General features: G+C 43.3%; 5 protein-coding genes across 7 annotated transcripts in view; 3 read left to right on the forward strand and 2 right to left on the reverse strand.

The window, feature by feature from the left end:
• Positions 1-6,389, reverse strand: part of LOC120734890 (zinc transporter 6-like) — a 13,791-nt gene extending 7,402 nt beyond the window's left edge. The window contains exons 1-3 of the mRNA XM_040033994.1: positions 6,172-6,389; positions 5,109-5,155; positions 3,860-3,946 (exon numbers count right to left, since the gene is read on the reverse strand). Coding sequence (XP_039889928.1) covers positions 3,860-3,946; positions 5,109-5,155; positions 6,172-6,355 — 318 coding nt within the window. The 5' untranslated portion in view covers positions 6,356-6,389. The remainder of the gene's footprint in view (positions 1-3,859; positions 3,947-5,108; positions 5,156-6,171) is intronic.
• An 8,543-nt stretch (positions 6,390-14,932) lies between these two features.
• sult6b1 (sulfotransferase family, cytosolic, 6b, member 1) lies at positions 14,933-21,845 on the forward strand. The gene is made up of 7 exons (XM_040033997.1): positions 14,933-15,226; positions 16,394-16,506; positions 18,593-18,682; positions 18,997-19,123; positions 20,702-20,796; positions 20,880-21,036; positions 21,161-21,845. Exons 1-7 carry the CDS (start codon positions 15,031-15,033, stop codon positions 21,286-21,288), a joined length of 906 nt encoding a protein of 301 aa, XP_039889931.1. The 5' UTR covers positions 14,933-15,030; the 3' UTR covers positions 21,289-21,845.
• Positions 21,846-22,839: 994 nt separating this feature from the next.
• Positions 22,840-33,978, forward strand: znf365 (zinc finger protein 365). Of its 2 annotated transcripts, none has more exons than XM_040033995.1 (6): positions 22,840-24,706; positions 25,517-26,184; positions 26,267-26,576; positions 27,046-27,217; positions 27,439-27,488; positions 28,698-33,978. In XM_040033995.1, exons 2-6 carry the CDS (start codon positions 25,527-25,529, stop codon positions 28,921-28,923), a joined length of 1,416 nt encoding a protein of 471 aa, XP_039889929.1. In that variant the 5' UTR covers positions 22,840-24,706; positions 25,517-25,526; the 3' UTR covers positions 28,924-33,978. The 2 variants fall into 2 exon arrangements, with proteins under 2 accessions (XP_039889929.1, XP_039889930.1); XM_040033996.1 differs by having other exon boundaries at positions 27,442-27,488.
• An 11,258-nt stretch (positions 33,979-45,236) lies between these two features.
• adob (2-aminoethanethiol (cysteamine) dioxygenase b) lies at positions 45,237-52,517 on the forward strand. 2 transcript variants are annotated; one of them, XM_040034008.1, is made up of 2 exons: positions 45,237-45,248; positions 49,132-52,517. In XM_040034008.1, the coding sequence occupies exon 2, from the start codon at positions 49,230-49,232 to the stop codon at positions 49,986-49,988; it is 759 nt and encodes a 252-aa protein (XP_039889942.1). In that variant the 5' UTR covers positions 45,237-45,248; positions 49,132-49,229; the 3' UTR covers positions 49,989-52,517. The 2 variants fall into 2 exon arrangements, with proteins under 2 accessions (XP_039889942.1, XP_039889941.1); XM_040034007.1 differs by lacking the exon at positions 45,237-45,248 and adding an exon at positions 47,195-47,565 and having other exon boundaries at positions 49,081-52,517.
• A 2,345-nt stretch (positions 52,518-54,862) lies between these two features.
• LOC120734896 (E3 SUMO-protein ligase EGR2-like) lies at positions 54,863-58,457 on the reverse strand. The gene is made up of 2 exons (XM_040034004.1): positions 57,999-58,457; positions 54,863-57,888 (listed from the first exon to the last, which is right to left on the reverse strand). The coding sequence occupies exons 1-2, from the start codon at positions 58,153-58,155 to the stop codon at positions 56,861-56,863; spliced, it is 1,185 nt and encodes a 394-aa protein (XP_039889938.1). The 5' UTR covers positions 58,156-58,457; the 3' UTR covers positions 54,863-56,860.
• Positions 58,458-66,048: the final 7,591 nt, after the last annotated feature.

The raw sequence follows: 66,048 nt of genomic DNA on the forward strand, positions 1-66,048 counted from the left end.
AGTGCTGCTGATTTTCCTCCATCGTTTTAGAAATCCTTCAGGCAGCACTCCTTTAAGTTCTGCTCCTTGTAAATCCTTGTTTTAACGTAGTAGCTGGGAGGAGAGCCGCACTGATCGCTGAATGGGGCCGTTTTTAACGCTCAGTTTGTCTGATGTCAGGAACTAAAAGAAATGGCTGCGAGCAGAACATACAGCTGGAAGTCTGACAGTAACATAATCACACAGTCACATCCGTTTCTGTAGGCCTGCAGTATTCTCCTGAGCAACAGGTGTCGCCACTGAGACGATCCACCACACATATGAAAGGAAGATTCGAAACTAGAAGCAAAGCCATTAAAAAGTGTTTTTATTTTTAACAGAATGTTTCATCTTTTTGAACATCTGCAGCATGTCGGTCTATAAAAATCTGAATCTGTGAGCTTCTGAATGGATGTGTCATTAACACGCTGGTCAAAGGTGACACGATCGTACACTCGCGTCTTCAACCAAGAGGCGCACCACCAACCGAAAAGACATCAAAGTAGCCTCTCGCAGTTGTGTCCTTGATCCAACACAGCTGATTTAAATGGCTAAATGACCTCCTCAACATGTCTTGAAGTTCTCCAGAGGCCTGGTAATGAACTAATCACTTGATATAGGTGTGTTGACCCAGGGTGAGATCTAAACCCTGCAGGACACCGGCCCTTCAGGCCTGGAGAGGTCCACCCCTGGTCTACATACTACTCTTTTTCCATCATCACACACAGCTCGCCGTTTGTGCCTCTTTCACACGAACTCGTAGTCAGACTGGGAGAGCCCGCGCTGACTTTTCCAGTTGGTAACCACCTTTATGTGACCGCTTGGCTGACATTAGGAAACAAAGGCCATCCCCCAGCCGGCGCAGGATGCGCGTTCACTTTCAGGCACATTTAGGCAGCGAGAGTCTGACGCCGACTTCGTTTCACAGACCTAATGTCAGCATTTATGGCGTGAAACCTGCAGATTTCAGCGATCAGTAAAAATATCTGCATCGTGCTGATAAAACCTCAAATCAGATGTTGACGAGCTTTATTGCACAAACAGGAGATGTAAGCGGAGACTGGAGGCGAGGCGCTGAGGAAGCACGTCTCAACTTTTGCTGCTTTGAATCGCGTTTGGTCGCTAAGCCGTGTACGACACCGCGTAATCCAATCCCGGGCTCTACGGGGAGGCCGGACCCCCTGCTAGTGCATCACCAAAGTGGATTATAGCACAATAACACACACACATGCACACACACACATTTAATCCTTTCACATTCATTACCATGCCTTCAGTGTTTTTGCTTTTTTTGTCCTGTTCTGAGACATTTTTAGCTCCACATCTGTGCCTGTTTTGTTTTGGCTCTACCTTAGTTTTTAATGCACTGTAATTGCATTTTTATTTATAAGCAGGAATCAGTACAAACTCTGCTTCTGCTCCTTGTTTTTATGTTGTTGTTGAATATTTAATTTATGTGTACGGGGGGGAAATCGCAGAACAAGAACCCTCCCTGGGATTTAAAGTCGTGTTGCAGGAAGGGCGAGAGATGCTGACGAGACGCCTACAGCAGGCGGCGTGAACCGGAGGCTGCAGCAGGAGCCAGAAGCAGGAAAACCAGGCATGAACACAAGCCTCGTGTGCGATGTCTGAAGCACTAACATTTGCACTACACAGCTCCTACCAGCATTTAATTCAAGCTGCTCAGATTTAGGAACTTTCAGACGATCTGAGCTCTGAGCGAGGACAGCTGGGTTTCAGTGAGAGTTAAGTGAGGAAGGAGAGTTAACCAAAGGACCACTCAGTATATTTATTCCATGTCACCGTTTTGTTTTGTTTTTTTTATACACTGGGATTATTCTGCTTGTTACAGCTGGAGAGGTTTTCATATTTTGTGATGGACTGATCCAACTTTTTCCCGTTGTCCTCCGATACTGCAGCTTTGGGAATCGGTTGACCCCGAGCACTGATCTGATGTGTGTGTTAAAATAATACCGGGGCCAAGTCCTCACCTTTTCCGTGGATCCAAGTTTTCAGGCCGTGATGATGATTCAGGCCCGGACGCTAAACGCTCACCTACGAGCCCGGCCTGGCCTTAGAGATAAGCGGAGGAGTTAAAAATAGATCCGCTGCTCCTTCGTGTTGAAAGCGAGCCAGCTGAGGCTGCTCAGGCGTCTGCTTTGGATGCATCCAGAGCGCCTCCCTTTGGAGGTTTTCTGAGGACATCCAGCTGGGAGGAAACCTCGGGGTAGACCCAGAGAAAGAAACCCAAACCTGAGCGTGATAAAAGCGTGTTCCCATTTCTGCTCAGTCTTTCTTTCCCTTTTTATTCTCTGGCTTTTAAACCGCACGAGTTCTAATGACTGTTTATTCACTTCATCTTTTATTCTTTTAGCTGCACAGCACCTCCCGTTTCAAGTAGAACTGAAAGGAAACTTCAGAGTTAAATGTGCCCAGATTTGGTCACCGAGCAGCGATCTCTGCTGGAAACGCCGCTAATAAGTCAGAGGTGGTGGAAACTTCACGGGGTTGATGGAGGGTTGTTTTAAAGGCCTGGAGTTTGATGTTAAAGGATTATCTGGATCCAGACCGAGCGTGGACATCGACCAAATGAAGTGACAGGCTGACGACGATCACCCACAGAGACTAGCCGCCTCCTGGTGTGGGTGATCCTGGTGAGTGCGTGCCATTTGCTTTTACAGCCTGTGATTTGGTCATTCGAGGGCGAGTAGGAGTGACACAGGAGACTTTAAATTAAAAACACATAATATATCCACACATCCTTTAATCTGATGACCTCTTCACTCAATTCAGCACATACATGCAGACTTTGGGAAGTCCACATGGATCTCCCTCTTTTTCACACAGACTGTTCACCTACATCAGCCACAGCTGAAGTAAATATCACTCAGACGGAGCACAAACACAAACTCAAAGGTTTCACTGCCAAAAATCTCGCTCCTGTGTGTTCATATGTTCATAGAAATGAAACCTTACACTCAAAGTAAGCCTGATCTGCGATAAGGTGTGTGTGTTATTCCCAGTGAGTTTTTACCATTGCAGTTAAAACACCCAGCGCTGCATGTTCATATAAAACAACTTTCAGTCTTTTTTTTTTAATCTACGGGTCTTTATGATGTCAGAGAGAGAGACTCATGTGCAGAAGCCCCACCCACCTGCTTTTCAAACCTTATTTTTCCAAAAGCAGCCAATCAGAAGAAAGTCTTTGGAGGAAGGAGGAGCTAAAGCAGCTTGTTTCACACTGGATGAACTGAGAGTGCCGTATAAGAAAAATTATTCTGAGCTGTTAATCATGCAGAGCTCACCACAGGGCTGTTTGTACCTGCCACGGCTCATCTAGTGTGGAACAAATAATAAAAGCTGGTTTCTGAACAGATTTTGGTGATTTTGAAACTGCACAGAGTCACAGGTTGACTCATCAAAGTTTGAGGGAAAGGTTTGCTACTAAAATCCTAAATTCTGCTCGGTTTAATCTTCCAATCAGAGGGAATATTCTAAACTTTAACCAAAAAGCAGCAGCAAAACAGATGACAGCAGGAAGCAGATGAACGGAGGCTCTGCCGGCGCTCCGAGGACCTTTAACGAGCTAAAGAACGTGAAATCAGCTCACGAATGACGGTGTTTTCCTCTGAGGGTTTCATCCCTGCTGGAACACGGTGACCTTTCAGGAAAACAGGATTACAGGAGGTGTTTGGGCTGGGCTCGGCGTATGACACACAGCGTCTAACCAGCTTATCGGGATTATAACGTGAGGATCCTTCAGATGATCGCCGCTCAGTGAAAACGAGAGGAGGCCAAACAACCAAAGCCCGGAGAGGACACGACATGTTTCATCACTTACTCGTCTGTCTGAGGACACCAGCCTGAACTCCTGCAGAAGCTTCCCAAAGATGGATCTGTGCGTCTTCCTGAACGGGTGAATAGTCCCCTGAAAATTCAAAGCACACGAGGAAGAGCCATCAGAAGCAAAATAAAAGCCCTTGGTCCGGCTGTCAGTGAAATTAAACTACGATCAGGTCCAGAAGAGCGGCAGGCAAACATTGACCTACACCGCCACCATGTGGTCGCGTGTTGTAGCACATTTATTTCAGCTTCCTGATAACCTCAAGAACAACTTTATTCTGAGTTTGTAACACTGAAGGAAAATAAATCACAGTGAAGTCGGCTCAGTTTTCCATCCTGGGTCAGATCCACGAAGCCCACTCTGATCTTCATGGGCTGGACGAGTGAAACTTTGCCTTCTGTCAGTGTAAACAAGTTTAATTACACATTTAAAATCCCTGCTACATGTTAAGAAAACAAAAAACACACATCTCAGCTTTTCTTCATGAGACACAGATTTGCTGTAGAAAATGGAAAAATGTCTTTCTGTAAAATGTTAATTCTAACATTTAATTGTTTATCGGTCACTTTGGTGCAGCATGAATCAGCCATGAGCTCTTTATCAGCAGGAAAGCAGTAAAACGCCTGAAAATACAGTTCAAAGTTCAGACGCCCTCCTTTACATTTTCCAAAGCTTGGAGACATTTTCCAGGGAAATGTGCAGAGACGGGCTGACAGATTCATGCAGGGAAAGTGTCACAGCAGCACACGATGACTGCCTGGCCAAAGCAGCACTCACATTAGAGGCACTGAGAACGATCAGACCAGGGTTTCAGCTAAAATTCTGCGGATTTTAAAGAAGACAGAAATGTTTTGAGGTGACACCAAATTGAGCCTAACAGTTTTCAGCTTTTCGATGTCGTCAGATGACGACTAATAACTCTGTAAAACCCAAGCGTGTGCTTAAAAACAGCTGAAACCCAGAAAAACAACACTGCAGAAACTTTACCCCAAAGAGTATGTTCATTTAAATATTTAATATCTGCATTTTTCTGACAAATGACTGTTTTGCATCACACATGAAAGCCTTAATTAAAGCTTTGCCTGCCTTCTTTCTACAAGTCCTTTGTTCCAGTTTCACACTGGAGAGAATTTCTCTCTCTCTGTGGCCAACCCTCCACTCCTCGGAGTTTGACTGTGTTTGAGCCCATGTGGACCATTGGAGACATAAGAGAGAAACTATGACTGTGAAAACTGAGGAAACTCACCAGGACGTAGGTGTCGTGCTCGTGCTTCTTCCTGTGCATCGGGACGTCTGTGGACGACAAAAATCAGTCAGTGTGTTACAGCACAACTACAGAAGGACTCAAAAGTGTGATTACAGCCTTATAGGACAGAAACGTTTGTCCCGTCTCAGGTTTTCCAGGTTTCCAGCTTTTGATTGACTGGGTCACAGCTGATGTGGTCCTCGATGCCATGCACCATCACTAGTTCTCAGAAGAACTACATTTTAAGCTGCAGCACATTTTTCTGCTTTGCAGCCTCCGTTAACTCATCAGAGCTGCACATAAACCAGTTCTCCACCTGCTGCAGGTGCTGATCCTTCATCTTGTTCGGCAAAAGGGTGTTTTTGATCCAAGTGGTTGACAATTTTAAAGATTTATCTGATTATTCATAAGAGGTCCAAACCGATATTAATACACTGAGCATGTTTCAGCTGATCTCACATCAACCACGAGACAGCAGGACATGAAAAGATTCTTCCATCCACTGTCTCCTCCAGCTTCTCCATCTAAAAGGAACTAGTTTCCTATAAAATACCTGCACACATACTTCACAGGTGTAGCGAGCAGATATTAGTGAGTCTTTCTTTAACAATAAGATGAAATGGAGCAGTTACCATCAGGTTCTGCTGACTCCAGTAGAAAGGTGGCCCTAACCCTGGAGTGTGAGCCTGTCGCTTTTACAGCTGTGCTGGTTGTTGCTGGATCCACCAAGAAGGACCAAAAGAGTCACGTTAGGCTGATTATTTAGCAGCAACACGGGAGCCGGTGGAGGACTCCTGCTTCACCCTTTTCCATTAAAGGAGATGAAGCAGGAATGGTGGAGGAGTGCAAATACGCCGTTTAAACGTTAAACTGCTTTCTACGAACTGATTATCCGGATACAGCCCTCACCAAAAAAAGACGACAGGTCTAACTGACTCAAACCGGCCGTTAGCCACGGTGCTAGTGTCGTTTCAGCCGGTAAACAGCCGGTAACTAGTCGGTAAACTCCGGAGCAGCTGATTGAATACGTGTTGTTAGCCGTTAGCCTGCTAGCATAACAAACCTGAATCCTTGATGTTGAGGACATCCACCGACACCATGTCCGGTTTATCCAGCGGCCCCACCTTCCTCTCCGTCACCCCGGACGGCACCACGTCCGGCTTCGGGCCGAACTTTCTCGGGTAAAAGTCCCCGGCATTGTGATAAGATAGACCCGAAGACGTGGACATCATTCCGTCCATCGCCATTTTGGACTTCCTGTTCCCATCAGTCTGTTCTTTCTTTTGGTTGCGCCGCGCATGCGCCACTCCACCAATCAGCGGAAGCGCTGAACGTTTACAGATCAACCTATGGAAGACCATTTGGGCTAAGGCTTTTTTTACATATAATTTAAAAATTGAAAAATTAGAATTTAAAAACTGTTACTGTTTGCTCCAAGTCCCGAGAAACTGAAAGACAGGGCATCCTGCGCCAAATCAAACATGTTACAATGGAGCATGACGAAGGAAAAGCTCGAGTGTAGAGGTGAGGGTAGGGACAGCAACTTAAGAAAACACAGGCAAATAGAAACACGCTGCAAAAGTGCACAAAATACAACAATTTTTGGTAAAAAACAAAAAACAAAAAAACAAAACAATATCTGGCGACATAGTAACTTAACGGACCGGATGCGGAAGTGACAAGCTAACAGTAAACAGCAAACTCAGTGTGGTCCTTCATACATTTCGGTGCCGGTCGGGTTCTTTGAAGAGTGGGAAGGCAGTCTTCAAAGAGTTTGAAGACTGCCTTCCCAGAGAGGTTGTGAAATGGGACAGTTTAGCCCACGATGCGCTGCCCAGTTTACCTAGCAACCAAGACATTAGCCGCTGGAAACATTTTATCATCTTATTTTGACTGATTTCACATTGGTATGTGATATATCTGAGGCGGAGAGACAGTCATTTTAAGATTAGCTAGTTAAAAACAACAAGCTAATATACTTCATGAGACCATTGTCTATCACACTTTGGTAATTTAATGTACATATAATATGTCAGACATTACATTTATTGTATTAAATTAGATGAATTCAATTAGAAAATTTAAACCTGTTTCAAATACCATTTGAGGTGCAGTTATTTCTATTTCCTATCACTTTGTATCTTGTTCATCTCAAAGACAAATATCCTTTACACTGTATATAAGGATGCATTATCTATGAAAGAGATAAATATTGTTCTTTCAATATATGGTACCCCTACATTTGTCTGAAAGCTTACCTGTATAAAAAAAAAGAGAAGAAAGAGAAAGAGAGAAGGGAAACGTGCAGGACAGACAGAGAGGTGACGGGCTCAGGTGGTGTACAGAACTACAAAAACAGCACAAGGAGTACTTCCTGTTTGTGTTAGTATTAGGGCTACTAAATAAGATGAGAGCTACATGTTCCCCCACTGGCCAAGCGTCTGGCTCCTGTGAATAAACTCGTTTCTCCTTAAAACAAACGTCGGTTTAGCTCGACACCACTAGCAGAACCAGCTTAGTGTAATCGACCCTGATGTTTGTGCATCACTGTAAAAGTGAAATTCAGCTGAGTGTTGCCAGCATGTGTGTCGGCGTCACATGTTCCGTTTTGGGATATTCTGCCATTATTTATCTATAACATCGTAACCGCTCTGTAAGGTTCATGTCAGTCTGTGAACGCCATGCGTCATAAAGGCTTTAAAAACAAGTGGAACCTGAACTGCACTGAGATCACTAATGTCACGTGACTTTGCCAACATTTGTATCTCTACATAAATCAGTGAGATTAAACGCAGTACACACTTTTAGAAGTTTACTCTTTGGCTGTCGGCCATTAAAAAACTTATCCACCGCCACACTTCCATCAAATCACTTTCCCAGAAACACTTCTGATTTCTTTCCAGATTTTTTTCTTTTTCCTTTTGCAGTGTTTTCCCATTTCTGTTGTGTTTTATGTGCTTTTGCAGAGTTTTCTATTTGCAGTTCGTTTGGCCTCTGAGGGCCACCGTGCATTCAGGTCTCACAGGCAGTTCAGCAGAATACTGATATATTTGATATATTTTGCACTTAAAAACCAGATTCATTGATAGAGCCCGATCACTGCGCTGTGTGCGGCTTATTTAGTGAGTGAAGCTCCTGAACAAACGTGCCGAGGCACGTTTGTGATTCAGCTTTCTCTGTTTGCCTGATTGCCCTCTGCAAAACCTAACTAAAACTTTCACCACCAGGGGGCGGCGATGTGACAGTAGGTGTTTTATCTTCTCCTTATCCAGCTCAGGGTCACCGTGAGGTCACAGCCGGATGTTGAAATAATTTCATCTTTAAAATCTTGATATTTAACTTTAGCTAACCTCAGTTTTCACAAGACACAAATTCTACTGATTTCTCTTTCTCATAAAATTTATGCCAAAAATATTAATAGTATAAAGTGGCTAATATTTTTAAAAAGTTTTGCTAGATGTAAATATTTTTGTCCATGTTGCCACTGAGCAGCGTCCTCTTCTCTAACATCAGTCTGTGATAGTCTGATGGAGGATTCCAGCTGCTCAGCTTCGTCCTGTTTTTCCTCGTGATGCTCCAGATGTTCCAGATGGCGGGCCGGTTCAGCGGCTTTTCTCCTACGAAGCCGTGCTGCTGGAATAGATGCAGTCACCTGTAAAATCTGCCTCCAGCTAACAACGTCTTGTTGCCATGAAATAATAAAACATGTCAGTTTGAACATTTCATTTGTTTTGTCTTCTATTGTGAATAAAATCAATGCATTCTGTTTTTACTCACATGTCATGCGAACTTACAACTTTTTGAGAATTTTGATATAAAGAAATAGTAAACTGAGATATGTTCATACTTGATAAACGTCAGCCAACACCTTTTCTGTCACTAATCTGTGTTCTTCCATTTTACTCAAACCTCTGCTGCCTTTTATTTACTTTCTAATCGTGATTATGGCGATCAGTAAAACTCGGGAACAGGCCTGGCATCATTCTGATGAAGTGAAATCATTCCCAGCAGAAACAGACGCGTCTTTGTAGGTGTTTGAAACGCCAGCAGGAAAAGTCAGCAGGGTGTAAAATCATTCATTAATTAAACACTTTAAGAGAAAGACGAGGAAGTGTGACGGATTCAGGCGTGGAAATGTGTGTGTGTGTGTGTGTGTGTGTGTGTGTGTGGAATCTGTGGTTGCTCCTTTGCATGGAGCTGAATGGAGTTTTTTGTTTGGGACAGTTTGCAAATGACACCGTGAGGCCCCGATCACCACTGTGGCCGAGAGGGGCCCCGGGCAGAGAGCCAGGATGTAAGACAGCGGGTGAAGAGGGGAGGGGGAGGGGAGTTATCTGAGGACAGCAAAGAGGAAGGGTGAGGGACCAGAAGAACAAGCGAGCGATTCAGACTTGCAGATTCTTTTGTTTTTAGACCAAAGGTATTTTTCTCCGTCCGGCTTCATCTCAGAGCCCTGAAGAAGGATCTGCTTCTGCCACATCTGCTAACCTTCAGAACAAAAGTGCCCCGGTGCAGCAGGGATGCTGCTGATTGTTTGAGCTTGTAGATTTTGGTTGGCTCTTTGATGCAAATCAAACTAAGACGTAGCATCACCGAGTTCCATCTTCAGTCTCTCTCCTGATTTTTCTGCTCTACGTGACCCGAAGAGAAAAAGGTTGCGAGTAAAACCAGCCGGCTCAGAACTTGTGAGATGAAATGTCTACAGAGAAAAAGACACAAACACGCAGATGATGGGAAAACACCCGAGATCAATAAAAATGGAAATGTTTGATTTTTATTTTAAAGGTTTACAAATTTAAAAGACAAAAACATCAAAATCATCTGTAATTTTTTTAGAAAACTGACATTTATGAATGAAAGCAGTATCTGCATACAGATGACATTAACATTGAATGTTAGGATATAAAATAAGGTCAGGTTTATTTATTAAGCGCTTTTCGTAGACAGGCAACAAAGGTTAAAATAAAGAAAACATTAAGTAATAAAACAGACAATATAAACAATGCAAATTCAAAACAATTCAAAAGTGTTGATTAACTGAAGGCCTGTTTAAACAAACACGTTTTAACTGCTTGTTAAAGGATTCCACAGAGTCAACAAACGTAGTTGTGGTGGGAAACTGTTCCACAGCCTTGGTGCCACAGACTGAAAGGCTCCGCCCCCTTTTCACCAACCAACTAACTGTGAGCCTGTGAGCAAAGACCACGAGCAGCAGTGTAACAATAATATTTTTAACATACGTCAGAGTCAAAGGAGCTTGCAAAGAAAAGTGTCTGGACTTCTTTAAGTTGCTTGAAGACGTTTCACCTCTCATCCGAGAAGCTTCTTCAGTTCTAAGGTCAAATGGTGGAGAGTCCCAGATATAAACCTAGTGGGAGTTTCCCCCCACAGAGGGACAAAAGGACCCCCTGATGATCCTCTAATCGCCTGAGCCAAGGTGTGAAACTGGGTGTGGGTCCCAATCAGCCAGAGTTTCGGGTGAGTTCATTGTGAAACCTGGCCCCACCTTATCATGCGAATTCCTGAGGTCAGATGGCCCAGGATGTGAGTGGGCGTTAAGGCGTCTGGGGAGGGATCTCAAAGGGATACTCCCACTAGGTTTAAATCTGGGACTCTCCACCATTTGACCTTAGAACTGAAGAAGCTTCTCGGATGAGAGATGAAACGTCTTCAAGCAACTTAAAGAAGTCCAGACGCTTTTCTTTGTAAGCTCCTTTGACTACGATGACCTGGATGACTGAGAACCTTCACAGACAACATACGTCAGAGTTGGCTCAGAGCGATCCTGCCACAGAGACTCGGTCCTCATGTGCAGCTGCTAAGTGACGAGGGGCTTATGTGTGTCGATAATGCAAATAACGCACACATGCAAACACAAGCAAGGAGACCAAGCAGAAAAGCGACGAATGAAACACGACCTAGAACATGTTATGAGTAAACGGTGACCTCGTGAGTCTCAGGATAACTCCACCTGAAGACCTGAGAGCATTTTGATAATGACCTGTTTACAGTGTTCAATACTCTTAAATAAAGGGTGTATTTGATGGTAATTATTATACAGTTTGTCGATTGCTGTTCTTCATTCTTTTCAGACGTCAGACGTCTATTTTGTCGTCACACTGTGACTCAGGTGTGAGCCCACTGGACAGCTTTAGTGGACAGATGTTAAAGTTCTGTAGTGTCTCCTGTTGATAAAGACTCCCACCACTCATTGCCACCCATACGACAGTGCTGTCAGGGTCCTGGGTCTCCCCACCCAGCATGTTTAGTTCTTTGTGATTTTTGTATTATTGTACTTGTGTGAGTTGTTCTGTGGTTTCTAGTTTCGATCCCTTGCCCTTCATGTTTCTCTGTGTCCCCTCTGTTCTGTGTAGTCTGTGTCTGCATGTTTGAGCTCCCCTCTGTGTCTCTCGGTTCTTAGAGTCCTCTGCCTTATGGTTTATGTCTCTGTGTTTCTTAGTTGCTGTCTCCACTGTGTCAAGTTTGCGTCTCTGTGTCATACTTCCTGTTTTACTTTGAAGGTCCGTGTCTTATGTGAATGCGTCCTGCTTTGCTTGTCTCGTCAGTCCTGATTTCTCCCAGCTGTGCCCTCCGTCTGTGTCTCATTCCCCTCGTTACTTCCCAGTGTATTTAAACCCTGTGTTTCTCTGAGTCAGTGCTGTGTCGTCCCTTGTGCTGTGTGGATCTCCCTGTGAGTTTGCTTTGCTTTTGTACACTTTTCCTGGCCAGCAAATAAAGCTGTGGTTTTGAGTTCACCCCTCGTGTCTAAGCGCCTGCATTTTGGGTCCAATTCCTGCCTGCCACACAGCGATTCATGACGAGTACAAGGACATTTTCTGTGAATAAATGAATTTTCTACATGTTTATCTTTTATGTCCCGTCCGGCTCTGCAGCAATCACAGTTATTGTCTGAAGGACAAGAAAAATACCCAACAGATTTATTTTCCCAAGTAGGCCATTACAGCTTTTGCTAAACTGGTTTACTTGATTGTCATATTTTATTTGACCTGTATTATATTTATTTATTTATTTATTTTTATTTTGAGTTATTACAATCCGAATGCACAGGACGGGGGAACAGGAAAGAGGAAGAATGAGAGGTGAAGGGTTTTAATGAAGGAGGAATAAACTGCTTGTGGCCTTTTACGTGATAACTTGTGGTAACTGGAGCTACTGGACAAACGTAGCGCCATAAAAAGCCCAAAGTGTTGCATAAAGCAGCTCCTCCTCATCCTGTTTCTTCACGTGTTTGCGGGACTGACGACTCAGCATGACACACTATTTTCGTGTAAAAAGATTATGTCACCATCCTGACCCATGCACTACTAGATCATTTCCTAATTCCTCGTCTTCCCCGTTTCAATCCTGCTCTTCCTGTTTGCTTGAATGTGGGCGTGTCGCTGCCCTCTGTACCTACTGAGGGTTGAACCACAGATCAGGACACCTGTCCTTTGTGTCCTTTGCTGTGTTTGTGTAACCTCGTACCTGCTGCGTGTCAGCTGTTATGGCACCTAAAGTAATCCATTGAACCTCTGACTCCATCTTAATCTCACAAATCCTTCAGTCACGTCTCCAGGTGGGCCACACCTGGACGGGTCACACGGCTGTCTCAGTGGGGACACACAGCCATTCAGCTCCATGCAGGTCCTCCCACAGCACTTTGTGTATGTTGGCTTCAAACCCAAGACCTTCCTGCTGCGAGCCAACAGTGCTAACCACAGCACCACTACTTTATGCTTTGTCACCCAATGTCAGCACGCCTCCGCGTTCTCTGCCGACTTCATTAAACTCACTGAAGCTGCTGTTCAGAAATCAGTCAGCTGATTCTGAGCTCGTCACCACAGGTTCATTGTTTTATTTCATGATGATTTATCTGTTTATAATACTGGAGAGAACAATAACAATGTAAATCCTAATGAAAAACAGTTTCTGTCACAGTGACGCGAGCAGTAGGAGGAGGCTCTTGTATCGTTGAGCTGCAGAAGAATATAAAGACATAGACGCCCGATGGGAGCCCGAGTTAATGACACGATGCAGCTTAAATCTACTATTTGAATGTTTCACTGATCAGTGTCAAAATCCACCCACGTCTACACGAACTATTGTACTCAATGTGACAGCAAAACAATTTCTTTCACTCTTTTTTGGGACAAACTTGGATATTGTTGCTGGAGCCCTTCAGCTCCATCGATGCACAGCTTGTATCCACATTATAGGCAGGGGTGAAACCGATGGGGGGTTAAAGACTATCCAATTCAATTTTATGTATATAGCGGCACAGCGCTTTGGTGACAGTGGGAAGGAAAAACTTTTAACAGGAAGAAACCTCTGGCACAATCAGGCTGAGGGAGGGGCGGGGCCATCTGCTGCGACCAGTTAGAGGGGTCCTAAGACGTGGGCACACAGTTTAATGCTCCACAGACATAGTTGCTGTGGGTGGGGCGGCTGCACCCAGGTACCCTTTATCTTCTAACCCACCCCTTCCATGCTGACCTCACATTTTAACATTAAGCACCATAAACCTGGTGAAAAGAGAAAGCTTTAGGCCACGCCTACAACGCAAATATGAAACAAAGAGTTAGTCCCTGCAGACCTCAGCTGCTCTTTGATATTTGATATGCAGACATTTTTACATTAATAATAATTATAAATGAGAGAGTGAATAACAGTCGTGTCCCGATCGCTGCGTCTGTTCCCAGAGCTTCACTCGTTTCAGTTTGTGAAATATTTTAGACTGACTTTGTTCTTAGAGTTAGTTGAATCTTCTAGTTCTCACAGTAGTTTAGCTTTGTTGTCAGCATTTGTATCTGCTGGGTTGTTTGAATTGCCTGACACTTAAATAAAGCTTAGTGCTGTCTCGATGCTGAACAACTTTATTGTCGTGGTGCATTTGAGGAATGTGACATGTTTTTCTTGTCAGGGAAATGTTTACTTTCAAACGATTTTTGCACAGCAGCTCGCTGACACGAAGGCAGACGAGTGAATCGCGTGTGGAGGACTGTTAGACAACCCGCAGCCTCACCCACAGGGACCCGCATGGACCGGGGCTGAGCAGGACGCTTTTCCTCTGGAGGAATGTAGCTGTGTTTGCCCTCAGTGCAGCCACTGAGGCCTCTTTCTAAGAGACTGACACATAATAGCTTCCTGAGGTTTGTGTGATAAATGAATGAGGATTAGCCCCGCCCACTTATAGCACGCTCTGCTCTTGGAGCCTGGCTCTCGTTTTGGCCATGAAACAAGTTTTCTTAACTTTTTCGGTGAATTAGACACGGGCTTAAATAAAGGCTTCACTTGTATTCCGGTGTCAGGTTATGAAACCCCACAACTGGTTAGTTCTGTGCAGCAGGAGTGCAGTGATGGGCTGAGTTGGTCATAAGAGACAAATACATGACAAAAAAGACACGAATGCTTAAATGTGTTTCACTAAAGCAACAGTTTAAAAAGCTTCCTGTGCCACTCGTCATTGTCGGCTAATAGTTCACATTTAGAGGATCGCTTCAGGAAGCTGTTTACAATTCACCGACCAGAAAGGAGCACAGGAAGCTCATCTGTAACGCTTGTGTGTGTGTGTGTGTGTGTGTGTGTGTGTGTGTGTGTGCGTGTGTGTGTGTGTCTGTGTGCGTGTGTGTGTGTGAGTCAGTCTGGCACCTCCATATGGTGAACCTTGTCCAGAGATCTCCATTCAGCCTTCAGCCACGCCTCCATGAATCCAGGGTTTTCTGCATATTTGTGTGTGTGTGTGTGTGTGTGGAGGGGGAGGTGCTTGATGCCTCCTCCTCCTCCTCCCGTTGTTCCTACTTTACACACAGACCCTTTTTCCTCTGTGTCTCAGTTCTGCTTTCTCACTTTCAGCTCCAGCAGCGTCTGCAGCTTCTCCCGAGTTTCCTTCCTCTTTGAGTCTCTGCTCCGTGTGTAAGTCAGGATGAGCGGCGAGGGACCGATGGGCCCGCTGCAGGCCAAGATACTGAAGGCGAAGGAGATGAGCGACGAGGAGAAGGTGTACAGATACAATGGTGTGCTGTACTCGACCATCCTGTCTCCCGAGGAGCATTTAAAGTGTCTGGAGAAGATGCAGGCCAGAGAGGACGACATCATGCTGGTGGCTTACCCCAAATGTGGTGAGTAATGCTGATCGAGTCAAAAAGATCTGTTAATGAGCTGAAGATGAGAGCCTTTCATTTAAAAACGCCAACATGCTTTTAGTCGTGTTTAAACTCCATCAGACGGTGTGACCTCTGACCTATGAGCTTTCTAGGTGCAATCCCTGAACTCTTCACTCTGCAGCAGCCAGACTCACTCAAGAGTGCATGACAATGTGCAATCAATCATGAGCCGACTACTCAGAGATGATTTAAAAGGCGAGGAAAAGGTTCACACGCCGGATATTAATCAGAGCAGGCAAACAAATCCAACAGGGAAACCAGCTGTAAAACAAAGACAGAGAGGAGGTCAACTTTAGGGGCAGGGCAAAGATTACAACAGCGGGAAACACGTGAAACCAGGAAGTGACGAGTCTGAAATGAGAGCACAAAAAACAAACAGACGAATATCAGGGAAAAACGGGGAAGCCACAGTTGAAGTTCGGGACCTGCTCGGCTCATTTTTACTTCCTTATTTTGTTCTTAGACAGCTGTGCATGACTAACAGCTCAACACTGATCCTTTTCCTCAGACGAGCAAAGGGATACCCCTCTCTGTGACATCATGCAGATCTGAGAGTATAAAAGCTGTGTGAGCTTTAGTCTCACAGGGAAACACTGAGCTCAGCATTAGAAACATGTTTAATGTGAACATTCACCACCACTTCATATCAAATCTACCAGGTTACAGCAAAAGTTGAAACTTGTTTTCTGTTGGAGAAACTTTTTAAAGGCCGTCAGTGGATGGTAGCTGAGTCTGCCCTCTGCTGGGACCTCTTAAAAACACTCTCCTGATGACTTCATGCTCTTGGCTGCTTATTTCAGGTCATATTGAATAAAAGGTTTTAGCTCAGTTAGTAAAATGTACATTTTTGGTCATTGAAGTGTCAGAAAGGATTATCCAATATATTCTCATTGACTAACAGCTGATGATTGACAAGCCAGTGAGCGTGCGGCTCTTTGGCTAATGCTCCACCAAAGCCAGCGTCACGCAAATATAAGCAAACAGATCTGCACAGAAACGACCAAAGAGAGCTCCACCTTTCCCCCGAGGTTCACGAAAGGGTTATAGGCCTTATATCTGTGTAATCTCTGCAATGATAGCACAACCGCACGTGTGTGTGTGTGCGTGCGTGTGTGTGTGCAGGTTTCAACTGGATGGTCGGGGTGATAAAGAAGATCATCACAGCGGCTACAGGCGTGAAGTCGGAAAGCAAACTCCCGCCGCTGATCGAGTTTCATGGACCAGAAAATTTAAAGGTTGTGTGTGTGTGTGTGTGTGTGTGTTGTATAATGTATATGAGACACTAAAAATCAGTCATTATTATTACAGTTATTGTTAGAAGCCGGCCTCCTGTCTGCAGGTGTGCTGTACAGGTGAAAGGTTGAGCCGTGCAGAGCGCCTCTGTGTTTGCGTGACACACCTGCTCCTGTGCAGACACAGATACCATCTAACAGCGCGGGCGCGGCGACACGTCTGAAGCACTTGTGTGTGTGGTGCTTTTAGCTATATGATAAACAGGCATGGTTTAAGAAACTGGAAGGCTTTGCTCCAGGGGAGGCACATTCACTGTCTGCAGCGTTCGTGTCTCTCAGTACAGTTTATAGCCGTTACCTTCTGATGAAAATAAAGATGTCATTCAAACCCAGAAACCACAGAAATGCATTTTCCCCTCATGCATTTTTCTTTAATGTGAGCTCATTTTTACTGTTAGGCTCCACTACAGTGGCTTTGCATGATTCGCTTCAGAATAATCTGCGTTTATATCGTACTGGGCCGACTGTGGGCTAAAACCCTAACCCAGATTACTAATTTAACAGTCTGAACACTGATGTTTGTAAAATATGCACTAAAATAAGACAATATTTCATCAGCTGCTGCTACTGGCCGAGCCTTGTTCATTCAATTTAACAATTAAAAAATATAAACATAAAGTGATTAGCAATTATTCGGACTCTCTCAGTTCTATGTGACCCGGAGAAGGCTGTCCGTTTTCTCATCGTTACAATTTTAAACCAAAACACATCAAATAAATTAAAGAAGCAGGGCTCGTTGTACTGGAACCCTGGAGCACACATTGATGAGGAGCTGTGTGGATGTTATTTTACAGCACAGTACTGACGAGGTCCCTGATCCACATCTGGATTCCTGTCAGGCTTCTCCTCAGCGTTCAGTCACTGAACGTCTGTGAGCTGCTTCAACATTTTATGAGATAAAAGGTTTAAATCAGACCCCGAGATGAAGATCACATCTATGTAAAAACAGAGCAAAATATCTTTTCAGTCTTTGCTTTCTTCAGGAAGTTGGTTTGTCTGCTCCCATGTGGAAGTCATTTAATAGGCTGATTCCTACACAGTTCATGTTTAGAGTATGGAGGCCTTTTCCTCACTTTCTTTTGACAGCACTGATTTGATCCCAGAGTCGCCTGAGGAAGAAAAACCAGTAAAACCTGTGTTTAATAACTGCAAGTTAAAAAGTACAGTTAGATCACACGTGCCTGCCTAAAGTAGAACTAATATATTTGTATGAAGTCATATTAGGTCAAAGGTTGGATTCAAGCACGCAAACTTAACTGTAATCAAACAGTTTGTGTAGTGAATATTTTAAAAGAATAAATCCTGAAACTACGTTTAAACGTTTGTGTTTACAGCTTGACTGCAGCTGAAATCACTTCCAGGTGTGACGTAATCATGTGAAGCAGCTGCTTTGTGTTTGTTCCTGTTTGGATTCACAGCATTTTCCTCATAATTTTCCAAAACTTAAATTCGGTTTAGCTGGAAATGAATCAAAGATACTTAAAAAATTAAAAAAATAAAATAAAATTTGTATTTATGTAGCACCTTTCAAGACAGAATCACAAAGTGCTGCACATAAGATTATAGCAGTCAACAGAGTCAACAGAGTTCAGCATTTTTGTGGTTTGACTCTGGGAAAAGCAGCCGATTGGCTCACTGAGGAGCAGATGTGATTCCCTGAAGGTGCTTTTTCACTTCCTGTTTGAAAGAAAAGGCACATCTGGGCGTGTTGCAGCTGTTCAGCCACAAATGTGCAGACAGTAATTCATCGTGAGTCGAACCCTGTAGCATTACAACCCTGACAAATTACAGCACAGGAAGCAAAATCCTTAAAAGCAAAGTCTGGAAATTCTGCAAATTTGCTTTAAGCAGACTGAATCGACCCAGAGAATGTGAAGCTGCAGACCTTTGGTACACTGGGTTCCTGAAAAGCCACACCCTGGGCCAAAGTGTTTGCACAAGCAACGCCTTCCCTGCTTTCACCACAACAAGACTCTAAGTGCATGTCATAAAATGTTGGGTAAATATGGTATGTTGTGTCCACCCTCAGAAAGTGGAAGAAGCTCCTTCTCCAAGACTTCTGGGGGCTCACCTTCACCCCGACAACATTCCTGCTTCCTTCTACGAAAAGAAGACTAAGGTGAGTTTCACGAGCTCTGCAGGAGACGTTCAGCTGCATACTGCTGCCACAAGCATCTGTGTAAAAATCAAGCTGTCATTCCCACAACAAACTGCAGCTTTTCCAAATGTAACCCCAGGATTTAGATGCTTGGTTGATGACACTGGAAACTCTGTAAGAAAAAGAACAGACCGACGCATGGACACTGCTTTGAGGAAAAATGTGGCCAATGTTCAGAGTAGTTGTAACTGTTGTTCCCGTCTTTCTGTTCTTGTGTCCTTTCTCTCCTCTCTCCAGGTCAATAAAATCTCATTTGTGTGGTTTTTCTTGCACAGATTCTGGTGGTCTTCAGAAACCCGAAAGACACAATGGTCTCCTTCTATCATTTCTCCAACAGCAACCCAGCGCTCCCATCCGCAAAGTCCTGGGACACCTTTTACTCCCAGTTCATGAGTGGAGAAGGTGAGCAAACAAACTGAGCATAATACTTATTAATGTGAGGAACGCTGGACACACTGTGGTCCAAACCTTGTCGATAAAAATACCAGCTTTTGTTTCACTCTTTGATTTGGCTTCATAATCCTGAGCTTTGCTGCACTTGTGGCCTCACAAACAGCACATAGTGCTGACTCAGCAGGGTCACGGTGGAAATGTTGGATTGGTCCAAGTGGGGCAAAGAGCTGCTGTTGCCCCACTTAGTGAGTTTGCTATGAAGCACTGCAATAAAACAGTTAGTTTAGTTGCTTATCAGGCCTGTACTGAGCACAGAGAGATGCTTGTCAGAGTATAATAAACACAGATACCATAACCTGTAAGTAAGAGATTTATAATGTCTATTAAAAGAGGAAAAGTACAGAAGAAATACTCGGTCCAAGACTGTGAGTTTCTGTGATTCTGAAATTGGATTTAAAAAGAGCAAAAATTATTTAAAATAAATTCTTCTGACTGTAAAGAAAACTATCAACGAGTGTATTAAAAAAGGCTTTGGTTAGCTTGAGACACCAGAGATTATTCCATCAGGTTTATCACTAGACAGTACTTGGTTTGCTAAAATTACTCAGCTTTAGGTGTGAAAAACGATTTAGTCAAAGGAGCTTGGAAAGCAAAGCGTCTGGACTTCTTTAAGTTGCTTGAAGACGTTTCACCTCTCATCCGAGAAGCTTCTTCAGTTCTAAGGTCAAATGGTGGAGAGTCCCAGATTTAAACCCAGTGGGAGTTTCCCCCCAAAGAGGGACAAATGGACCCCCTGATGATCCTCTACCTAATCACATGAGCCAAGGTGTGAAAACGGGTGTGGGTCACAATCAGCCAAGGGTGAGCTCATTGTGAAACCTGGCCCCACCCTGTCGTGTGATTTCCTGAGGTCAGATGGCCCAGGATGTGAGTGGGCGACTGGGGACCATGACCCTCGTGGGGACACTCCCATAGGCCTTAAAATCTGGGACTCTCCACCAGATGCTTTTATAACTGAAGAAGCTTCTTGGATGACGCTTTTCTTTCCGAGCTCCTCAGACTACGATGACTGAGAACCTTCACAGACATAAAAACTATTTAGTTTAGCTTTGGATGCTAAAAATATCTTGGTCAAATTTAGGCGTTAAGAATGGGTTAAGCAATAATTTGGTTACCTTTAGGTCCTAAAAATTACTTCAGAGCTTCTGAAAAAAACTGTTTCTGAAGCATTAGAATGAATGAGATTATTGATTTGGAAATCAAGCCATCGTCAATACTGGGAAGAACCCTGACAATATGTTTTTGTGAAAAGATGACTTCATAAATTCAAATCGTTTTTGATTAATTCATTTGAACCTAGACCTGGAAATTACACGTCTCAAATTGAGATATTCGGATATGATATATATAATTTATTCAGATTAAAAAAAATCTATAAAATTTGATTTTAAATTTGAAGACTAGAATTACAGAAGCATTTCTAACTAAGCATGGGAAAGAGTGGCTTCGATTTTGGGGGCCATCTTCTGACCTGGACATCTTTCTTACTTTGTGATTCATTAAATTTTTGTCATTGTTTGTGTGTAGTTCCCTGGGGGTCATACTTTGACCACGCCTTAGGTTGGGAGAAGAAGATGGACGACCCCAATGTCATGGTCATTACATATGAAGAGCTGAAACAGGTAAAGCTGCATTTGACATAGAACAGTTAGACACCGCAGGGGTTTGTGGTAATGTGCGGTAATGATTCTTCTGTTTCCCGTAGGACCTGAGCGAGAACATCCGTAGGATCTCCAGCTTCTACGGCTTCAGCCTGACAGAGGCTCAGGTGCAGCAGATCGCAGATGCGAGCACCTTCAAAGCCATGAAGGAAAGCTCCAGCAGCTCCCACGGCAATATGGGGAATGTCTTCTTCAGGAAAGGTGCCCAGAAAGTAGCCTAGAAAACGAGAAATACATACTGTGATACTTAGCCAACATCTTATCAATCCTCAGGTGGAATCCAAATGCAGCTGTTTCACTTTGTGATGTTTGTGTCCCTGCAAAGGTGAGGTTGGAGACTGGAAGAACCATTTCACACCAGAGCAGAGCCGAGAGATGGACGAGGTCTTCAACAAACGTCTGGCAGGAACAAAGATAGGAGCCAAACTTAACTATCAAGCACACTGTCAGTAGAGGAAGACAAAGGAAGACACAGGAGAGCTTTGGGAAAAGGCATCTTTATGTGGGTTTACCTTTAATATTGTTAAACTTAAATTAGTGGATGAGGCTCAGTTCACAGCCAAAGACCCACTGTTAAAATCTCAAGTAAAACAAGCAGAAAAAAAGGGATAGAAAGAGGGAAAACTGATCTCATGATTCAAGCATTTTAACTCCAATATGCAAATGTAGTTTCAACCGAAGTCTGATTGTGTTGTGATTAGAACCTATTCTGCCCATTTCCAGCTCCATATTTCTATCCTTGGACTGGAGTAACTTTGCATTATTCACAGCACCAGTATTCAAGCAATATATGCACCACCCACTTCTCAATTTGAACATCAGATGGGGGTGGGGCTCCTGTGCCTCAGATGACCTCTTTTTGACATCATACAGATCCAAGAGTAGAAAAAACTGTCACAAACTGAGTGTTTATAGCAGTCTGCAACCGGAGCTTTTGACTGACAGGGATTATTGTATCTCATTATTTAAAACTCTGGTCAAGTTTAATATGAACATCAATCATTAGACCAGGAAATAAGGAAGACTAACTCAAACTAAAACCGCTTTTTGTTTCCTTTAAATCACATAAAGTAGATAAAGTGAGAGATGTTTGGTGTAGTCCTGATCAGTGTTGGTCAAGTTATTTGAAAAAAGTAATCAGTAACTAATTACTGATTACTTCCCCAAAAAAGTAATCCCGTTGCTTTACTGATTACTTATTTTCTAAAGTAATTAATTACTTAGTTACTTTTTAAAAACACGATCTACAACCTGGAGAGGTGATAAAGCGATAGATCTTTCAGCCCAATTCTACTTTTTCTGCATAATCCATCATACAAAATGTAATCAAATGGAAAAGTATCTTTTTTTAACTTGTTTATCAGTTTTAATCTTTTAACTTTATTCATCAAGCAAAATTTTAATTATATGCAACATTCTCTGACTGGAAGAAATTAGTTTAACATTTAAACCTATTTTCTGCACATTCCAACACATAAAATAAAATATTTTTTGTGTTTACACTCAGTCTTTCAAATAGATGCAAGTAAAACACAGCAGAAAATAAATAAAGTCAAAGACTCAGCGGTCCTGTTGCTCTATTTTCACCTGTAAAGCAGGAGTGGGGTAAGCGGAGGTTTACCCTGGTGCAGGTGTGCCGCAGCGGTCAGTTGAAGAATCCGCGAGTTTCTCTGTGAATTTCCCATCACGTCGTAGCTACTCGGTGCTTGTTTGGAAGTTTAGGGGTTTTTTTTCGCTGTAAAAAGAAGTTTTCTTCCCACGCACGATGGACACTAATGTTTTTGTCACTTTTTATGGAATCAAACTCAAAGTAAGGTCAGTACTTCCACGCTTTAAACGCTGCACGCTCATACTCTCTCCCACAATCGATATGTGATCCATTGTTGATCTGCACACAGCTGTTGTCACTAACGGCGCACTCGCTTATGTCACTGACGTGAGACATTCTCGCAAAAAAATCACGGTTTTAGTAACGCAGTAACGCAGCGTTCCTACGGGAAAGTAACGGTAATCGAATTACCGTTTTTGCAATAGTAATCCCTTACTTTACTCGTTACTTGAAAAAAGTAATCAGATTACAGTAACGCGTTACTGCCCATCTCTGGTCCTGATGGATTCAAACCAAATGAGCACACTCGTTCGAACGGCAGCTACCTGGAACCATGATGGTGCAGTTCAGGAAACACTCCTGTGGCTGATTCTGTGGCAATCAAACAATACTGTAAAACAGTCACATTTTGAGTTACATGTACATTACTACAAACAGCACATCGCTGGAAGATATCATTGCAATAAACAATAGATCTCTTTTGTCTTGACTCTGTCGGGTTTTTTATGATGAAACAATTTTAAAGTTTACTCTCGGGGGACATCTGAATGTTTTGAGGAAGTTGGATGACTTTAATCTTAAATCTCAAAAGTTTAGTTTTTCAATCTTAATTTAAGGTACAGTCAGTACTTTTTCTGGCTATTTTGTCTTTTTTTTAAAGCATACTGTATCCATAAATGTCCATGGAACAGTGTGTAATTAAATTATCCAACAAACTGTTCATTTTTGTATTTCCTGATCTTTTGCTAAGTGATGATATTATTCAAATATGTTCAAATGTAATTTGTATGAAAAGTATTTCTTAAACAAACTGTAGTAGAAATATACAGCCAGCTGTGGCTGGTAAGGGATAAAATCTGATGGTAATGTTTTTTATCTATGGCTGACAAAACCCTGTTTGTCCTATAACAGCCACCATAGCTGGAATAATACACTTAAATTGGGAGAAGTAAGAAAACAGAATTCACCTGATTGCAACCTGCAATCTACTGACATCTAGTGGTGAAAAATTCTACACACTGTACCTTTAAGCTGTTTGTTTAATGTTGTGTTGAAAGTAACTGCTGTTACAAAGGAATTTTCCACTTTTGAGATAAACAAAGTATCTAAAAAGAAATAAAAATGATATCTATCCCCAGAAGTTAAGATATTGTGTTACAGTAGACAAAACTAAGCTAATAAAATAGCTTCATATAAAATGTTATAAAATAATAAAAAGCTATTTTTGTAAAAATAAAAGATTGCTCAAAATGGTACAAATAAAACATAACAAAAAGTAAAAATAAGTAACATTTTAAATAAGACAGATTCAATGCTTTTTCTTTTTGGTCATTCTTACACATGTATTCACATGAAACGAACATTTGCACCCAAGTCCAGCGAGACCTGAAAACCAAAAAGAGTGAAGACACAAAAGCAACAGAACAGAAAACACATTTACAGTCTTATTTAGTATACATAAGAAAATCTTTTATTATTATTATTATTATTATTATTATTATTATAAACAAGAAAATGTTCAGGCAGAGAGTGAACATTTCAGAGGCTCCAGAGCAGTGCCAGAGTTCAACAGTCTTACAACTTGCTGGAAAAAGTTCCTCAGTCGTTCATGCACCGATTACTGCACTAGTTTTCACAGTGCATGTCAGTCTCATTGTTGGTGGTGATGCATCGCCATCCCAGCTTTCGGGTTTTTCCAGAGCAGTCATATGACAGCAGTAAAAGTAAAAAAAGAGGAAAAATTCTAATAAATACGTTTAAAACGAAAAAGAAAGAAAGAATAAAAACCTTGAATATGAATAAATGAACAAAACCAAGTTTCGCCCGCACCCTGGACGGAAGTGACGCATTTGATCTTATTTTGAAACGTTTTCCCGGATGTGGCTGGTCAGCGGCGCTGCTAGCTTGCTGTCTGGTCCTATGTGTCCTGAATGAATGACATCATGCAGGCTGCTGTTTGCGTCGGGCTGCGAGCGGACTCCTTCAGACAGTAACGGGTCATCTGGGAGTGTCATCTGAAGGCAGCCGTTAAAGCTGCGCGCGGTAAGAGAGTTTAAATCCTTCCGCCGTGATTCAGCGTTTGTTTCGGTCTCTGCTAACCCGCTTGGCTAGGCTAGGCTAGCAGCTGCAGCCAGGTAAAGCTAACGGTGCAGCTGTGTGATAACGACAGGTACCTGTTGTTCAGACTCGGGATCAAACGGACTCTGAGGGGGAACCGAGGGGGAAGTCCTCTCCGTTTGTGCTCAGCCGGTCCGAGCTCACTTAAAATCACATATTTTCGGTCTATATTAACTATAAACACAATAATCCTCCAAGGTAACAGAAACTTAACATTAGCCCAGGTGTACATGACTATGTATTTGTGTTTAAAACCCCCAAAACAAAACAAATAAGCTGTGTAAAATGAGGCTTTCATCGCCCATAATAATCTTTTTTGTCTTTTTATTGTAAAAAAGAAATGCAATGTACATTTAAATAAATTAAATAAATGAATTGAAACGAGGATGTGATGTTGCACTGTGTCTTTGTGGATCTACAGAAACCATATGATAGACTGTCAAGTATGTGAAGGTGGTGCAGGATATGTATGAGGTGGGGTGTGTGAAGGGCTGAAAGGTGGGTTTACATCAGGGGTCTGATCTGAGCCCCTTGTTGTTTGCAGTGGTGATGGACAGATGAGGTCAGGCAGGGTTATCTCTAGACACCCTAAAGGTTACCAAGTTTTTGTCTGCTGTAAAGTTGGACATTCTAACCTGGGAGTCTATGGAGTGGGTGTTTGAGCTAATGCAGCTTTTGTAGTCAGTAAATTAGGGTCTTCAGTCTTTCAGCACTAATCCCTTCCGTACTTCTCAGGTGTGAAGTGATGCAGCAGAAGTTGTGTTCCCGAGGTTCTGGATCCTTCCTTTTAGAGAGGAACGGCCAGGCCTGCGGCGCGATTGTGGACACTGTCACTCCCTGTGACCTCCCCTTCCGCTGTCCCCGCTGTGGCGAGCAAGAGCGTTTCCACAGTTTGGCTTCCCTCCGCGCTCACCTCGAGTACCGCCACTCGTATCGCTCACCAGACATGGTCACTGGAGGGTTCAGCATTACCGGGAAGCTCCCCGACCCGCTGACGGCAGCTATCCCGTGGCACGACATGAGCCTCCCGACGCGTAGGGGGCAGCAAAGTACAGGGAGGCCACCTCATGTCCGCTCTCTCAGCGACAGCAGAGACAGCGGATACCTCCACTCATATGGGTCTGCGAGGAGGCGCACCCAGAGCGTTGGGGTAGGGACGCAGGCGGAGGAGGACGAGGAGGAGGACGAGGAAATCGATGTGGGGACAGAAGACGAAGATGTGGAAGAAGACGAGGAGGAGGAGGACGATGAGGGTGAAGAGAGAAGTGGAAGCAGAAATGAGGAGGATTTGAAAACTTCCTCAAAAAAGTCAGACCATCACCACATCAACCACCATCACATACTGTTCCCACCTCCGGCTCCTCCAACAGACCCAGATCTGGACCTGGATCTGGATCTGACTGGTGGGTTTCTGGAGCAGAGTGTTGCAGTATCAGAATACATCTGTTTTTTGCAGTAACGTCTCGTCTTGTTTGCACCTACCAGAGCATAACTCCTACTCCGGTTTGGAGACGGCAGCAGCCTCGGCTGCAGTGCGGCAGCGGCTGGCCAGCATTCTGAGGGCGGCCGATAGCACCATGCAGCGCCGGCTGGCCAGGGTGAGCACCGAGCTGGCTCATACCGACACGGAGCTCCTGTGTGAGCGTGCTCACTCACAGCATCTGGCCCAAGAGAGGCAGGAAGTTGCAGACAAGGAGAGGTCGCTTAGCCGACAGGTGGATGTGGCTGTGATGGTTATTGCCGCGTTGAGGGAGCAGCTCAACGCCTCAGAGAATGAGCTGGAGCGGCGAGAGAGGTGAGGCGGGCAGGATCTCACTGATGTGGTCTGGAGCAGCGGTCCCCAACCCCCGGGCCACGGACCGGAGTTGTTTGGTACTGGGCCGCGAGAGTTGAGGTTCGGGGGTGAAATTTATGTTTTCAGGGATTTCTTTTTTTGTTTGTTAAGAATAAATCTTCCTTTTTTTTGGTACCAGTACTGGTTTTATTTTGTTGTATTTATGCGCGACACCTTAAACGCCGGTCCGTTAAAATATTGTCGACCATAAAACGGTCCATGGCGCAAAAAAGGTTGGGGACCGCTGGTCTGGAGGATGTGCCAGGTGGATGGTGCTGGACTCCAGGGTTGCTCCTTGTCTCTGATCCTGCTTATGAGATTCATGGACAGGATCTGAAGGTGCAGCCCGTTATTTCCCTTTTGCCTCTCTTGCATAGCTGGGGGTGAATGGTATATTTAAGTTATGAATTGGGTGATTTTTGCTTTGCAGGGAAGTGTTAACCATCCAGAAGTTTCTGGAGGCGGCGGTTCGCCAGGAGACGTGCGGCAAAGTTCGAATCCAGCATTTCATCGAGAATCTGCTGAGACGTATCGCTCTGGCCGAGAGGCTGGTGGAGTATTACCAGGTCAACGGTAGTCCGCCACAGTGCAACCACTACAAGGTACTGTCTTTGGTTGTTTTTATTCATTCATTCATTTATTCTAGTTGTTTTGTAAGTCTTTGTGTTTCTTTATGTCATTTTATGTTTGTTTTTTCAGCTGCTTTTAAATAACTTTTACACTGACAGACTGAATTGATCCTGACTTTTCCAGTTATGATGTTTTACTGTGGTGGGTTATTGCTCTGATGAAGGCCTGATTCTTGTGATTTTTATGACCTCAGCAGCACCAGCAGAAAACTGATAACGGCCCTCACAGAATAACTAAGAGCAGGTGAGTCCATCGTTACTTTAAATAAACAGTATTAGCGAATTTTCAGACTGAAATCAAGGAGAAATATTAAAGTGTTAACTGGACACAAACAGGTTGAACCTTATACTTATATTATTAAATACTGCTAAAAAATGTAGGATTTAAAATCGTATTAAACTCTGGCCACCCTTCTCTGAGCCTGGTTCTACAGGAGGTTTCTTCCTGTTAAAAAAAGAGTTTTTCCTTCCCACTGTCACCAAGTGTTTTCTCATACAGGTTTGTCTGATTGTTGCGGTTTTCTCTGTATAATTACATCATAAAGTGCCCTCAGGTGACTGTTGTTGTGAATTTGTGCTATATAAATAAAGTAGATTTGAATCCATATGTGTTCCTCTGAAAGTGCAGCATTACAGCAGCTGTTTCCTTTTCCTCTTGGCTTTTTATTGCAAATCATTTGAATTTGAGCTGAGAGGGAGGAAAGTCGTCAATAACCGATGGGGTGTAGGTGTAAAAAGGTTTGTTGCTCAGCAGGAACTGGCCTCTAACAGAGCAGGTAATCTGCTGCTGTTGGTCTAAATCAAAGTCAAAATCATCCAGGAGCTTTCTCGTGTCATCTGTCGGGTTTCTCTGTGGTGTTCTCCTGTTTAATTCATGGCTCGACATGGGATGCTTTGTGCTTTCGCTCAGTGACTGCAGAGGGATTACCACACTCTCTCTGTGTGCGCTCAGGTCAGATGCTGTTTATCTTCAAAGGTTCTTGTTGAACTTTGTTCGTCGTGTGAGACCAGCTGTTCGGTCCAGCGTGTCCGTAAAAACCGACTAATGTTGCACAGCAGGTTCTGCCTGTTTTTGCAGTTAGATGGAAGTTTGTCATTTTTGAAAGTTTTCATGTCTTACCTGATCGGGTTACTCTTGTGTCTTCGATGTAAAGTTGCTGAACATAAAAGGATGTTTGGTGCATTTTTCTTTCTTGTTTCGTGTCAAACTCATAAGGATTTGTTGAGCTTAAAGAGATCATCGGTGATGCAGGTGAAAAGGCAGCATTTGAGGTGCTGATGGTCTCCAGGCTGGACACCAACCAGGGACAGTTCCGGTTTATCATCAGTGTGACTGGCTACCCGCTCCTACTGTGTAAAATTGTAATTGAGGCGTGAATGTTTCCATCATATGAAGTTAAAATGACAGCTTCCTTCTCTTGTTTGTTTGTTCATGTCTGAATTTCGTCTCCAGGTCAGCAGGAGGTCAGCTGTCCTCGTCTGGTCTCGCTGACAGCAGAACTCAGTCCTCGTCCCAGTTCGGCGGACGTCTTCCGTTCTCCAAACCAGGTGGAGACCGAGATCGGGAGCGGGAACACCGGGAGCGCCTAGCTCAGTCATCCCGGCTGTTCTGCCGGCCTGAACACAGAGACGACATCTGGAACCATCAGCGGCGCCGGTCTGCTGGGTACGAGGACTAGACCAGCAGAGAAAGACCAGAGGGAGGGGTGTCAGGGGGCAAGACTTTATCACACGGTGACTTCATTCCAGTACGTTAACCTATGGAAAAGTAGCTCCCATCAACATCAGACTTCTTTTACACCACTTCTCATCTTAAAGCTGGATTTGTTAGTCTGACTCCCAGGAGTCCAAAAGTTAAGTATTCAAATACTAAACAGTAATACATTTGGCATGAATATTTTTGTCATTGCAAATTTAGGCCAAATTTTCTAAAATGATTTTAAAAAGGATTTTTTTTTGTATCTGGCAGATTATTTAAAAATATTTAATTATTTATACTTTAGTGCTTCTCCTCCTGAAAACTCCATAAATGACCCGTGGTCTCTAATAATAATGGAGGGAAAACTATATATAAAAGATGGACGTAGCTTCCAGGTCTGAGAAGCGGTGCCAGTGTGGAAGTGCCTTAAACCTGCATTCTTTCTAATGGCCAGCAGGGGGCGGAGTCTGATGACAAGAAGAAGGCTATGCCACCATTAAAGGTTCTGCTTACTTGGTTTTTGACCCAGTGCATCCAGCTTTTACATAAAATCTATTGGATAAAATAATTCTGAAGATGATAACAGATTATCATGGCTGCTTCCTCCGAACAGGGTTTACAACATAAAGCAATAACAAATATGACTCCATGAGCTCTTTGCATCAGACACATTCCACTTTTAATTGATTGCTGTAATTTTGGTACTTTTCCATAGATTATTAAACTGGAGTGGACGTGTAAACTGTTACACTTGGTTATTTTTTCTTTGGATGTATGACTGGGTAAACCTTCGATATTGAAACATAGAACTGAATTCTGTCTGTTAAGTATAATAGTTCATTTTATCTTCAGGTACAAAGGTGTGCTTTCTATTCGTCTGTTGATTTATGATTTAATGCCCGTCTGATCACAGAATTTGAATTTGACGCCTGATGACACGTCCTCTCCTCTGGTCAGACCTTCACATCCTGGCCTGGTTCGCTCAAAAACTCCTGATCAGTCAAGTTATCGTGTCTCTGCCTGTGCTTTCTAAGCCAAATCATCACCCGGGACCGTCTCGATAGTTTAAGATTTGTTTAGTCTGTTATTGTTCAATCACATCTTAACAACCCGTCACGAGTGAAACTTTGGCTTTCTGCTGAAGAAGGAGGTACAAGGAGCTAAATTCTTACTATTCCAAGAGAAATCCTGGGTCCTTGCCTTTGCATGGTGCACCCGACTCTACTGTCTATCCTTTCTAGCATTGACTGTTTTGGGCTGTGCCCAACTGGTTCCATGTTTCAAGGCTGCTTCAAAGGTCTGGTTTAAATCCCTTTCCGCTCATAGTCTGGGCTATTCCTCTCCAAGAGAGGATCCTGGTATGTAAAGGGTTTGCATAGCCACAGTCCTTTTTCTTTGCTTGATGGAACCAAATTCGGTGCCATTGTAGTCGTGGCTATTTCAGGTGATACCCAACTCCAGCTCTTTCGGGCTCCACCCATCACCATTACCCCTGGTTTGGCTTTGATAGCTTCTGGGCAACGTTTATCACTTCTAGTTGTCAGTTTTTATTGAGGTTACTCAGAAAAGAAAACCAAACAGACCCGGGACCTGTTCGCCTTGGAAACAGTGATGTTCCCAGGATCACAGAGGCACACAGCCCTCTTCACCAGCATAATGAGGTGATTCTTCAGTGAACGTATCTGGGAAAATGTATATCTGAGAATCCCATTCCCGAGTAAAGTGATAATAAGACTGAGGGTGATGTGGTTGATTGCAGTAAGCTGTTGATGACCACCAGTTTAGTTTGTACGAAGAGGAATCGGCTGAGGTGGTTTGAGCAGTTAGGATGCTCCTGTAACACAGGACCCACACACACGACCGGGTTGTGCTTGAACTGTCCTTTATTGAGCATACAACGTCTTTCTTTCTGCGGTTTTTGGCACCAGCCTCGGACACGCTCTGAGTTAAGTTGATTTTCAGTAACGCCTCCTTGTCAGCACTGATTTGGTTTTTAAAGCACAGGCACAAGTTCGATGATGCCAGACCCGGGTCAAATCTGTTCAGCATGTAGCTGAGAGGAGTTTCCTTCGAAGATCGATCTGCTTTTGATGCATAGAGAGGAAAGATGACAACAGGTGATAAGTAAACATGGAGGAAACCGCTTCCTTCTACACTACTCAAATAAGGACGAAATGTTGCAGAAATGGGTGATGATATTTTAGCGGTGGGTTTGATGTGGTGCTGACACGCTGCCGCCACCATCTTGACTCCACCCCACTGGACTTTGGGTGTGGACACTTGTTGGAGTAAAATGATCTGTAGCTGCTCGGTTGCCTGTCTCTTATCATAACACCGAGGGCAGGGCAAAATGCGAGACCTCGATATCGTGTCCTGAGTCATTACTGCGACGTCTGTAGATGATGTCACATGTCCTAGACGATGACGCCCATTGCTAAGATGTTTTAACTTCACTTCTAAGGAGCTGTCATGCTATCCATCGGTGAGAAACTTACCGACCTGCTGCCAAAGCAGGATTTCATCAGTGGTGTGGCGGACTTAGAGAAACCAAAACAGCACAACTTTTTGGACGGTTTGTCCCATTTCAGACAATCTGAACTGAAAAAAGACCCGAAGGCTTGTTAGCGTAGCCGACGCCCTTTAGTGGAGACGGTTGAAAATAGTCCCCAACAAGTGCAGATGCTTTTGGAGAGGCTTGCTTTTTTGAATATAGCTGTCCAGGTACATGAAGGAGCGCTTTGGCCCAGGTCTGGAGGACGCCACACACTTAACGAATGTATGAGTTAATTTATAGCTCACAGTGAAGCGACGCCGTGCTTCAAGCCCCGACGTTTCGGGCTTTAGCTCGCGCTCCTTCACGTCTAAACGGGTGGAGATTCTCCAATCACACACGAATGACGTCGCGTCAGCGCTTTCATCCAAAGTGACTTAACAGTGCCGTGAATGCGTACAGTCCATTTGCAGTATTCTTAACGACTCACGACGGCTTGTTTAACAGAATCATTCCTCGATCCGTTTACATTTCTGCACTCATCTAATGTTAGAATGTAAATGTAAAAAAGGCAGTATTTGGTGTAAACTGTATCTTTGCTGTCGTCGGTTTAGGTTTTGTTGATGGTGTTGATATTTTATATACAGAGCTGTTACATGTCATCAAGTGGAGGTGGTGGTCCTACAGTACTATAACTTGACAGGACTTTTGTATGACTTGCAAATAGAAATCATTTTATGTCTAACAGGGTGCAGGTTCTGGAAACATTTCAGTATTTCCTAAATTGTCATGCAAATTCGTCTTGGAAATATGTAATTATGGAAGCATATTACCCTGCTGCTGCTGAGGCGCTACAGCATGAAATCTGTATTATCTATTATTCTCTCTTTCTTTCCAGTTAGTCGGTGTGAATTTGACTTTCGATTGACCTTGTCAGATCTTCGAGAATTGAGCTTCCAGGCACCCTTTTTGAATTTCAGATTTACTAGAATATATTTAAAGCCAATTATATGTTTGTGTTTTCATTGGAATCAAACTGAGATGTGAGACGTTTGGTAGTAATGTAGAGTATATCTTTGATATTAATGTCCTGTGGTCAACAAAGGGATTTGTGTCCCTGAAACGGTATTCTTGAATTTCGCCGCTTGGAGAAACCTGATGCTGATAGGTTTGGATAAACCGACCACTGAGCACTGCTGTTGTTGACATAAAAACCCTGTCTCTTGATGGGCATTAAGCTTAGAATCGGGGAGTGATCCAAACCATCCAGCACCACACTAATGACTAACCTCATGCTGTGGACGCATCTTCTCAGATGTCCTCTCGGCTGAAGTTTGCCTCATTTTTTTAGCATCTTTTTCCTGCCGTAAGTTGCCATCTGTCTCCGGCCATCGGAGACCCTCATCATGAACAGTTCAACGTCATCCTCTGTCTGCCATCTGGTAATGTGTTCATATCCTGGTAGAAGCTTGCTGCATGGTGTCTGGCAGGTCTCTGGATATGAAACATAACGGTATTCTTGGGAGACATTACGGCTTTGTAGCTCATGATTTGCTGCTGTACGGTCATGTGACCGTCAAGTGGTTTTTCACTCCCATTGGTAAACATTCAGTGGCTCTGTGCACGTGTGGTTCCTCCACCTACAAGTTGCTGAATTTCATGAAGTTTCTCGAGGTTTCTGGCGACTTCCTCTTCCTGTGTGGATGCCAGTTTACTCTGCCGGTCAGGGATGACTTACTAGCTTTAAGTTTTGGGTTTTTTTATTCAGACAACAGCAGATCTCTTGGAAGTGTGCGGGCGTTGGGTTCGACTCTGAACTGCTTCCTGTTTTGTATTTGGAAAATGGAAGAAGATGCATGAAGCAGCCCTACTACTACTACCACTACTACTACTACATATGTAGCTATTGTGTTACTGTGAAAGCATGCTTCATATGTAGCAAAAAAATCCTATAAAATACTGTTATCTTGTACTACCATGTGTACTTTTGTAGCAGAGCGAGGTCTATTTTAATGGTATTTGAAGGAGAGTTGCACTAAACCATCCAAGAGAGCTTCGCTTGGCACTGTTGGATGTCTTTCGATGGGAAGAGGGATGTATAACGGACAATCAGCAGGGTTCGTGCACAGGTTTGAAAGAGTTTTGAAATGTTTGGGGTGATCGATGTGCAAGAGGCGGTTCAAGTGTGCAAGAAAAGAAAAGTATTGTACCTGATGTATTGTTTGTTTGAATATGACTCTCTGCCTTTCTTGCAGTAAGGTGGTAGAGGTGACGTTAGCTTTTCTGTTTGCGTAAAACTGTTCTAGCAGCAGCGTTCTGTTTGATATTCTTGATTTCTCAACTTTTGTCCGTAGGGATTTCATTTGCAGAAGTAATCTCTAGGTTTGTGCCTTCACTCAAGAACTCTGTACTCTGTAAAAAACAACAAACTTTAAAAAAAAAAAACACTGTGCAAAAATGCAATACTGTGAAGATCTGATGTTGAATCCCGTCGGTCGGTATGTGTGATAGCCATCGAAGATTAAAGAACAAATATGACGCCAAGACGAGATCTGCTGTTTTGTCTGTTTTTCTTTTATAAAAGATTATTCAACAGAAGTCTTAAAAAGGGGGTCAGTTTCATGCTTCATGTTCATGCTGTCCAAGTTTAATGAGTGATTAATGACATAATGAAGTTATTGCTACATTAGAAGTGATAATGATGAAACAGCCCCTCGATACGAGGAGACAACATTTCTAGAACATTTTAAAAAAGCAGCGAGGGGTGCATTACCAACCGCTGGCTGTTTGTGGTACACCTGCAGGTTTATGACCTCCCACTGTGCAAGTTCTTCCTCACCAAACAAGCCTGTATGAGCCTCGCTTTGTCACGGCCATGCTGTCGCAGAGATGTTGGAAGCATTAAATTGTCCAAAGTTTATTGCAAAACTAACCCATTAATATTAAGACGACTTGTGTCATGAAGCTCCTGAAACACAGATTTTGTGCTGATGTTGAAGCCGGAGGAGTTCTGCAGCTGTAGAGTTACTGAGTCAGCCAGGGTTGGTCACTTTCACGCACCTCAGCAATCGGTGACCTCACTCTGTAACTCTAGTCTGACACTGGCTGAGCTGCTGTACTTCAGCTTTGCAACTGAACCACTTACAGCGTATCAGGGAAGAAATTCATTGAGCTGACTTATTGCAGCTGTGGACCCTGGTGCACCTGTGGCAATGGGACTGGGAACGCCTGCATTCAAAGATTATGAGGTGTGACCTAATAACAGTGTACCTGCGAAAAGAAGAGGTAAGTGCAAAGCTAGCATGGCCTACAGATCCCCAACATCCAGAATCACACATTCAGAATAAATTTCAAGCAAGTCTGAAAACGGTGGGAAAAGATGAAAACAAGCAGATTTGTGTGTTTTTGAATGTAACGTTTCCAACATGAAAGTCTTCTGACTGTTGGAAAACTTCTCCCAAGTCTCTGTTCGAGTTAACCAAAGTAACCGACCTGTAGTTATCCAACTGTTTTATGGTAGTACTCGTATCTGGCCACTTGGTGTCACTCTTCTCACATAAATACAGGTGTGGCACCTTCGCTACTTCTTTGGTTGCTATTCTTGCATTTCCCAGAATGCCTTCTGTGAATGTTCAGGCTGTTATCCTCGCAGTAGATGAAGGGAGACGTTTCTAAAGCTCTGTCACGCCCGCTCATCGTTGCGTTACAGGTTATGTCCTGTAAACACCATAAATCATTACAAACTGCTTAGAAACAGGCGACTCATACGTGCAGCAGAGTCACAGAAATGAAACGAGAGAGTGGCGTAAAGTCTGTAAACAGGTTTAATGTCTTTACGGTGTTTTGTTAGGAATAAGTCAAGATTCCTTCATTAAAAACAAGCCCAGGGGTTCTGAACTTATGGCCCGAGGGCCAGAATTGGACCGCTAAGAGTCCAGCCCGGCCCACTGCGTGGCTCTGGAAGGGAGGGCACAGATTTTAAAATAAGTGGTAGCAAAATACTTTCAATATTTTCATTAAAGTTTTTAGGTAATGGATAAAAATGTAAGTGATTGTAAAAAGTTCCTTCTTTTTTACTCTCTGAAAAAAAAGTGTTTTTCATAGAAAAGAAAAGACGTTTTCCTTTGCTTTATTATTTAAGGAGAATCTGGGAATTTGAACCATTTTTCAGGAATTTTGCACATTTATTTTTTAACATTTAATCCAGAAACATCAGGCTGACAGATTTCATCCATTTACTGCAACAGTATTTCTTTATCATATCGAAGAACTGAGATGTATTGTTGGGATTTCACTTTTTTTTTTCTTCTATCACGATATCTGAGACAGAAAAGTGGACTTTAAGGTCAAATTGGGCTGAATGAGCCTCATCCGTGGTTTAGACATTTCAGTTTGTCAGTGTGGGACTCGTAAAAGCCACCAAATATAATATTTCTAATGCTAAGAATAAAATGATCTCTTTCCACAACCTATGAGTCAACATTAAGTTTTATTCATCTCTGTATCATCGATGTCTTTAACGTTATTATGAACAGATTTATAGATCAGTGTAAATGAAGATCTGTTAGAGGGAGCTTCTTCCATATGATGGTGCTGACATGATGACTCCAGGAAATGTTTTTAACTTCAAAGAAATCCTTTTAAAAAAGATGAAACAGTAGAAGAAAAATCTGTTTATGAATTTCTGCAGGTATGAAGTGATAAATTGTAACTTTTTATATTCAGACATATTTTTGTTGTTCCTGTGATCGTGTGATGTGTGTGAACAGGGCATGGTGGGAACTTGCACAGTGGTCGGGATAGAAGAAACCAGCGGTTAGCCACAGCTCATTCCAACCCCCCTGGACTCTGGGGGGCTCGTCTGTCCGCCTCTCTGTCTGTGAGGACATATGAACATGATTAAGATGACAGCTCTGTTTCTTTTTTCATCTTTCTGATGATTGTTTCTCAAGTCCAAGATGTCCAAAGAAGCCGGAGGCAGAGCGCAGAAATACTCTGTGAGGCTAAAACGCTGTCCTGTTTCTCACGTCCGTCCAAAACTCTGAAAACAGACGGAATCGTAGTGAAGATGCTGGTTTCACGTGAGGGTGGACTGTGAGCAACAGTAAACGTGATCGGTGTGCCGTGAGTAAAAGCATCGATGCGTGGGCCCGAAACATGAAGCTTCATAAACTGCAGTTCCTCTAGTGTCCACATGAGGCTCCAAAAAGAGAGCCAGTCCCCCAGCTACAGTAACTGGACCTCTGGTCTGTACTTTTGGAGACTTTTAATCCAGTACTTCGGTTTTCCGTGTGCTTTACTGCATTAACAGAAACCTGTGCTCTAGTTTGAGATTAAAGGATTTTCTTTGCCTGATTAATAGTCCAATTAGGGGAGGCTGAGCAAATCATCTAATTGGAAGGTTGCAGGTTCAATTCCTGGCTGCTTTGGTCTAAGTTTCCTTAGGCAGTATACCAAACCCAGAGTTGTTCCTGATGCACTCATTGGAGCATCAGTGTTATAACTAATTCACCACTCTGCATTTAAAAAAATTAAGTTCCCTAATAGAATATCCGACATGTCCAAATTCAATTACGCTGAGTTTAAAAATGCCAGTAAATGTATTCAGTCGTGTAAACGGTCCATCAGCGTGTATTGTGTATTGTTCTGGTTTGCATAGTTTCATAGTCACTGCAGCAGGACATATTTTAGGCTTCTGAGCTGTCAGCGAACAGTTTCCACTCATCTGCATCACTCTCACAGCCCAGCGACCCCAAAGACCTTCAACAACAACAACACACACAAGGTCATCGTGCATTTCAAACACTGGATTAAGATCGGTCTTGTGTTGCCTGTAAAAAGCAAATTTGGCTCCTGGAGGCAGGAGGTTACTCTCACTGAGCCGACAGCTGCTTCCTCTGGCAGATCTCATACTCAGTCATTTAACTCTGGCTAAGTGAGTAACTGATGAGCTCCAAGGGGATGGATCTTCAAAGTCTTCATCACCAGAATAATGTGCATCTGGAGGCAAAACATCACCATCAAGTTATCCACACACGCCCAAAACACTGAATCAGGTGTCACAGGTCGTCTTGGTTTTCTGGTTTCAAACCAAAATAAGTGATGCATTCGCAGATGAAAGCTTCGCGATCGTGTTTACGTGTGTCACATCTGCAACGGGTGTTATTTATGACATCAGCGACCCCAAATTAGTAAAGAACTAGTGTTAGATTTGATACAGCAAATATAATCACTTAGAAATCAGAAAACACAGAACTGGAGTGGACAAAACACTAACGGTGAGACTCAAAGAACTGGAGAAAGTGTTTATGTCCACGTTTTATAAACCATATATGATCCAACACCTGCTGAAGTAAACCATCTGTTATGGCCAGGATGGCCGGTGTGTTTAAGGTGTGGACCCAAAATCAGACACACAAAGGACAGGACGAAAGTTAAAAAGCGAGCCATTTATTGAGGCTCATGAGAAACTCAAAAAGCAAAGGTGAACTATAACAAGAACTCGGATAAGCAAACGATGACATGAACCTGAACCGAAGCTTGAAAATAATCCTGCGAATTGAAGAACACGATGCTGAACAGAGGAAGACCGAAGACGATACACAGGAGGGCAATGAGGGAAGTGAGAACACCTGAAGAAACACAGCTGACACAAATGAACCTGAACAGCAGGGAACACTGAACATGGAACAGCAGACCCTTCAAAGTAAAACAGGAAACTTAAAAGAACGTGGACAAGACAACATGTAAGACTGCACAGAGGACAGGAAACGACTCAGGACACAGAAAAAACATAAACTAGACCAAAACTCAACTAAAACAAAGTAATAATAACAAAAATGTAACATTTTCTTAATGTTTATTAAGCAGAGAGAATTCAGAATTCGCAGCCCCCTGACAGCATCTGATGGTGTGAAGACAGTTTGACATAAATCAGTGCAGAGCTCACAATTTGACTAAGCAGCCACTTCAAAGTTGAATAAAGATGTATATTGACAGAGTCACTATTCTGTCACTTTGCTTAATAAATAGTAAATACTTGGATCATCGTGTCCACCACATGTCTGTTTTCCTCCCATCTGAACAGAAATTCTTCACATGAAGCATTTGTTTCTATTTCTGTTTCTTCTCCTGGTTTTTGACCTACATCAGCACCATCTGCGTGTTGGGAAAAACCATCCGGCTGTCGATCCTGAGGCCACGGCAGAATGTTAAATGTCTTGTTATGTTATGGTTCCTAACTGCGCTCCAGCCTGTCAGTAAATACTGCAGGCTGGTGTTGATCTTTCATGGAGAGAGTAAACACAATAACACGGCACTTTGACGTCACCGCGGAGGCTCGCACGGCCCTCTCAGTCCTCTGCGCTCCGCCGTGAAATCGTGGCTTTGACGTAGAGAAAAAAGACGCTGTGTGAAGCGGCCGGTCGGCGTATCGCCGGACGCATCTACAGATTGTAACCGTGGCGCCTGGGCCGTGTGCGCTGCAGATAACAGGTTTCTGGGAGCACAGACACACAGCACAGTTGTTGTTGTTGCTCTGATACAAAGGAGACATGCGTGAGGCTGACTTCAGAGGCCGCATTCATAATACAGCCTCTGACCGACGGTGTCACGTCCCAGCATTTAGGAATCAGTCTGAATTATACGTCTCAGTACTTTAATACTACCTGTAAACGAAAGCTTTGTGTTTTTTGCTTGAGTGTTTTAAATAAGTTCTTTTAAGCTATTTAAAAGGAGGTAATGTTGTACTTTTTCACATCTTTGGAGCATTTTAAAAGAAAAGTGATGAATACTAGACCTTATTTTTATTATTTCAAAAGAAATAAACAGTACTGTTAAGTGTTGTAGCTTTGTGTGTTCATACTTTGTGCAGGTAACGCTGATTCTGATGGAAAGGTGTCAGTATACACAGATCATTACAGTTCATGGTGTTTGAACTGCACCACCAATGAGCCCCTTAGCATCCAAACTGGACCCCAGAAGTAGTGTGATACTTTGGGCCATGTCCTGCTGGGAAACCTTGGGTCCTGCCATCCATGTGGATGTTTTCTAACGTGCAGCACCAACCTGAGCATCGTTCCAGACCATGTGGTCTTTCACGCGAGGTGCTCTTGATGTTTTTCAGTGCTTAAAAAACAGATTCAGGAATCTCACTAAGTCTGAGCTTCAGCACGATGATCTATGATCTATTAGTCTGAATAAACTGCATCAGTTAACATGTGTGATGTAGAGGAACAGAAACAGGCTTTGGTGCCTCAGATCTTTGATCTGTTTTCTGAGAAATCGCCAGATAAAACTTCAAAAATTACATTTTATTACCATGTGGGGTAGGTGGCTGCTCAGAACAAGTTCGAGCATGTGAAAGGTCTCCTTTTCACCAACATTTGGTGCCAGGTTTCCAGCCAACATTCTCTCTGAGTGTAGCTTTTTTTAGCACTTGCAACTGTAGCTAATGGTTGTGAAGTGGACAAACATCATTGATGTTCGCTACATAGTCGACACCGTTAAAAGAAAAATGATTTTGTGTGTGTATATCCTCTGCAGGAACGTTTTAACAACACCCACCATAAAGACAACGACCATCCAAAAATGGGCCGAAGCACAAAATAAGGCAGAAACGAATCCATGCGAATCCTCCAGACAGAAATAACATGAAACTTCATCAGGTCCAGATCCCGAGAGTCTAAGGAGAAGTCATGAAAAACTGATATGAACCTAAAAGGACAGTAATGTTAGTATTATTACATATATCACCCCCAAAATAGAAAGGTCCATCAAGATAGTTTGTTTCTGGGCTAAATACCACCATCATTTACTTACAGAGTGAAGCCCAGAGTCATGTGCATGTGAAGGTTCTCTGTGGGATTCTTTTGCCTTCAGATCCAGCTTCCTGTCTATACCCTGTGGACCAAAGTCTGTCAGAAAACACATTTGGATCCACTCAAGCTGAAGTGTGTGAGGAACAACGGCACGCAAACCTAAACTTAGCTTCGTTTGGGCTCCTTTAGAAATGCAGATTCCCGATCAGAGCGCAGCACACATCCTGAAAGGGCAAAGTAGTTGTCATCCCGAGAGCGACATTTATACGATACCCCCGGGACGACCGCTCCCTCAGCCAGTTAGTCTTGGAAATGTCACACAGAGCTCTGCTGCCAATGCTGGCAAAAGTTAAAAAGAGAAATTGTTGCGCAAAGCTCAAATTCCAATTTCAAGGAGCTCCGTGTAACCTCGGAAAAGCATGAAGGGAACTGTAGAGCTGCTCTGTGCGCGAGCTAGCATCACGCTAATTATCACTATAATAATACAAATAATAAAAAGTATAACGACTGCACAGCTGAGCTGAATGTAACTAAAAATACAGTAAATTACAGTCAATACACATCTATTGGTCAGTTATGCTAATTACAAACATGCAGTAAACTGACCGACGTGTTCATGAAGCGACGTCGAAGCACAAAAACTTTGTAAATGTCAGAGACACATCAGCTGAATTCAGTTTTATTCATACAGCTCCAAATCATCACAACACTCGCCTCAAGGTGCTTTATGTTGTAAGTAGCGCTGTCAGCGTTAATGTTGGCGATCAGCGTTACCTTGCTAACGGAGATTTACCGCGTTAATGCGGTAAGGGCGTTAACGTCATTTTAACGAGATTAACATTGACAGCACCAAGTGTAAGGTAGACCCTAGAGTAATACATGCAGAGAAAAACCCAACAATCATGTGACCCCCTATGAGCAGCACTTTGGTGACAGTGGGAAGGAAAAACTCCCTTTTAACAGGAAGAAACCTCCAGCAGAACCAGGCTCAGGGAGGGGCGGGGCCATCTGCTGTGATTGGTTGGGGTGAGAGAAGGAAACTGCAGAGAAAAAAAATGGAAACATATTGGATTTTTTTTTAATGTGAAATTTGTCTTAGAAAACATTTTCATAAGATATCCACCTGTGAAATTACCAACACACACACTCACACACACACACGCGCACGCACACGCACACACACACACGCACACACGCACACACACGCACACACACGCGCACACACACAGATACTAAAAGCACAAATAACTTTGATCTTCAGTTTTATTTATGCAGCATGGATTCACAACAGTCCCTCAAAGTGCTTTTCGTTGTGAGTTTCAGTGTCAGGAATAGATGCAAAATAAAGACACAGAAACTAAAAAAACACAAACAAATAAAAACTGATTCGAACAATAAAAGGCACAATAATAACTTCCATGGAAAAACCAAACAAACAATTTAATAAGTTTAAAAAATGACCACAAAGAGGCAGGAAACAAAAACACGAAGCATGTTTTTGTCATGAGTCGTGTTTGTTTGTTTTTGTTTATTTGTTTAGAGGGGTTGGGGGATTCTCCTGAATCGTCTTCACTGCTTCTGAGTTGGGATTTTATTGTGTCTTAGCGTCTGAAGCTGTCATCAACCGCTGTGTGGAAAATGACGTTTTGCAGTTATGAATCCAGGACTCTCGAGACTAAAATAAATAATTTTATTTTCGTGTTTCTCTCTTCTTTGACTTTCCGATAATTATTCTTTCGACTGCTCCGTTTCGCTGTCTCCACATTAGACCATCTGCTTCCAGTTCCCTCTACCTCAGCATCCTCCTCTGTCACACCAACCCTCTGCATGTCCTCCTTCATTCCATCCATCAATCTTCTCCGAGGTCTTCCTTTCTTCCCTCCTGCCTGAGAGCTCCAGTGTATCCGCCCTCCCTCCTCTGCACAGGTCCAAACCATCTCAGCCTCGTCTCCTCAGCTTTATCTCCATTTTGATAAAGTTTTTGTTGGACTTCGTGAGATTTCGAGGATGAACTCAGCCACCCGCGTCCTGCACAATCCAAAATACTGTATTTTAAAAATTTGCCCCAAACTTCGAGCTCACTGACATCCTGAAAAAAGTTCACAAACTAGTTTGAGACTAAAGTTTGATCACAAATTTCTACATTTGAAGGACAAGGTCTGCGCATACAGAGAGGAGCCCCGCCCACACCTCGGACACTCGCACCACTTGTCTGTTTTGCTAACAGACTCGTCAGACGCTGCAAACTGGTTCTGAGACAGGTGAGAATTTGGCCTGCAGGAGCTCTCAGCGCCCTTCAGGACTCTTGTGCACACTGACTGGGACATGTTTAGGGAGGCTGCAACAAATGTTGACCGCACCAACTTAGTACACATCTGTGACCACGCACCCCTACCAGATGCGCTGAACAACGTCTATGCACGGTTTGATGCTCAGAATGATGTGTTGCTACGTTCTACAGTTGGACTATCCAGAGCGTCCTGAGCAGCTGCATCCCTGTCTGGTATGGTAACTGCTCTGTATCGGATTGCAAGACCTGATAGTGAGAGCAGCTGAGAAGATCATTGGAGCCTCTCTTCCCTCCATAACAGACAGCTATCGCACCCGCTCCATCCGCAAAGCCACCAGCATTGTGGAGGACCCCACACACCCCTCACACACACCCCTCACACACACTCTTCACCCTGCTGCCTTCTGGCAAGAAGTACCAGAGCATCCAGGTGCTCACTGCCCGACTGAGGAACAGTTTCTTCCCCCAAGCCGTCAGACTCCTGAACACTCAGTGACACACACAGCTGCAAACACATCACTGCCGAGCACTTATCTGCAGTATCACACACACACACACACTTTATGTATTTCTGTGTTGACCGTCTGCTATGTCATATGCAGCACCAGGGTCTCAGAGGAACGCTGTCTCGTTTCACTCTGCACTGTCCCACTGCACATGGCTGAAAGGACAATAAAAGCCACTTGACTTGAGTTGACAATTTGTTGGATGTGCAGATATAGTAGCAAAAAATAATCTTGGATTGTAGACTAGAATAAATGTGATCTTGGAAGATATCGAGTTAATGCAGTGCATCATGGGAGGATCTTCAGTGTCCAGGAGCAGAATGAAGCTGTGAACTGGTGCAGTAAGCACAGGACAGCAAACCTCAAAAGAGTCTGCAGTCTACACACAACATGCACAGCCTCTGCTGTTTACTGTCCTGTTATAAATATACAAGGCTGGCCGTGTGTGTGTGTTTGTGTGTGTGTGCTGGCTGCACAGCAGCCGCCTGTTGCAGAATAATTTAAACTGTTTATTTGATTTGGAGGACGGCCTACGCGGGGCTACCACAATCTGGCTCTCCATCAGGGCTAAAAGCGTCCGAGCTCTGCATCACGCCGTCTATTTTCAGCAGGCCTTCGCTTCCTGCTAATAAAAACAGCACGTCGCTTCAGGAGAACTGTGGCGTCACACGCTGACCGCACACATGCTCGGCAGTATTTCTGGTGTGGAAGCAAGGCCTCCGTGTCACATCGTGAGTGGGTGGGTGTCAGGAGAAGTTTTTACGGACTGAAGGGAAGTGAGGAGGTGATCTGTGTGGGAGCGGGTGACATCTCCAGGGTGGAGGGAGATCTCTGTGACTAGTTCGGTCACAGCCCGAGTGCACACTACAGTATTACTGAGGTGTTAAAGAGTCAGCATGGTGGTGGCTCCAGATCCTGTCCACATTATGTCATCAATGATCTGATTACAACTGGAAAACTCTACAAAAGTCACTGCGAAACTCGACTGATGCACTCTGCAAAGGTTTAATGGAAACAGCTGATACAGGACCCACCAAAAAAGCCTAAATGACTACAAAAAGGTTCACAAAGTAATGAAAAATGGCCCTAAAACGACACAAAATAATGCATGCAAAATTAAAATATGGTACAAAATTACCACAAAAGGGTCCACATCAACTCAGAATGAGCACAACAGACCCCCAAAATAAGAAACGTGCAAAATTATGACAAAAAAGATGGAAAGTAACAGAAATAAATTCTCCCAAAGAGCCAGCATCTCATCCAAAACCCCACAACAACATCAAAATAGAAAAACCCACAAAAGATTGTCAGAAATATCTACAGTAATGCAGTAAAGTACAAAGAGACGCCAAAGAAGATCAAATGCTCACAAATAGGTGAAAAACAAAACTCCCCCAAAAAACTACAAAATGCTGCAAATTCCGTGCAAACAGCATCGAAACACACACACACACCAAAAAAATTAAAATGAACACAATATAATTCAAAACAATCTCAAAAATGTGAGAAAAGGTAACAAATGTCTCAAAACTGCCACACAACAAAACACAGTGGCCGTAAAATAATAAGACAACCACAGAGAAACTCCCAAATATACAAAATGACCTAAAAACAAAACAACAAACACAAAGTGTTTGTTTAGCTTGGCACAAACTGCACGTAGGGCATTTAAGTGAACACACAGCAAACAGCATGACTGGTGTTCGTGAACTTTACGAATCCTTTTAGAGCATCGAAACATGCGGTTTGGTTTGTGTCAGCTTGTTTTTCAGATTTACGGTCCTGGATGAACCTCTGTAAACTCTCCATTTCAACCCTAAAACTGTAAAACTGTACCTGACATATTTAAAACAGGTACAAATCAGTTGGCTGTGGACAGTGAGCACCCTAACAGGATAACACATCCTGAGGAGGATCGCCCACATCCTGTTTCTCTCTGGTTTGATGTCAGCAGTGAACACAAATCAGCCAAACGAATGCCTTTATCAGGGTGAATTTCCATAAAGTAGGCTGTGTGTGTGTGGGTGGGTGTTTCCCAGCAGAAAGATGCCCAAATGGGCTGCCTACGTCTTTATCATGAAATGCCAAACTCAACTAGTGAGTCACGCTTACAGATGAGTCACTGTTAGAGTTTCAGGACTAAAGTGTGTTTTTTACCCACAAAGATGTTATAATTTCATTAAAGTGTCCTCTTCCGTTTGGAGCAGAGTGACGGACCCCAAACAGCTGAAGAGCTTTATCCCAAAATATGATGAATAGAGGTCCAGCGATCCTGCAGTGACAAAAAGGGGACGAGACAGCCGCAAACTCCAAACGGCCAAAGGTGGAGGGAAATGACCGTAAAGACACAAATCAGACAGGAAACACCTTTAAAATCACAAAAAAAGACATAGAATGATTAAAAATGACCAGACATGATGCCGTGTGACTACTATTAACATAAAAATACTTCAAATGTCTACAGAAAGGCAAAAATGTCCACAAAGCCCACAATCATGCAAAATGCCTGCAGGGGAACACTAAAGAACTCAGGAAAAATGCAAAAATGATCACAAAAAGGCATAAAGGGATCCCAAAGCACCAAAAACAGACGGAAAATGAACACAAAACGAGCAGAACACAACTTCAAATGACAGAAAAGATGCAAAACAATTACAGAAGCACAAAAAACTACAACATATCACATATAACACCAAAATGTGCAAAAATGACCAGAACAGTCCCAACAAACACAAAATGTTGCAAAATGAGTGAAAAGAGGCACAAATGAACTACAAACCTTATGAAAAATGCACCAAACACTCAATGTAGACACAAAACAACCAGATTTCAACTTCAATGTGTTCCATAAAAGCTGAAAACGCTGTAGCAACAACACAGTCCCAGATCCTGATGCTACCACCACCATGCTCGGTGCTGTGTTCTCACCGTCCCTCCCTCAAACATGCCTCGTCCTTGTGGCCAAACAGCTCAGTCTTCGTCTTTTTGGCTCATCCATTTGGGCAGCTGTGAATTCCAGCTGAGCTTGAAGGTGTTGATTTGGGTGCCGGGGCTCCTTCCTGTCCACGATGTTGTAAAATGAGCTTCACTGTGGCGGGCTTCAGCCTTGGCTGTTCCAGGTTGTTCCTGGAGATCCTAACCCACTTCCTTCCTTCCAGAGCTCGGTGGTGACACATCTAAAGAACTTAGACTTCGGTACGACTGCGTGATGTGACGATCTCTAAAATCTGCAGCTGTTTAGAAGAAGAGAGAACTTCCCAGCTTGTTGTTCTGAGTATGATGAGCTGTATCGTTTATCATGTTTCTTTTTCTCTTTTTTGAGGATATGTGGTCCCTTTTGCCATTTCACTATTTTTATTATATTATTGGCTCTTTGACACTGTGAATATTTAATGTTTGTTAAGTTCATGAAGAAGTGCGTCAGCCTCAAAATGTCTTGGGGAAGGATGACGCCGGAGCATTTTGCAGTTTTTAAGCTCTGCCTGTATTGGTTTATCTCACGTTTTTGACATGTTTTTGTGTTTTATGTTTACTTCATGCTGCGTCTGCTGCCAAGAACTGATGGAAAATAGCTGATAGCTTAATCGGGTCATGAGATCAATGTTTTTGTGCTGCTCCCTGATAAAGACAGGCTGAAACGAGGCTAATGTGGTTGTAAATGGCGTTTCTGTTGATAATAACCTGAAGGCTGAGGGTTCAAATCCAGCTGGAGCGGTGAATTATTATAAGTAAAAGCATATATGACACTTATGTCCACATTAATCACCAGAACGCTGCTTTTTGACATCTTTAATAAACAAGATGTGATAAATGTGAAACTCGAGGCCGTCCGAGTGTAAAGTGCCACATTAATGCTCCCACGGTGAACCGTGGAGTGTTTTCTTTGGAATAAAGCGTTCCAGGAAACGAGGCTTCATCTTTCAGACTAATATGCTTCAGACAGTTGATGCACTCTATATTTATCCCGATGTTGGCCCGCTGCTGGGTTACTCCTGTCGACTGTTTGTAACTCAGTAATGACTGGGGGCAAAGAGCATTAAGAAGTAAATAGTCAGAGGCATGCTGGGTAATGTAGTGCTACTAGATATTCGCTTGACCTTAAGCTCGCGGGTAAAGCGACAGTGTTCGCAGCGCGCTGACCCTGGAGGAGAGGGACCTAAATACGAAGCTCATTTTGTCCCCGTTTGACTTCAATCTGATTTGGTGTCGTGGACGTCCACGCGAGAGGCCCGACAGACTTCGTTTCCCACAATGCACCAGGTGTGAACCCGTGAAACGCTGCGCGGTGCGGACGTGTTTGACAGTAATTCAAAAATGGGGCAGCGGAGCAGATAAGAGTGACCGCGGCGGAGTGTGACGAAGGCCTCCAGACACCCCGAAGCTCCCCGAGCTTCTCCGACTCCTCCTGCTTTGTGTCCGTTTGCCTCTTTAGCTTGTTTGTGTGCTGCTCGCGGAGCCTCACGCGCTGATCGACAAAAACGGGAATGAATGAGGACAGCAGGCTGTGAAAAAGGTGAGCGCAGGGGAGCAGGTGAGGTCTCACTCTGCTGCCGTTTCCGGACACCGGAAATCATTCCGTCCAAAGAAAAATGCACAAAATCAGACTAACGGCGGTCAACGTGCCACGTGTTGTTGTGGTGATCGCACCGGTGACGTATGCGTTGTGTTGTTGATTTTAGCTTTAAAATCAGCTGTTTGGTGGGATTTCTTTCAGTTCATGTCGGGTTTGTGTGAATGCAACACTTTTTCCACTGAAGCTTCAGACACACTCGCAGCACACCTGGACAGGTCACCAGTTAAGAGACACCTCACAGAGAGGCCCCAGCCGGCCAGTGGGTTCGAGTCCGGGCATCATACTTTCAAATCAAATCACTTTTATTGTCACATCACATGTGCAGGTACACTGGTACAGCACATGCCAGTGAAATTCTTGTGTGCGAGCTTCACAAGCAACAGAGTTGTGCAAAAATACAATAACATAAAACACGCAAAATATAAGAATGGCTAAATCTGAGAGTAATAAATACATGTACAATATAAGAGTGCATGCATTCTAAAACGCACCACGAGATTCATCAAATACACTTGATGCTTTTTTTCAGTGGGACCCAAAACAATCATTGTTTTCAGGGTTTTTCCTGAACAGGTGCTAAAATAGTACCTGCTCGCTGGGCTACAAAGCTATCTGAGCAGGTACTGAAATGTGATGTCATCAGACCGCATGCCACCGATTGGCTGCTCAGTGGTGTCACTCGATGAGTCACGAGAGCGTCTCATTCCCGAAAATTAAACTGCCATTTTTGAAACCCAGTAACAAGGGAAACGGCTCCCCGAGTCACCTTGTATGGATTAATTACAGTTAAGATAAGATAAGACTTTATTGATCCCACACGGGGAATTTCGTGCATTACCTCGACTCAGGTAGAGATAGCAGAAGATAAATGCAAACAAATACAAAATAAATAAGATAATAAACTATATGCAACGGTAGCATACACAGTATGTGATTATGGACAGAGGGTTGTTGAAATATGCAACAAATAAATGGAACTAATTAAAATAATTATCCTAAAAATATGTGACAAATTGTTTCTGAATTGATTTACCTACTCACTTTTATTTGTTTTGGGGTTTTCTTTGTTAAAATAATCATTTTTTATTAACGTTTTTTTTTTAACTTTGCCGTCCTCTGTATTTGTTTCCTTTTGCAAATTCAAAGTGTTTTCGCGAGGTCACATTTTTAAGGTTTTGGTTGATGGACGTCAAAATTGAAAGTAATAATGAAAGGAGCCGAGAAATTATCTCAAACTTAATTTAATAACAAATTAGTTTGTTTATTTGTGAAGTTTGCAATTTTGGCCGCTTCGGTCCTCCGTGGCTCCACACAGCGGGAGTTACGTTTGCACTGATGGCGGCGCTGTAAACCGTCGCACACTCTGTGGGAGGACACCCGAAGGATGAATACCAGCCCTGCTGTTTCTCGTTATTCGGTTTATGATATTTAATTTCGTCGTTTTTGTTTCTGCAGTTTCTTTTTTAGGCTTTGATCTTCGTGAGGGCAGAAACCAGAGCCCCTGAGGAGTGAGTCCTCTCGCGGTCACACGATCTTCGGCGCTAGCTACACACAGCTACAGCTAACGGGGACCAGCGGACCGAGCGGCGGCTCCTCGCTTCGGTATGATGCCCGGTGACAGCAGTATGGCCTCCCTGGTTCAGAGGATAGCTCGGCAGGCTCTCGTCACCTTCAGGAACACACCCGCGGTGGGCGACGAGGCTTCCAAGTCCTTCCTGGAGAACCACGGCAAGCTCCGGAGCCTGATGTCGGAAGTGCGGGCTGCCGACCTGAAGCTCGTCCCGCGGAGAGCCGAGGACGGCGACGCGCCCCCTGCTCAGCACCCGTATCACCGCGGTGCGCCCCCGGTCACCTACATGCACATCTGTGAGACGGACCAGTTCAGCATGGGGGTGTTCCTGCTGAAGAGCGGGGCCTCTATCCCGCTGCACGACCACCCGGGCATGCACGGCGTGCTCAAAGTCATGTACGGGAAGGTCCGGATAAGCTGCTTCGACCGGCTCGAGCGACCGGGCGGGGGCGGGGGCGCGCTGCCCCGGGCGGAGATGGGCGCTCTGCGGCGCTACGTGCTTCGCTCCACCGGGGAGTACACGGAGGAGAGTGGACCCTGCGTCCTCTCCCCCGACCGGGACAACCTCCACCAGATTGACGCCGTGGATGGGCCCACAGCTTTCATGGACATCTTAGCCCCGCCGTACGACCCGGACGACGGCAGGGACTGTCACTACTACAAGGTGCTGCCCGGGGAGGGGGTCAAAGACTCGGAGCAGACGGAGAAGGAGGTCTGGCTCATGGAGATCTCGCAGCCTCCGGAGTTCTGGTGCGGAGGGGAGCCGTACCCGGGCCCGGAGGTGTGCCTCTGATCCCCCCTCCACCCTCCCGGAGCCCTGCAGCCTGGCTGGATCCACAAAGGATCTCCACAGTCATCATCAGAGCCGCCAGCAGGCGCAGAGTAAAGGGCCAAATGTGGGATTAAATTGTGGTAAAAGGTAGAAATGATGCATCAGCCCTGCAGCACACTCTGGTGAATTTTATTCACCCCAGCTTCTGCTTCAGTTGGACAAACATCGGAGCCTCAGGCAACAGTAAACGACTTCCTGCCTGTGCTGTGATCCCCGTGGATGTGACAGTCAGGAACCCACATCTGAATCATTCTGTTGATGTGCTGACTTTCAGGAAGTAGTTTTATTTTTAAAAACTGAGGCTCTTTACTCTACAGAGACTCCAGTTAAGCCAGAGTCTGTCCTGAAACCTGACTGAAGCTCATAAACCTCTCTGGGTATTTGTATTTACTCTGCTCAGTGACACTAACTGTGTATGGAGGACCCCAGCTGCCCAAATCACACACAAATCCATTGTTGAATCGACAAAGTTTTCTTGTTTTCAGGCTGTCAAAATGGGGGAAAAATAGATGTGCAGGACTGAAACGACCACAGTGAAATCCAGCCAATAAGCCTTAATGCATCAATAAGTTTATTAATAGTCCATGGGCATAGATGAATATTGGATTCATAAAATTTAATTTACTGCTGTATAATAAAAATAATTCTCCCATTTCGTTACCTTCCCAGTTATTCGTTTATAAAAGTGTTTAAAATGATTTAAAATTGGTATAGAGTTCTAGATAATACGCTAATTTGTGATTCGCCATTAAATACGTAGGAATATGAGCATCAGAAAACTCCATGTTGTTTGTATGCATCGCTAACTCTTCAAAGAATGTATAGATAAATTAATAAATAAGGGATTAAAGAGATTCTAGGCCAAAGGTTTGACTATGAAGGAAAACATAAAAAGAAATATAAAAAATAAAGTAAAATAATGCAGAAGCAACTTAGCTGTGAAAGTATTAAATGACCCAATAATACATGTTAGTATTTTAATTATGTATTAATTTATAAATGAGCAGGTGGTGGATAAATAATTTAAATTTAAATATTTATTCTATAAAGTGACAGTTTTTGTTTTCTTATTATTTTGTTAATCATTTTCTTTTCTTTGTTTCCAAATTTTGTTTTTGTAAAATCAAAATGTTTGTGATGTTAACTTTTTGATTTTGATGGATTGATGCCAAAATAGAAAATGAATTTAAAAAGGACAGAAAGAGGTTAACTGCACAAATTTGTTTTTGGCGGCTTCAGTCTTCCATAAAGTATTGAATCTGAATCTGACCGACAGCTGTTTCGTTACAGTCACATCTGGACTGATTTTCAAAGCTAAAATCAGACCAGGTGTTTTTATTTCACACCTGAAAGTTGATAATGCTGCGTTTGAGAAAAGTCTGGAATTTTCTGCTTTCATTTTGACTGAATTTTTCAATAATACTAACAATAACAATAATAATTGGGATGTTTTAATACACGTCAGTACTTCATGTCCTTCAGTCTGAGGACCTCACTGGTAATGAGTAACTTGTGGTGTTTATTCAAAAGAAGGTTTCAGGTACAGGAACAACTACAGAGGACTGTAACTGCTGAAATAATTACTTATTAGGAACAAAACCATATTGGAAATAAATGCAAGCATTAATTACATTTTTATGAACTTAATTATGTTCACTTTGGTTTTCTTTATTAACCAACTTTAAATATTTTCCTTTCCTCTTGTCACCTGATTTATTTCCCCAAATATCTTTTATTTTTACTTTATTTTTTTTCTACTGTTCTGCTTCAGCTAAACCATCTGAAACATACAAATAATAAAACTGTAAAACTGCCTAAATCACAAATGAACGTATCAGTGGTAAACATTTATGCTTTTGCCCAGCGCAGAAATAAAATGAAAAATGAATTGGGGGGGTAATGTACTTTAAAATAAATAAGTACTGCTAATTGAAATAAATACAGTAATAAATAGCAACAGAAATCAGTTCATTTCTGTCCATGTAGCATTAATATTCACTTTGATGGCTTTATCAGCAAATGTATAATACTGTAATGTAATTTATATTTTTGGCTTCTCTGGTTCTCCGTACACGTGTACCCAGCCGCTACCATGTATTACTCTCCGCATGAGGGGAAACAAAAACGTCCCAGGCTCCTGGCTGCTCCTTGAAAGCAGCGCTGAAGGACCACTGCAGGACCCTGCTGATGTCTCTTTACTCGTCTTCCTGCTTCAGGCTTTGTGACGTCAGAGCTTCGGGTCTCTTTTGAAGACTGAAATCTCGTAAAGCTGCAGATTTTCTCGTGTTAGGACTCTTTACGCCGTCGCCGCCTTTTCTTCTTCTTCTTCTCCTTTCTGAGAGACTCCTCAGGACTGTGTTCATGTTTGTATCTCCGATTGAAAGATGTGCACTAAATCGAGTTTATCAGCACAAAGTGTCTTTAAGAGAAATGTCAGAAAATGTCCATGTGATTACAAAATAAAGAGAAAAGAAATCTGTTCAGCCTTAAGTTTGATTAGCGCCGGAATCTATTTGCAATTAATTTTTATTTAATTGTTATTCATATAACTTCTTTATTGTGTTATGATTTTGGCACTTAGAGTCCTCCATACCACTGATAATATCATGTAAATACAGTATGTAATACATCTATGCATAAATGAGAAAATAACTTGAAAGATCAAATGAGAACATTTTAGAAATTTGGATTTGATTCCCACACAAATGCAAGAAACACGAGAGCAAATAAAAGCAGAGATTTGTCTGTTTCAAAGTTAAATGAACCACCAGGGGGCGGTGTTCCCCCACTGTGGTTGTTGATGGGTGTTTTATAGCACCTTTGTCCTCACAGAGGAAATGTGCTCTTACTATCTCTCTTGGTTAAATAAAGGTAACCCTGCGTCGCTGCACCATCTGGTGGTAGAAACTGGTATTACATGGATGTGCAGCCTGGCCATATTTCAGCTTTAGTTGATATTTTTTGGACACAATAAACAGATGATTTGAACATAAAGTTGCGGGTGTATCCTCACAGTCCGCTCCTAGCTTTAGTAAATTTTGGAATAGGTACCTTTCATGCCCACATAGCAATTTAGTGACAGACCGTTTACTGATTCACGTTTTTGTCCATATATTTTTGATTTTGACAGCGTCAGTTCTCCATATATAAGAAAGCTGGGGCAGAATCTGTCATATACACCTGAACCAATGTTCCCTCTAATTTTTCATGTGTCTGAGCGAACACACAAACTCCCTGAGCGTCCCTTGGTCCACTGTGAGCGACAGCAGACGTGTGCACTGTGGTCACGCCAGCGTCGAATCCATCCAAGTTACATGTTTATTAAAATAATCAAATTACAGCATTTAGATTTATGTTAGACGACTTTTAATTAACTGCTTTAGCCCACTTACAATGAGAATGTAAAAAAGTGTTGTTCATGACCTGCAGCATGTTAACACTATTGGAAGGAAAAAATAACTTCAACTCCAATTTTGAAAACACAACTTTCTTATTATTTTTTTATAAAGCTCTGACTTGTATGATGAGTCTGAGTCTGGGAGAGAGTCTGTAACTCTGTCTGCAAAATACAGTAAATAATGACCAATGCTGGGAAATTAATGATATAGTTACTTCTTCAAAAAAGTAACTGAGTTATGCAAACAAAGTTTTTTGCAGCTGTTTACCTAAAAATGCAGCCAAGGCGTTTTTTAAACAAACATTTCAAACTATTTACAGAACAATCAGCTGTTCTGCATCAAATCTGATGCCACACAAATTATTTGTGCCGCTGCAAAAAATAATTTCTGTCCACTATGAGATGAAGGAGAACAACAGCCTGATACCTGCAGGCCTGACAGCAGCAGATGTATCACTGCTGTAACACCTGTAACACTCAGCAGTCGCCTCATTGTTCTGACACACAACAGAACTACTGACTACACTACACACTAACTACACACTAACTACACACTAACTACACACTAACTACACAAGATTTGCGCTAAACGTTGCAAATCTCTCACATCTCAAACACGCCGTCACTCCTAAAACTTCCTCCTTCCTAAACAACTAAATGCCATGTTGCCATATCATTTTTTGATTGGTTGACATGGTACATTTTTCCACCAATAGGAAAGGCTGGAGGGGGGCTGTGTTTGCTCACAGGATTTCGAGCGTTTTCCTTATAAAACGCCGTTTTTACCGTTTCTTCCCGCAGTAAATATAAACAACGACAGTATTCAGGAAGAAAACCAAACACTGCAGATATTTTATCATAACTCTGGTTTTACGTGGCCGATCAACACAATTTACAATCTGGTATAAAGTCCACACTTTGTCCGTCAGTTGTTCCGTCTGTCCTGCTCACATCTCCAATGGTTGTACACGTTGTCATTAACGTGGCTTCACTCCACATCAGCCGCTTTGCTAAAACACCGGTGTCGGCACATAAGGACGCTGCCATAGCCTGTCAACCACGTTGATTAGCTGCATATAGAATGTGAATCGCATCATTGGCTGGACTATAGGATAAGGTGGCATCGTTCTGATCCCATACGGGAGCAGCCAGTCACTCACTGACTAACACTGCAGAACAGAATTGTTAACGTATTCATTTTAATTTCAATTCAGGTTAGATTTTTTTCTTTTGTGCGCAACGCAGATTTTCTGTGCGCAGAGAGCAGTGCGCAATTGTGCGCAGCTTATAGGGAACGTTGCACCTGAAGGCGACCGTTTTATGCTTTTCCTTGTTTCTCGAGGCCTGAGTGTGAGACAAAGTTGGATTAGTCTGAAGTAAGAATCATGCAAAGCTAACCTGTGTGTACTTTCATTGAAAAGAAAAAAGAGGCAGCAGCGACTGAACAGTTCCACGTTTATTTGCATTGACAAGAAGCATCAATTCTTCAGAATAAAAGCTTTAGTGCTTTCTCTCGTTTGCATAAAATAGTAAAACACACAAAAACAAACTTTTACTTTTTGCCCACTTACTCTGTGTCTCTTTGTCTCACATTGACTGGCAAGAAATCCAAAAACAAAAACAGGAAATAACAGATTATCAGGCTACAATCAATAAATCCCATTCACAGCGTACCCCAGCCTCAAGCTGTGACATCACCGTATCCCCTCAGTGTGCTCTGATGCTGCATCACACATATACACCTACATACTGCATTAGTTCACGTGACGCCGTGGCTGCCATGCTGCTCCAAATACATGCGTGTGTGTGGAAACACAGGGCTGATCTCTCGCTGACCTTTCAGCCGATGTTCGGTGTGCTATATGTGCTATGGGACACTTATTTAGGTCAGTTAAATAGTTTTTTTTAACCAAAACATTTGTCTCGTATCTCAGAAGGTTAAAAATATAAAATAAAGATGGCTGACTCAAGTGAGCAAAAGCAGCAAATTTTAGAGGTTTATGTGAAAAAGCCCGGAAAAACAGGAGCTTTTATTTTGGAAACCTGCTATGATAAATACACTTGACTAACTTCACACAATCTGAGGTCTTTCTGAGCATCATGAAAGCTTTCTAACAAATTATATTGTTTTATTTTGAAAATCTAGCAAAATAGACAAGTTCCAGTAACTAAATAGATGATTTTTTTTTAACTACAGCAAAAACAAAACAAAACAAACAAACAAAAAACAAAACAAAAAAACAACCGTCATCTTAAATAATCTCAATGAATTCCCAACTAACTAGAGGATTAAATGTAGAAAATGTGGTAACTTCCAATAACTAATGGAGGCTTTTATTTTGAAATAAGCGAACGTAACTTGTTTCACACAATCAAAAAAAGGCCTCTTATTTTGACATTCTCACAGAAATAAATTATCTTGATAACGTCTAGACAACTAATTAAAGGCTTTTATCTTGAAAAATCATTTAAAATTATTTTAGTCCTGATCCCCCCTCCCCAAAAAAGGATTTTTACTTTGAAAATATTGAAATAATTTAAGTAGTTTCAGGCTGTTTAACACAATAACATGATCAGCTTCTCTCTGATGTATTTGAATAAAATGTTATTTTTGTTTATCCTAACTTCACGCCAGTCATTTTACTCATTTACGACTATAAAATGTCATAAAACAACCTTCTGTCTGTGGCCTGTTGTTTCCTGCCGCCCAACAAAGCAGCGCAAAATGAGTTTATTTCATACAGAAACGTCAGAAGCCAAACGCAGACCCCCTGAGCCACGGCATCCACGTGTCTCACTCTGACGACAGCGCCTACGTTCATTGGTTTCTCCTAAAAACTGTAAAGTGTTGGACTTATTTTCTTTTCAAATATGGTGCAGAGGAACGTTTGAGTGCCAACAGTCTGAAGACACTCAGCCTTGAACTTGGACTGAAGGTTTTTAAAGGATTTTTCTGTGATCTTACAAATATAGAAAAGGCTGGTGTCGCGTTATCCGAGAGAATTTCACTAACGATTCCTCACAGTCCTCCTCCGGAAGTCATATGTGATGCCTCCGTGACTCTCTGCGTTTATACGGAGTGTTTTTGTGCATTTAACTCCAAATGAAAGCTGGAGCAGCAGTAACCCTCTCACCTGACTCACCTGTCGCACCTGTGCTGCCCGGCACGTAACTGAATCCCTGAGAGCTTGAAGCATAGACAGCAGACAAAGTGTTCACTAAAAGCAGGTTGTGAGATGTTGTTCTTGGAGGTTAATTTAATCCTAGCACGGCCAGCTCCGCTCGTGTGGCTTTTGTAGTCATAGTAACACACCTGGGGACCGGGTTTCTGGCTCTCCCTGATTTCTTCTTCATGATATGGCTTCTAAAGAGACTTGCGGCTATTTCTGAGGTTAACTTAGACTACGGGGCACCGTTTGGGCTCGGAGGGCTCGGATTAGGACGCGGGGGTCTTCTTCTCCTTCTGCCGCAGGTGAATCTTCATGTGCCGCCTCCTCTCATCGCTGCGTGCGAACTTCCTCCCACACTGGTCGCAGGTGAACGGCTTCTCCCCGGTGTGCGTGCGGATGTGCGTGGTCAGGTGGTCGCTCCGGCTGAAGTTGCGCATGCAGATGCGGCACTGGAACGGCTTGTGGCCAGTGTGGATGCGCAGGTGCCGGCTCAGCTCGTCCGACCGGGAGAACCGGCGGTCGCAGCTCTCCGCCGGGCACGGATACGGTCTCTGGTGCACGGGGGTCTTGCTCGGGCGATTCGGGTACTTCCGGGGTCTTAAGATGGGCCTGAGGGGGAGGTTCTGGTGGCCGGGGAAGGGGGCGGCCGCCGGGCCTTCGGGCGCGCTGAGCGTAAAGTTCCTGATGGTGTTGAGAGGCGTGAGCGGCGGAGGCACCCGCAACGAGTCCAGCGGGTACGGGAGGGCCTTCCTCTCCGGGAAGCCGGCGTGCATGTCCCTCTGGCAGCTCTGCGGGTAGAAGCCTCCGTACTCCGGCACGATGGAGAGCAGCGCGCCATCAGCGGCCGGTTTGGGCGCAGAGCTGTAGGCGGGAGGCGGGTGGTAGGACACCGCGCAGGTGGAGGTGGACAGGTAACCCTGGTCCTGGTACACGTCCCCGCTGCAGGAGTAGGACTGGGGCGGATGGGGGTGTGAGTGTGGGTGGGGGGGCGCGTACATGTGGCTGATATCCGGCTGGCCGTGCGCCATGTTCCCGTCTCCCGCTCCTCCTCGTCCTCCGTCTGCTGCTTCTCCCGCGTAAATGTTGGGTGATGCTGATCCGGACCCCTGTGCCGGTCCCGGGGGGGCGATGTCCGCACTGACCACGTTGATCACGTCCCCCTGCGCCCAGCCTGGCCCCCCGCTCCCGGAGTCCAGGGAGAACCTGCCGCTAAACGCCACCGGCTGCGTGCGTAAAGTGGCCACGTACTGCGCCAGGTGGCCCTGGAGAGAGAGCTCAGGTGAGCCGAGATCACCTGCAACACAGAGAAGAGCGCAGTCAGACACATTCACAGGAACAAGCTCAGTACCTCCATCTAACTTGTCCGTCCACATCCTCGAGTGTTTGAAACACACGAACGCTTACCGCCTCCATCCCCACCACCGTCCCGCCCTTCAGCTCCCTCCGGCCCCACGGCCTCCTCCTTGAACACCATCCCCGTTTCTGCGCACACATCTTTGGGAGCACCGTCTGGGATGCTGCCGAGAGACGCCGAGACTTCAGCCGCCGTCTTAGCGCTCATGTTCACCGACTCTCAGACGTGTTCGGTGTCTTCCCTCATTTTCTCCGGTCCGCCTCTCATCCTTCGTTAACCACTCCGCGGAGGCGCGGCGGGGTTATAAAGGGAATCTCCCGGTGTCCCGTTGCGTCATTCACCAAATATGGAGTCGGGTTTAAAAATAAGAATAATAATAAAAAAGGAGAGGGAACTCCAGAAATAGGAGCTTCCCGTGACGAAACACGGACCAAATAAATGATGTTCAGTTCATTCGCAAAACTTCAAGAGTGGATTTAAATTTTACTGCTCAATTTCAGCATGTTATCACTATCATGCGCACGTGCTTTGCGTTGTTTTGGTTTCATATAAAGGGGGAAGAAAAGATGTTCCATTATTCGGAATTCCGGTCCCCCTGTCTCCATAAAAGGACTCTCCGGTGAGGTGAGAGGAGCTCCGCCTACGTATATGGCGGTATCCGGTTAAATTGGGTTGCATTGTGTTGTCTTCGTGCCAGCTGAGCCCACACACTGACTGCGCACACCCATTTGTTTTCGCTCTTGTCTTGTCAGGAACAGATTACTGCTCTGACTGAGTCCCGCTATGGTTGGCCCGGTGTGAGATGGATGGGGGAGAATAATCATTGGAATCATCTCATCGCTGCTCTTGCACAAACATGGATGAGATAATAAAAGAAACGTCCAAGTGCAACATCAGATCATCAGCCGAGAGTCCTGTAAGTTAAAGCTGAGGATCAGGAAGTGTTAAAACGTGTAAAATGACCAAACAGATTCTCTCTCAGGCTCTGTTTCAGCATTTAAACCTTCTCTGAGTCTCTCATCCCCCAAAAAATATTTGCAGGTGAGCTCAGAGCTCTCGGTCTGCCGAGCATACATGAACATATTAAAGGTATTTACTGGTTTAGCAGGTATGGAAGCTTGTTTATGCCATTGGGGGGACAAAGTAGACATTGCCAGACAGTCCTACTGACTCACACTTAACTGGAAAAATTGAGTTAACCTGAAACTTAAACTAGCATCCACAGAGTAAAGAGTTTAATTTTTTTTTATTAATCCTTTATTTATCCAGGTAAAAAATCTCATTGAGATTAAAAATCTCATTTCCAAGAGAGACACAGCTTGTGTTGAGATTTAAAGATTTGTGAACGATTTCAGAAGTGAGTCTGTCCACTCAGCAGCCCCCTCGGCCCTTATTTACAGCTTCATTGGAGGATTTTCTAAATTGCACACGGTTTCAGATAAATGAATTCAAACTTAGACAGAAAAGTTTGACACTTATGAATATGAATCAGCTCGTTTTCTCTTCTATTGCTGCTCAAACTGGACTGAAGTGGATTTGAAAACACGCTTCATGTCATGTTTCAGAGTTTTCTGATGATCATTTCTGAATTTTATCTGAAGCTTTGAAGCTTCAAAGGTTTTAAAGGCTCAGTTTGGGTTTATAACGACTGCTGACCTGCACACATGAAGGAAGGATCGGGCGAACATTCACGAACACACTGGCATGTGCAGGAACACAGAAGCAGCTCACTTTGCATCTTGAATTTTGAAATAGCGGCACAAATGTTTATCTATCAGCTGGGATCTGTTTGTTTGCTTGATAATTTATTTCGATCGTGTAAACAAACAAGTACATTTAGGAAAGAAAAGAAGAAAAATGCTATACAAAATAAAATTATTACATTTCAGTATTGCTTCAGTTGTTCTGATTCAGTTACATGTCGAAAGGAGCTGGAAGAATTACACGCTTATGTAACCCCGCCCCTTTTCCATAAGTTATCAGTCAATATTTAGTCAGTTTCCTCACTGATATAATCTGCAGTAAAATTAGCAAACAGGTTTCTGTCATCACATCATGAAATCTTCTAAACAGAGAATTTCACTGAATCTCAACATGTTTCCTTTCTTTATAATTCATGAGGATCATATTTTTATAACTCTTTTTGAACTGTTTTATGTTTGGACGTTGCTTTAACTCCACATTCAAACTGTTCCACAGTTTCACTCCACGCACAGAAACACAAACGCTTTTTCTGGTAGTACGGACCTTCACAAATTTGAGGTTATTTGAGGTTTCCTTCAAAAAACAAAACAAAAAACATACTCTGAATATTACCTGGTAGTTGGTTATTTTTTGCTTTGAACCAAATTTGTGCAAGAATAGTGAGTTTGTGTGTTCACTATAACCTGCACTGTGGATGATTCGAAACTGCTTTCTTTGAAGAGTAAAAAGTGAATGTAATGTACCTTTATAACTGCCCCAGACCTCTGCACGAGTGATGTTTGATACCTGCGTTGCCTTGTTGCAATGCTTCTTGATATTTTGGGATTAACATGTCTTATTTGAGCTCTCCAGTTAAGTTTTTCATCTGTTATTAGAAATTTATTTTCACTGACTCCTTCAATATCAGCACCATTTATTTGAATCTTAGCATTTGTATTTAAAGTACTATTTCCAAATAACATAATTTTACGTTTATTTAAATTTAATGATAGTTTATTTTTTTATCAAGCCAGAACTTCATTTTATTTATTTCATTAGTCATCTCATCTAATAAATGCTGCAGATCATCACCAGAGCAGAAAATGTTTGTATCATCAGCAAAGACTTACATTTTTAATACTTTAGACACTTTACAAATGTCATTGATGTGTAAGTTGAAGAATTTTGGGCCCAACAGTGACCCCTGGGGTACACCACAAGCAATGTCCATACATAAGGAGCAACAACAGTTTAATTTCACAAACTGCTTCCTGTCTCTTAAATAACCAAGAACCCAATTTAAAACTACCCCTCTGACACCACAACGTGCCAGTTTTATTATTAATATATCATGATCTATCCGGTCTTTAATTCTGACGTCACTAGCCGTGTCTGGGCCTAAACTCCGCTGCAGGTCCATATATCAAACGATCACTATGCCATTACTGAGAGTTTAAAAACTGTCTAAAGTCTTTCACCTTTAATAAAATGATCAGCGTTCTGCTCTACCAGGTGTAACAATTGAGTTTAACATCCAGGCATCCATGAAAACGGAATTTATGACATTTAATGGAGTTAGAAGTTAGCAGGGAGTTAGCTCGCTAGCTTCTATCTAAATACAATATAGCATGTCCTGACTGCGGGGTTTTGGAAACAAATTAAAACGTACAGCTCTGTTATCACTTCCAACATAAATGAAGACAGAAAACTAAACAGCAGTGACGTTTGTAGGGTTACTGAAGTTTGGCTAGCAGGTATATAATGATGTGCTACGTGACCGCTAGCGACACAGCTATGTTAGCATGATATAAACAAGCTAACTTTTTTTCCACTCGATAAAAGTTAACGTGAGTGTTCTCGGTGGTCAGGAACAAATGTAATCGCATGGCAGGATGCTGTAAAAGGACCAAACTTCAGCCAGGAGAACAACTGAGATAATCCATCCACAATACGAGGTTAGTCATTCATATACTGCTGCATGGGCTGGGCTGTAGTTACATCCTAAGGTTTTAAAAACTGAGCTTAAATAAATGATTAGTGGTAATAAAAGCCGAGGGAGGTCAACAGTGATCACTGACTGTTTTAGGAGCTTTTTGAGATTAAATAGAAGAAAATACAAAACATTAAACATGTTAACAACACAAAAGCCACATTAAACGCAGACTACTTTAGGCCCGGAAGTAGGATTCGTCACGTCATCACTTAACGACCGGATAGAGTCAAATGCCTTTGTGAAGTCTATGAATAACCCAGCCACGTGTTGCTTTTCGTCTGTGAAATTTGTGATGTATTCCATCCATCATCCATCTATCCATCCATTCATCCATCCATCCATCATCCATCCATCCATCCATCCATCCATCCATCCATCCATCCATCCATCCATCCATCCATCCATTCATCCATCCATCCATCCATCCATCCATCCATCCATCCATCCATCCATCCATTTTCAGACTCTTATTCAGGTGCAGCAGACACAGCAGCCTCCTCCAGGTCTGATTGTGATGTCTCCAGCGTGTTTTGGTTGGACATGCCTGAAACTTCTCCCCAAGGAGGCATCCTGGTCAGGTTCTGACCCGCCTCAGCTGGCTCCTTTCCATGTGGAGAAGTAGCAGGTCTACCCGGAGCTCCTCCTCAGTGAACAATCTCCTCATCTTTACATCGGAGGAAGCTCATTTCTGATACCTTTGATCTCATTAGGTCACTACCCACGGATTGTGGTCATAAGTGAGGGGAGGAATGTAGATCAACTGGTAAATCAGCTCTGCTGCTCCTCTCTCCACCCACTCATGAACAAGAACCTGATGCTTGAAGTTGTCCAACAACTCCTCCTCAACCTGGAGCACGCTTCCAGCCTTTTATGGCCTCAGCTTTGGAAGTGCCAACTCTCTTCACAACCTCATCATCCACAAAAAAACAAAGACCAGATACCGTCTGCACCTTCATAACCATCCCGGTGACAAAGTCCTCTTTAACCCTGCTGGCTACCAAACCCACGCGATGTCCCTGCCAATGACCGGTCGTCATGTTGGTCTTCCCTACAGCTCAGCCACACTGAGTGTGTGCTAGAGGTGAGACAGTGGGCAGACACAGATGTGGATTGACGACTGAGTGTCGTGTGAAAACATAGAAGCACTTTCTGACGGGTCCTTCAATTTACCAGAGAAATGACTGTGGAAACGACACCACCATTAAATAAGCACACTCTAACCTTTTGATGGCCCCAGAACTCTGTGTTAGACTTTGTTTGTGTTGTATTTGGATTAAATGATCTTCTGATGATGAAGCTCATGTTCCTCAGGCCTGAGCGGACCTTGCATACGCACTGACGCTGCACTTCAATATGGACTGGTTACCACACGCATTTCTTTTGGAGATCTCAGCAGTTTCTGGGCAGATGTCTTATGAAACCCTGTGGAGTCGCTCGAGCTCCCGGAGGAAGAATTAGAAATCTAATCAACGGCACATTAACATATGTGTTTGCAGCTCTTCAGGCCTGAACTCGAGGCTGAACCCGTTTGACCAAATCTGTGACTTACGTTCTGTTTGTGTTCAGCAGGAATCACCCGCAGAAGAGAAAGCGAATGGTTTTTAGTGTTTGGAGGTTAAACAGGAGCTTTGAAAGCGTGTGTTTGCTGTGCTGATTGGAGAGCTGCTGGAGCCGAAGCCTTCTGCTGAGCTGCAGCTCTCCGAGCCTTTTGAACGCCCACAGTTACAAAAATGTTGGTGTGTATTGTCGTTGTGTGGCGAGCCGCCCACCCTGTGGCAGATGGGGGGTTTGCTCTGTCCACACACACATTCACAGGAAACACATGCACACACACTTTCTGATGCTTAAACACTCCCACACAAACACACACAGACACACACACAGATTCTCTCGTTTTCAGTTCAAATCTGTCGCTCTGACTCTTTACACACACACACACACATGTGAGCTCACACAGCTCCGTGGGGACGGTGCCCTGCTTCCACCCTTCGCCCACGCTCCTCCAGGCCGCCGAGGCTCTGGGGGGTTTTTGGTTTTGTGTTTGGCGGCTCGGGGTGTCAGCCGGGGGTCCGGCAGCTCGGCAAACCCCACCACGCCGATTAATCATCTGTCATCTGCGGTTTTTGTTAATATGGATCTTTGTCTCAGTCCTAAAACGACGCTCAGGTCCGGCCTGCTCACCGCCTGCCGCCTTCTTTTCCATTTCACCAAACCAAGAAACCACCAAACGGGCCTTTTCTGCACCTTATGAAGGTTTTTGAAGCCATCAGCTGCTGCCCCAGCAACTTTTGTCACCTCTGAGACCTCTTATTGACTTTCAAAACCTCTACATAGGTACACTTTAGCATTTGCATGCTAGTTTTTTCACTTTGTCTCATTTGTACAAAAGAAAGTTTCATCTAATTCCCTGGAAATCAATGAAAAGTCATTTTGGTCCATGAAAGTTACACTGATCCCTCTCTTTCACCATGCTACATTATTCTGTCCCAGAAATGCCCCTCACACTGCAACCTTCCCTTCATTTATTTCTGGCCTAACCGGAGCACACAGCAGATTATTTGCAGGTTTATTCGTCCTCTGAAAGTCGTGAATCAGCCCGGGTGAATCTGGACATTCAGACTTTAAATAAACACCATAAATCATCTGAATTTTCTCCGCTACCTTTAGCGTCGGAGCTGTAGGTGTTTCTCAAACAGCGGATGACTCATTTGTGGAAGGAAACCCCCGTCCCAGTTTAACCCTGCAGCGCTCATCGTGCTGGAAGACGAGGAGCTGGGTGATGAAATAAATGAAGGATTGAAGAATTTGAAGGCGAACTCTGTGTTGTGATTGAGTAAATCGGCACATTTGGCCTCATCGTTCATGTTAAACTGGTCAGATTTTAATTTTGGGCTGAAATCCTGCAGATCCTGCAGATGAGGCCAGGTCTGGACGCTTGAGGCGACGCACCCTCCACCTAACACATCCACACAGGCGATTGCATATTCATGGGAAATGTATTGACTGCTGAGTGTTGGATAATAGACAGGCACACGAATGAGCGCTGAGGATAATTAGCTCTGTAACGCAGACATGTTTCAGATCGTTTTTACAGCGTTTCTCAAACCACATTAAGCACAGATGGACTCGTGACCTTTAACGCTCCTCAGTCAAAAAGTCACCTTCCAGGAAGTGGAGCTGCTTTGGCAGTTTTCTATCTACTAACTGATCAATGAAGGAAAATTCACATATTTGGTATTTTTTACAGTCAAATTATGCAAATTTCACCAAAAAGGAACAAAAATAACAAAACTTTGAGACCTTAAATCTGGTTTGAAGCTCCACAGACGGGAGCAGCAGTTTGTTACAGAAGGTTGTTTTTGCATTTCACAAATGCATCTTTTGTAAATATTGGATCGGTCAAGAATTTCAGCCCAAAAGTTTTGGAAACTTCTTCGAATGTTAAATTATTTAGCTTAAAATGAAGAAATTGATCAAATTTTCACGTAGAAAAGTCAAAGATTTCAATGTTTTCTGTCACTTTGGTTAAAAAATGATTTGAATTCTTTACAAATGATCAAATATTTGCCTTAAAATCTACGAAAGCTACAATATACCAAGAAAAGTAACATCTGCTCTACATTCCAACACACCGGACTCATTTTTGCCCTTTTGCTGATTTCAAATTAAGCTCATGACACAGCTGAGTGTAAACAGAAACTCCCGCGTGTAGCTGCTCCCAAAAGGACAGAAATAAAAATGTTTGCTTCATTTTTTTCATTAAATGTTCAGTTTTTGAATTTAACACAGAAATTCTCACATAAAAAACAGGAAATGCTCCTTTTTATTTCATTTTTGTTCTTTTGGTTTTGGAAATAACTATAAATTATAATCACTTATCCCAACGTTTGCCTTTGGTTACAGCGGTTATGTCTCTCACACACTTTATAAACATATATCAAGTATAAACTCACTGCTGAGCTTTTGCTGTCTGATTATCTGAAACAGTAGAACTAGAAGATCTTTATTTTGATTTAGTCCTTGATTGTGATTTTTTTTACTTTGAGGCAAATAAATGAATCCAAAATCACAAACTTCTGTTCATTTGGTTTAAAAGCAGCTGAATTTACTCAACATGTGCTGAATTTGATCAACTTAATAATCTCTGATATCTACAATTTACTAAGAAATCAGCTCCAGGCTCAAATGGATCACTTTTGGTGAAACCAGACTTTACTGATCATAGAGCTCACCTCAGACTTCAGGACAGAAACATTAGAAATGTTAGATTTCACAGAAAAAGCTTCTCAGAAAAGGAGCGAGTTGAAGGTCTGCTCCTAAAAATGCTAAAGTTTCCCACACTGACCGATTGAAACCAGATCCGATCGTTCTAAAAGCTCCTCTCAGACCAGCTAAGAGATTTTAAAGCTGAGCTTCAGAAACTC

Source organism: Simochromis diagramma, unplaced genomic scaffold (genome assembly GCF_900408965.1).
Source record: "Simochromis diagramma unplaced genomic scaffold, fSimDia1.1 OVJJ01000176.1, whole genome shotgun sequence".
In the NCBI taxonomy this organism is placed as follows: domain Eukaryota; kingdom Metazoa; phylum Chordata; class Actinopteri; order Cichliformes; family Cichlidae; genus Simochromis; species Simochromis diagramma.

Bases quoted from the DNA above. Each gene is read 5' to 3' on its own strand.
- sult6b1 (XM_040033997.1), top strand. From the start codon at position 15,031: ATGAGCGGCGAGGGACCGATGGGCCCGCTGCAGGCCAAGATACTGAAG. The intron at 15,227-16,393 runs GTGAGTAATGCT...GTGTGTGTGCAG, and splicing joins GGTGGCTTACCCCAAATGTG to GTTTCAACTGGATGGTCGGG. The intron at 16,507-18,592 runs GTTGTGTGTGTG...GTCCACCCTCAG, and splicing joins ATGGACCAGAAAATTTAAAG to AAAGTGGAAGAAGCTCCTTC.
- LOC120734896 (XM_040034004.1), bottom strand. From the start codon at position 58,155: ATGAGCGCTAAGACGGCGGCTGAAGTCTCGGCGTCTCTCGGCAGCATC. The intron at 57,889-57,998 runs GTAAGCGTTCGT...TCTGTGTTGCAG, and splicing joins CGGTGGTGGGGATGGAGGCG to GTGATCTCGGCTCACCTGAG.
- adob (XM_040034008.1), top strand. From the start codon at position 49,230: ATGATGCCCGGTGACAGCAGTATGGCCTCCCTGGTTCAGAGGATAGCT.
- znf365 (XM_040033995.1), top strand. From the start codon at position 25,527: ATGCAGCAGAAGTTGTGTTCCCGAGGTTCTGGATCCTTCCTTTTAGAG. The intron at 26,577-27,045 runs GTGAGGCGGGCA...TTTGCTTTGCAG, and splicing joins GAGCTGGAGCGGCGAGAGAG to GGAAGTGTTAACCATCCAGA. The intron at 27,218-27,438 runs GTACTGTCTTTG...TTATGACCTCAG, and splicing joins CACAGTGCAACCACTACAAG to CAGCACCAGCAGAAAACTGA.